The sequence below is a fragment of the Coturnix japonica genome, chromosome Z (genome assembly GCF_054131305.1).
Source record: "Coturnix japonica strain WE chromosome Z, WE-NBRP24, whole genome shotgun sequence".
In the NCBI taxonomy this organism is placed as follows: domain Eukaryota; kingdom Metazoa; phylum Chordata; class Aves; order Galliformes; family Phasianidae; genus Coturnix; species Coturnix japonica.
In genome coordinates, this window is record NC_140702.1 from 28,529,229 (window position 1) to 28,598,426 (window position 69,198).

Genomic DNA, 69,198 nt, shown 5'->3' on the forward strand with positions numbered 1-69,198 from the left:
GGCAGGGGGATGCTGGGGATGCTGCTGTTCTAGCGGATCCTGGATCCCTTATAAAGGTGTCAGGATGGACAGCCCGGCTGAAGAGCCTTTCTACTAATGCACTCAGCCTGAGTGACAAGCAGGAGGAACTGGAAACTGTGATGCACTCGGAAAGTTATGACATTGTTGCTATCACAGAAACGTGGTGGGATGACTCCCACAATTTGGATACTGCCATCGACAGCTATAGACTCTTTAGGAGAGATAGGCAAGGTAGGAAGGGGGGGGGGAGTTGTTCTCTATGTCAGAGATTGGATAAACTGTGAGGAGCTCCCTATGAGAAACAGGAACAGGTTGAGAGCTTGTGGGTTAGGATTAGAGATGGGACTAATAAAGGCCAGCTGGTACTAGGTGTATACTACAGGCTACCTGATCAAGGGGAGGCTGTTGACGAGGCTTCCTTGCTCCAGATGTGTGAGGCGTCTGGCTCACAGGCTCCTGTCCTGGTGGGGGACTTCAACCATCTGGGCATCTGTTGGAAAAACCACACGGTGAGCTGCAAGAGCTCCAGAAGGCTCTTGGAATCCATTGATGATAGCTTTCTGGTTCAGGTATTGGACAGACCGACCAGAGGTGAAGTGTTGCTGGACCTGCTGCTCACCAACGCTGAGGAGATCATCAAAGGCATCAAGGTTGGAGGCTGCCTGGGCTCCAGCGACCATGCCGTGGTTGAGTTTGTGATCTCAAGCGATGTGGGCCTGGCAAAGAGCAGGACCAGGACGCTGAACTTTAGAAGAGCAGACTTCAAGCTACTCAATGGATTGCTGGCCAAGATCCCCTGGCTCCCTGCCCTCAAAGACAAGGACGTTGAGGAGAGCTGGCTGCTCTTCAAGGATGCCCTCCTGGAAGCACAAGAGGTGTCCATTCCCCTGAATAAGAAAGTGGGCAGGCAAGGTAGGAAACCGGCATGGCTCAGCGAGGACCTGCTGAGAGAACTGAGGGCGAAGAAAGGGGTGTACAAGCTCTGGAAACAAGGCTGTGTCACCTGGGAAGAATACAGGGGTGCCATCCAGACTTGCAGACAAGGGATCAGGGAAGCCAAGGCGCAGGCAGAACTGAACATGGCGAGGGACATGAAAAACAATAAGAAAACCTTCTACAGGTACATTGGCCAGAAGAGACAGGCCAAAACGGGCGTACCTGCTTTGGTAAATTTAAAAGGAGAACTGGCTTCAACAGATGAAGAGAAAGCTGAGGTGCTGAATGAGTTCTTCACCTCAGTCTTCACTGGTGGCCAGGATTCTAGTCTTTTTCACGACCCTAAGCCCTGCATCCCCAAACCTCTATGTGGGGACAAAGGAGGTAAATCCCTCCCCACTGTAAGGGTAGAGCAAGTCTGAGAGTGCCTCCTTAGAATGAATGAGTACAAGTCTATGGGGCCAGATGGCGTGCATCCCAGGGTCCTGAAGGAGCTGGCTGAGGTGGTTGCCGAGCCGCTCTCCACCATTTTTGAGAAGTCGTGGCTGTCAGGTGAGGTCCCGGACGATTGGTGGAAGGGTCACGTCACTCCCATATACAAGAAGGGGAGCAGGGAGGACCCGGGGAAATACAGGCTGGTGAATCTCACCTCCGTGCCTGGGAAGATTATGGAACAGATCCCCCTGGACGACATGCTCGATCACATAAAGAATGAGCATGTGATCCGAGACAGCCAGCACAGCTTCACCAGGGGAAGGTCATGCTTAACTAATCTTGTGGCCTTCTATGATGGAGTGACGGCATTAGTGGACGAAGGGAAGGCGGCCGATGTCATTTACCTGGACCTGAGCAAGGCCTTTGACATGGTCCCCCACCACATCTTCATCTCCAAATTGGAGGGAAGTGGGTTTGATGGGTGGACAACTAGATGGATAAGCAATTGGTTGAATGGCCGCAGACAGAGGGTGGTGGTCAATGGCTCTATGTCCAAGTGGAGGCCGGTAACGAGCGGTCTCCCTCAAGGGTCTGTTTTGGGACCGGTGCTCTTTTACATCTTTATTAATGACATTGATGAGGGAATGGAGTGCACCCTCAGCAAGTTTGCTGACCACAGCAAGCTGAGTGGTGCGGTAATACGGTGGAAGGAAGGGATGCCATTCAGAGGAACCTCAACAGTCTGGAAAGCTGGGCTCGGGTGAACCTAATGAGGTTCAACACAGCAAAGTGCAAGGTTTTGCACTTGGGCCGGAAGAACCCTAGTCACCTGTACAGGCTGAGAGGAGTGGTCCTTGAGTGCAGCTCGGCAGAGAAGGAGCAGGGGGTCCTGATGGACGAAAGACTCAACATGAGCCAGCAGTGCGCTCTAGCAGCTCGGATAGCAAATGGGATCCTGGACTCCATCAGGAGAGGGGTTGTCGGCAGGGATAGGGAGGTGATTGTCCCTCTCTACTCTGCTCCTGTGAGGCCCCATCTGGAGTACTGTGTCCAGGTGTGGAGCCCTGAGTACAAGAAAGACATAGAGATTTTGGAAAGGGTCCAGAGGAGGGCCACGAAGATGATCAGAGAGCTGGAGCATCTCCCCTATGAGGACAGGCTGAGGGAGTTGGGCTTGTTCAGCCTAGAGAAGAGAAGGTTGCGGGGTGACCTCATTGCAGCCTTTCAATACCTGAAGGGCTGACAATAGCAGGACTAGGGGAATTGGTTTTAAGTTAAAAGAGGGAAGATTTAGGTTGGATGTTAGGGGGAAATTCTTCACTGGGAGAGTGGTTAGGCCCTGGAAAAGGCTACCCAGGGAGCTTGTGGATGCCCTGTCCTTGGAGGTGTTCAAGACCAGGTTGGACGGGGCCCTGGGCAACCTGATCTAGTAAATGTGTTTTTGGTGGCCCTGCCAGGAAGAGTGTTGGAACTACATGATCCGTGATGTCCCTTCTAACCAGGGTCATTCTGTGTGATTCTGTGTGTGATTCTGTGTAAGCAGAGCACATTGTAAAGATGCGGTTGCGCTTGACTGGTGGAGATGACCCACCTCATGCCCTGCATAGAAGTAAAGCTGTGCCTCCCGTCTCCACATTTCCCTTTGCAGTGTGCTGTGGGAGGTCCCAAGGGAGAGGTAGCAGCAGCATGGGAGGCCTCCAGGCCCAGCAGAGGTCAGACCTGCCCTGTGCACGGCGCAGACGGATGCACTGGTGGCAACATGAATAATTTTTATGGAATTTTATTGGGGAATCAATTCTTAGGAAGGGTGGATAAGGGTAGGACAAGGGGAAATGGTTTCAGGTTAAGGGAGGGAAGATTTAGGATGGATGTCAGGGGGAAGTTCTGTACTATGAGAGTGGTGAGGTGGGGGAACAGGTTGCCCAGTGAGGCTGTGGATGCCTCACCCTGTAGGTGTTCAAGGCCAGGTGGATGGGGCCCTGGGCAGCCTGGTCTAATAAATATGGAGGTTGGTGGCCCTGCCTGTGGCAGGGAGGGATGAAGATTGTTGATGTTTGTGGCCCCTTCCAACATGGGCCATTCTGCAGCTCTGGTCTGACGCAGTCCGAGCCCCTGAGGGCTGGTTGTGGCCCAGCAGCAGGCACGGCCGTGTTCTGGCCAGCTGCTGGGGCGGTGTCCTATTGCCGCCTGCGGGGTGGCCTCTTGGCAGGAGGTGCAGAGTCCTCAGCGGTGTGAGTCCTCCTCCTCTTCGGAGCTCGACGAGGCGCCCTGCGTGAGCGCTCCCTGCCCGTGCTGGCACTGGAGGGACCTGGCACTGCCTCCCCCGGCTCCTCTTGGGCGGCTTCTTGGGCCACGTCCACCGGAGCCGGGTTGGATGGAGGCTGGCTGGGTCCCTCACAAATGGCACAGGTTGAAGGGCCAGGAAGCTCCTCCTCCACATTGCCTTCCCAGGTGCTGCTGGAGGGCTGTGGCTCAGGAAGGTGTGCTGGGGAGGCATCTGCTCTGTGGGCTGCTGCAGGGCTGCTCTCCTGCCCTGTGGATGCATGGGAGGCATCCTGGGCAGGCTGATGTTGCTGCTCCCTGCCGCACAGCTGCGCAGCTCGGACAGCGAGCCATCGTGTAAATCTGGCAGCCTGGCTTTGCAGGGAGCTGATCAGCCGCGCAGTCATCGCTGCCTCGTCCAGGCCAAAGAAGGACAGGCCTGAGCTGAGAAGGCGCTGTACTGCAGATGCTGCCCCGTGGTCAGCCCCAAAGAGCTGCCTCAGCTCCTGCCGCAGCCAGGGTAGCACGGGCTGGAACACAGATGGGGGCTGGAGGAATGGGGCCGCCCTACTGCGCATCTGGCGTCGTTGGCGTCTTCTGGCCCTCCTACGCTGTCTGAGGACCAATTCTTCATAGCTGATGTCTGCCTCCACAAAGTGCAGAATGAACATCACCCTGCCTCTGCACAGGGGGCACTTGCGCCTTCTCCGGACACACCGCCGGATGCAGCGAAAGCAAAACCGGTGCATGCACGGCATTACATGGCTGGCATCAGTCACGCTGTCCAGGCAAATGGGGCAGCGATGATCCAGCTCAGCAGCCATGCTGTCCAGCTGCGATGGTCTACAGGATAGTGCAGGGGATGAGGGGCTGCTCCTCACCACGCTGCTGCAGCAGCAGGGGTCACACTAGGAAAGGAAGAGAGGCCACAGTCACTCGCTGAGCCCGGCAGGGAAGGAACAAGTGCCCACGTCCCTTGCCAAGTGCCCAATTCCCTCCCTCCCAGCTGCCCAGGGTGAGGTGTCCCCTTACCGGCTCCCTTTGCTGCTGGGGTCTTCTGAGTGCCCCGGCTGCCTGAGCCAGGCAGGTCGGGGAAGAAGCTCCGGTGGCTCTGGGGACGAGCACTGAGAGCGGCTGTCAGCAGCTCCCAGAACACGAGACCAGCACCAAGGCAAGACTTGCCGCTCGCTCCAAACCTCACAGACACGCTCGGCTGGAGTTCAGGCACAAGCCAGACTGAGAGAGAGACTCTGTGGCCCGGCTACAAGCAGTGAGGGCCAGGACGTCACAATCCACCTTAGTGACGTGCTGCGTGTGTCACTGCCAGTGACATCACAATGGGCCATCATCATCTGCTGCACTCCAACCACAGCAATGGCGCTCATCTTTTCCACAGTGTCTCTTTCCACTTTATTATCCAACATCCATATTGAAACTTGCCTGCTTTCTGGCCAGTGGATTGTTACTGGAAATGTACTGAATGCGCATCTTAGAATATAAAAAGGCTTGCTTAGAAGAATGAGAGTGAGAGATACATTATGAGAGAGATACATTATGATCATGTTCATCACAGAAGTAAATAAATCCAGAAACTGGAGCATAGGAAGATCCACACAAATATGCACAGGAACTTGTTTATGGTGAGGGTGACAGAGCACTGGAACAGGCTGCCCGGGGGGTTGTGGAGTCTCCTTCTCTGGAGATATTCAAGGACCGTCTGGACACTTAGCTGTGCAAGGAAGAGGGCAAAATAAGGGCCACTGGGGTTGAACGGGTCATTCAAGGGACTGTACCAGACTCTGTGGGCAATGATGGCAGACTGCAAAGGGAGGGAGTAGGGCAGGGGGATGCTGGGGATGCTGCTGTTCTAGCGGATCCTGGATCCCTTATAAAGGTGTCAGGATGGACAGCCCGGCTGAAGAGCCTTTCTACTAATGCACTCAGCCTGAGTGACAAGCAGGAGGAACTGGAAACTGTGATGCACTCGGAAAGTTATGACATTGTTGCTATCACAGAAACGTGGTGGGATGACTCCCACAATTTGGATACTGCCATCAACAGCTATAGACTCTTTAGGAGAGATAGGCAAGGTAGGAAGGGGGGGGGGAGTTGTTCTCTATGTCAGAGATTGGATAAACTGTGAGGAGCTCCCTATGAGAAACAGGAACAGGTTGAGAGCTTGTGGGTTAGGATTAGAGATGGGACTAATAAAGGCCAGCTGGTACTAGGTGTATACTACAGGCTACCTGATCAAGGGGAGGCTGTTGACGAGGCTTCCTTGCTCCAGATGTGTGAGGCGTCTGGCTCACAGGCTCCTGTCCTGGTGGGGGACTTCAACCATCTGGGCATCTGTTGGAAAAACCACACGGTGAGCTGCAAGAGCTCCAGAAGGCTCTTGGAATCCATTGATGATAGCTTTCTGGTTCAGGTATTGGACAGACCGACCAGAGGTGAAGTGTTGCTGGACCTGCTGCTCACCAACGCTGAGGAGATCATCAAAGGCATCAAGGTTGGAGGCTGCCTGGGCTCCAGCGACCATGCCCTGGTTGAGTTTGTGATCTCAAGCGATGTGGGCCTGGCAAAGAGCAGGACCAGGACGCTGAACTTTAGAAGAGCAGACTTCAAGCTACTCAATGGATTGCTGGCCAAGATCCCCTGGCTCCCTGCCCTCAAAGACAAGGACGTTGAGGAGAGCTGGCTGCTCTTCAAGGATGCCCTCCTGGAAGCACAAGAGGTGTCCATTCCCCTGAATAAGAAAGTGGGCAGGCAAGGTAGGAAACCGGCATGGCTCAGCGAGGACCTGCTGAGAGAACTGAGGGCGAAGAAAGGGGTGTACAAGCTCTGGAAACAAGGCTGTGTCACCTGGGAAGAATACAGGGGTGCCATCCGGACTTGCAGACATGGGATCAGGGAAGCCAAGGCGCAGGCAGAACTGAACTTGGCGAGGGACATGAAAAACAATAAGAAAACCTTCTACAGGTACATTGGCCAGAAGAGACAGGCCAAAACGGGCGTACCTGCTTTGGTAAATTTAAAAGGAGATCTGGCTTCAACAGATGAAGGGAAAGCTGAGGTGCTGATTGCGTTCTTCACCTCAGTCTTCACTGGTGGCCAGGATTCTAGTCTTTTTCACGTCCCTAAGCCCTGCCTTTGACATGGTCCCCCACCAGATCTTCATCTCCAAATTGGAGGGAAGTGGGTTTGATGGGTGGACAACTCGATGGATAAGCAATTGGTTGAATGGCCGCAGACAGAGGGTGGTGGTCAATGGCTCTATGTCCAGGTGGAGGCCGGTAACGAGCGGTGTCCCTCAAGGGTTTATCTTGGGACTGGTGCTCTTTAACATCTACATTAATGACATTGATGAGGGAATGGAGTGCACCCTCAGCAAGTTTGCTGACCACAGCAAGCTGAGTGGTGCGGTAATACGGTGGAAGGAAGGGATGCCATTCAGAGGAACCTCAACAGTCTGGAAAGCTGGGCTCGGGTGAACCTAATGAGGTTCAACACAGCAAAGTGCAAGGTTTTGCACTTGGGCCGGAAGAACCCTAGTCACCTGTACAGGCTGAGAGGAGTGGTCCTTGAGTGCAGCTCGGCAGAGAAGGAGCAGGGGGTCCTGATGGACGAAAGACTCAACATGAGCCAGCAGTGCGCTCTGGCAGTCCGTAAAGCAAATGGGATCCTGGACTCCATCAGGAGAGGGGTTGTCAGCAGGGATAGGGAAGTGATTGCCCCTCTCTACTCAGCTCTTCTGAGGCCTCATCTGGAGTACTGTGTCCAGCTGTGGAGCCCTGAGTACAAGAAAGACATGGAGATTTTGGAAAGGATCCAGAGGAGGGCCACGAAGATGATCAGGCGGCTGGAGCACCTCCCCTATGAGGACAGGCTGAGGGAGTTGGGCTTGTTCAGCCTAGAGAAGAGAAGGTTGCGGGGTGACCTCATTGCAGCCTTTCAAAACTTGAAGGGCTGACAATAGCAGGACTAGGACAAATGGTTTTAAGTTAAAAGAGGGAAGATTTAGGTTGGATGTTAGGGGGAAATTCATCACTGGGAGAGTGGTTAGGCCCTGGAAAAGGCTACCCAGGGAGCTTGTGGATGCCCTGTCCTTGGAGGTGTTCAAGACCAGGTTGGACGGGGCCCTGGGCAACCTGATCTAGTAAATGTGTTTTTGGTGGCCCTGCCAGGAAGAGTGTTGGAACTACATGATCCGTGATGTCCCTTCTAACCAGGGTCCAAGGCGCTGTACTGCAGATGCCCCGTGGTCAGCCCCAAAGAGCTGCCTCAGCTCCTGCCACAGCCAGGGCAGCAGGAGCTGGGACACAGATTGGGGCTGGAGGAGTGGGGCCGCCCTGTGTGCCCTAGTGCGCACCCAGCGTTGTCGACGTGCTCTTCTGGCCCTTGGCTCTTACTGTCGGAGGACAAACTCTTCAAAGCAGCTGTCAGCACGCACCGAGTGCCTGATGGACATCATCCTGCCTCTGCACAGGGGGCACTTGCGCCTCCTCTGGACCCAGCGCCGGACACAGCCAAAGCAAAACCGGTGCATGCACAGCATTACATAGCTGTCATCAGTCACGCTGAAGAGTGAGCAAAGCCTCAAAATGGTGGTAAGGTAACATTTTGCTATAGAAAGGGAAAGGGGAACTTCACAGAAACCAAGACAAAGGGTAACTGTACATTTAAAAGTGCAGGGAAAGGGGGAATTACAGACACTTAGTCAAAATAAAGCCAGAGAAGAGGGCAATAAAGATAAGAAGAAACTGTCCGGAGACCTCTGACAAGAAGGATTAGATCCCCCCCCCCCCCCGGGCAAGATGATGCCGACATGGGAGAACAATAACAGCAGATAACACCAAGAAGAAAACAGAAGAAGAATTTCACCCCAAAACATCGGCAAGGGTCACGGGGAATGGTGTCAGGGGGAATGAGGGAATGGGGTCGCAGGGAACGGGGCCATAGGGAATGTAATGAATATGTAATCAAACTGAGGAGGAGACTATTGATTATGTATTAGCTTAACCTATATCTGTAACACACTTTTCTCTTTACGGTGTGCAAGTTTGGAGGAGCTATCCCCCTTGCACCCGGCGCTGCGCAACGCTGGAATAAACATACCTGCTTTATAACCCATCTCTGGATTATAGAGTTTGATTCCGCAAGTCAATTTGGCACCCCAGATGGGACCCTCTCTGTTCGGCTGCAGGACCAGCTGAGAAGGGGGACGCCTTTGGCGCGCCCCGAGATTTCTCGGAAGGACTCCCCTCCTTCATCTGATCACTGCAGGAGCAGACAAGAACCATCTATCGGCGGACCAGGTATGTGAAATGGGGGACCCGTAAGTCGTGAGGAGACGTCCTACGCAGGGCACAGTGGAGTCGGCGTGCTCCCCCCCAAGGGACGTGAGCTCACGGGTTAGGTTAGGTTGCCGGCTGGGTTAGGACTCCCTAGGGAGTGCCTACAAAGGGGCCAGTAAGTCGTACGCATGGTAAAAGAGCTATTGCTCACATTCAGGTGATTGCTAATTGGGCAGAGCTTGTCTGCTCTCTGGTACAGGGTGATTTGGGTAATCCTGGGATAATTGGTATCGTACAGCGCTGTTTATATAGGTGACCTAAGTCAACAACTAGCACCGGTGTTCTTAACATCTTTGGTTAAGCTTAACAAATGATATATTGTAATTCTGTTTGAATTGTCGTGTGAGTGTGGTGTGAGTGAGACGCAGCACAGCTGCGGGGCGAGTGCGGAGTCCCGACCCGCGGTTCCGTTCTCCCGCAAGGGAAACGGCCGGGGACGGACGAAGCGAAAGTTGTCTCCAATACTTGTTTATCTATGTTTTAATACGTGTTTATTTTGTATTATTAATTACTGGTTTTTGTAAAGTATGTGGTCATAAGTCATAACAATGCTGTTGTGTCAGAAGTGGTTTTACTTATAAAAGAATACGGTGGTTTATATTAAGTTACAATGGGAAAATCACAGAGCAAAGAGGTCCCTGCGCGCTCACCCCTGGGGTGTATACTGGCACATTGGCGAGATATCGCTGGGGAACCAGGAGGAACCCTGAGCCGAAAAAAAAAAAAATTCTGATTAAATATTGTAATCAGTGGTGGTTGATTTATAAGCTAGAGGACAGGGACAATGAACATATAGAGGAATGTCTGTGTGGAATGAGCATCAAGCCATTTATGTGATACTGTGTTCTGCCTGCGAAGAGGTGTAAGGGAGGTGGGTCAGTCAGTGCTGGCTCTGTGGCGAGAGGTGTATAACTGAACGATATGGATTGCTAAGGGAAAGTTATAAGGTAGTAAGAGTGTTTATGGAAACTGAAGAACTGTGTTGTTTGATTTGTGGGTTTTGAAGGGAATGGGACAAACTGTTTGGCTGGTATAAGAAAGTGTAGTTGTTAATGTCATACGGAAGTATTGTTGAGGGTACGTGGAAGTGTAAATGAGGGTACAAATAGTGGAATAGTGTACAGAGGAAAAAGGGTTAAAGAGAAAGTGAGTTTATCTGTGCTGGCATGAGAACAACCCCCCCGCACCGTTCCCCTGCAATCAGAACTCTCAGAGTGGGAGAGGGAGCCAGGGTCAGAGACTGCTGCTGTAAACAGCAAAGGGGAAGGTGGAGAGGACAGGGCACTGGAAGTGAGAATAGCCTTCATGTGCAGAGATCTGGGAAATCTGAAATCTGGGCAGCACTGGATGGCTCTGGAGAGGAGGTGAAATGTAATGATTAGAGTTTGGAAAGTGAGAAAGTTTGGGAAGGACAAAAGTTGAGGAAGGCAAAGATAAAAACAGGGATGTCAGGTCTGAAGAGAGGTGTACAATAAGAAGAAAACAAACAAACAACAACAACAAATAACAAAACAAACACCTGATTGAGAATCAGAGATGTTCAGGGAATTGAGAATAATAACAGCTGTTACTGTTGTGGTGCTAGAGTAGGGCCATAGGACCCAGGGATCCCCCACGAGGAAAGGGGGGGGAGGGAGGCTTGAGGAGCCCAGGGAGGGCTCTGCCCCGCTGGAATGAAAGCAGTGTGCAAATGCAGTGGGACACTGGTAGAGAAATCCGACCAAGCTGAGTGAGAAGGAATTGCCTCTGATTGCAGAACTGAACAATGAGAACTTGGGAAGTTAACCCTAGCAGATACACCGATGAAACTGCAGCTAAGGAAGCAGGATAAAGTAGTTCATTTTCTGATGGATATGGGAGCTTCTTACTACCCATAGATGGTTTTGTAACAGTAGTAGGTGCTACTGCCCAACAAGAAAAGGCTTACTTTTGGAATTAATTAAATATAAGCTAAGAAAACAAGTAGGAATACAGAAATTCTTGTACCTGTCAGGTTACCCTGGCAAGAAATTTAATAAAACTGGAGCTAAGGGTCAAACAATATTGGCTGATTAAGAATTGTAAGTCTGACTATTAACACAAACTGGGAAAAACAATGTTATACCCCCAGGAGCCACAGCAATCTCAATTAAGACACACTTAGGGGTGTGGGCATCAGGGCCAAAAATTAAGCCCTAAATACAAGTTAAAAGCAAGAGCTCACCCACTCAGGGTAAAGTGGTGCCCTTTGAGGATATGTGACTGTAGAAGGACAAAAGAAATAATAGATAATTTTTTGAGTTTGAATTACTAATTGAATGGGAATCCAAGTACAAAACTCCAATTTTGCCAATTTGCTAGCTTTTCGGATAGCAAGTGCTTTAGTTTGGTAGAAGACATGAGGACAAGTAATGGAATTGTTGAATGGATACACTCAGTGATGGAAAATCCATGCACTTTATCAACCAAGTTAAGGAATGAATAGGTGGAGTTTGCCTTCTGGATTTGAGGGATGTCTCTTCTGCCTGGTTTGACTAAAGGAAGCCTAAGGTTATTTGCCTTTGAATAGGAAAACCCTAATAGAGGGAGAAGAGACTCAGTTAACCTGGACAGTGTTACCCAGGGTTGTGAGAACAGCTTAATGATCTTTGAGAACTGGTCAACTCATGAGCCTGAGACCTGGGATCCTCCATCCTAGGGTGGAACTTTACTGGAGCATGTGGATGCCACAGCAACAAAAGGACTGTGTACAATAGACTGAGAGTTTGCTGAGTTTCTTGGTTTACAGAAAGCACAAATAACTCAGAAATTACAGCTGGACTTTGGACCTTAAGGACTGCCAGGAAAGAAGCCATCTGCTAAGCCCCTGAGCTGCAAACTGCCAAGGAACTCCATACGTTCCCAGGAATGACAGGAGGGTGCTGACCATGGATACACAGCTACGGACTGATGGTAAACCTCAAACAGCTTGAAGTGAGTAAGGGATGGTGCCTGAGGGCAGTGGCTGCACTGGTGTTCAATATTCAAGAAGCCTATAAATCTACACTGGGCCAAAGGACACCAGTTTTAATATCTCATACAGTGTTTACTGTATTGGAGGCAAAAGGGGGACATTAGTTCATTGGCTCTCACCCCAAAGATTCCTGAAATACCAGGCCATCCTGGTAGAGCAAGATGATGTAGAAATAATTGTGACTAATTGTGACCCAGTATCTTTCCTTAGCGGAACTCCCGGAGAACCAGTATTACATGACTGCTTTGAATCAACTGAAGCTGCACATTCCAGCCGGTCAGTCGAACCTGAAGGACGAACCCTTAGAAGATGCAGAAGACACCTGGGTTACCAGCAGCTGCAGTTTTATGAGACAAGGAGACTGTAAGGCAGGACATGCAGTAACTGCTACTGACCAGGTAATCGAAGCACAACCACCAGCTGTGGGGACTTCCCCTCAGAAGGCTGAAATAACTGCCTTGACAAGAGCTTCAATCATATGGACAGATGCTAAATATGTGCCACACGCTCATAGTACCATCTGAAAAGAGCAAGGATTGCTCACACACAAGGAAAACAGCCTGATTTAAATCTACCAATGGTTATTATATGTTGTAAAAGACATCAGAAATGTAACACTGTACAGGAAACAGAAAATAAGATAATAGATCAGGTGGCAGAACAGGCAGTTGAAGAGGGCTTCAATTCCAGACGGTAAACTTAAAATCTCTGAAGCCAAGTCAAAACCTGTAAAATATTCTAAAGAGAACAGGAGTCCAATTAATGATTTAGAAAGGAATAGAGCAAGTTGACAGATGGGTGCATGCCCAAATGGACATTGTTATGCCCTTTAGTATTTTATGGAAATTGGTTATAAAGGAAGATAAGAGAATATATTGGGCAAACTAACACTACAAAGTACAGTCCCAGTACCAGGAACAGGGCACAAGTGGGCCTCACGGGAGAGGGCCTTCCAGGGCAACAATGGCAAATTGATTTCACAGAACTCCCAAGAAAAGGGGGGTATTGCTGTATGAAAATTTCTGTAACCTTAGAAACAATTGAGGATGCTGCTGCAGATGCCTGATGGACAATCCAAAAGGAGGTATCCTGTTTATCCAAAGATGCATTGCAACATGGAGTAGGCAGGGATAACACCGATTGGGGAATAGTTTTCTCTGGACCATGGGATAAACTTACTAGTTGCCAAATTTAGGATGACTGAAACAGTTTTTCTTAGCCTGCGTCACCTTGCTATTCTTGGTGTGTTTTACTTGTGTTGTTATAAGATGCCTTTTGTGTCTGCACCAAGGTACTGGAAGGGAATACGAGGTTTGGAAGAGACATGAGCTGAGACAAAAGGTAGAGAGCGGAGCCTATTTTGAGACCCATTAAGAATCTAGCAGGTAAAAGACTGCTAGATTAAAGAAAAGGGGGGAATTGAAGAGTGAGCAAAGCCTCAAAATGGTGGTAAGGTAACATTTTGCTATAGAAAGGGAAAGGGGAACTTCACAGAAACCAAGACAAAGGGTAACTGTACATTTAAAAGTGCAGGGAAAGGGGGAATTACAGACACTTAGTCAAAATAAAGCCAGAGAAGAGGGCAATAAAGATAAGAAGAAACTGTCCGGAGACCTCTGACAAGAAGGATTAGATCCCCCCCCCTGGGCAAGATGATGCCGACATGGGAGAACAATAACAGCAGATAACACCAAGAAGAAAACAGAAGAAGAATTTCACCCCAAAACATCGGCAAGGGTCACGGGGAATGGTGTCAGGGGGAATGAGGGAATGGGGTCGCAGGGAACGGGGCCATAGGGAATGTAATGAATATGTAATCAAACTGAGGAGGAGACTATTGATTATGTATTAGCTTAACCTATATCTGTAACACACTTTTCTCTTTACGGTGTGCAAGTTTGGAGGAGCTATCCCCCTTGCATCCGGCGCTGCGCAACGCTGGAATAAACATACCTGCTTTATAACCCATCTCTGGATTATAGAGTTTGATTCCGCAAGTCAACGCTGTCCAGGCAAACTGTGCAGCGACAGTCCAGCTCAGTAGCCATGCTGTCCAGCTGCAATGATAACAGGAAAGTGCAGGGGATGAGGGGCTGCTCCTCATGCCACTGCTGCAGCAGCAGGGGTCACGCTAGGAAAGGAAGAGAGGCCACGGTCAGTCGCTGAGCCCGGCAGGGGAGGAACAAGTGCCCACGTCCCTTGCCAAGGAAACCCTCCCAGCTGCCCAGGGTGAGGTGTCCCCTTACCGGCTCCCTTTGCTGCTGGGGTCTTCTGAGTGCCCCGGCTGCCTGAGCCAGGCAGGTCGGGGAAGAAGCTCCGGTGGCTCTGGGGACGAGCACTGAGAGCAGCTGTCAGCAGCTCCCAGAACACGAGACCAGCACCAAGGCAAGACTTGTCGCTCGCTCCAAACCTCACAGACACGCTCGGCTGGAGTTCAGGCACAAGCCAGACTGAGAGACTCTGTGGCCCGGCTACAAGCAGTGAGGGCCAGGGAGCTTAATTCACATTAGTGACGTGCTGTGTGTGTCACCGCTCCTCACGTAGGCGTAATGGTGCCAGTGACATCACCACTGGCAATCATCATCTGCAGCAATCTCAACCCAGCAATGGCTTCCAGATTCTCAAGAGTGCCTTGGTCCGTTCCATTCCCTGTATTACATCTGCTCACTGCTGGCATTTTGTAGCAGCATCTGAGGCTTTGATTGACTCTTCCCACTTTGCTCCAGCTGTGACAAATTTACTGGTCTTCTGTCATTCATGTGATTTCTCCTTTCTCATTCCTATCGTTTCTCTCACAGCTCTGACATTTACACAAAGCCTTTTTAATGAAATTATCTGGTTGAGCTCCCAACTGAGAATCACATCCTCAGTTCCACACGCCCTCCAAGAGGTGAGCTAACTGTCCACATCCTTTTCTTTCCTTTTCAAAGCTCACACTTCAACTCCTGTCTCATGGTATTTAACTGCAAAGCCCCAGCAGCAATCTCTCTTATTGTAGTCCTTAGATCTGAGTTCTGCCAAAAAAGGACACAATTAATAACTTTACTTTGAGGCCATGATGAATGAGAGGACCACGATGCATGTTCTCACTTCTCAGAAGCAAACTCGAGCATGACCAGGAAACAGATTGCAATAGAAGCACACAGCCCTTCTTACTCATTCGCTGACCGATATAACACGGAGATTGACATCCTCAGGCTGAAGCGTGTAGGCACTGGTGCACTGCAGGAAGCAGAAGTTTGGATTGATGGGCTTTACAATCTGATGTACCTGGTGCACTGTGTTCATCAACTGCATCCTGCTGGAAATCACCATTGGGCGTCCTAGCCATCAAAAAATAAATAAATAAATAAAGGTTTTGCCAAGATTACAAGTTTCGATCCCTAAGAAATCTGCACAAGCATAATTTATGTTCCTATAGTAAATGTATTTGGTTGAACTAAAAAAGGAAGATTGGTGATTTTTTTTTTTCCTGGAAATCAAACTGAGGGAATATAGAATAGCTGAACAGGTGAGACACTGTGAAGCCAGTGAAGTTTACTAAGACTGGGTACCCCAGTAGATGAAAAACAGGGAAGTTCTAGATAACGTCCAATGCATGGCCTCAAAGATGATGACAGGCCTGCACCATCTCCTCTATGAGGACGGGCTGAGAGACCTGGGGCTGCTCAGCCTGGAGAAGGCTAAGAGGGGATCAAGTGAAAATGGGCACAAGACAAGTAGATGGGGCCAAGCTCACTTCAGTGGTGCCCAATGACAGAATAAATGGGCACAAAGCAGAACATCAGAAATTCCATTTGAGCACAAAGAAAAACTTCTTTACTGAGATTGTGACAGAGCAGTTGATCAGGCTGCTCGGAGAGGCTGTGTAGTCTCCTTCTCTGGAGATACTGAAAACCTACCTGGTTATTTTCCTTTGCAACCTGCTGAAGTGAATGTGCTCTAGCAGGCTGCTGGACTCCGTGACCTTCAGCGGTTCCCTCCAGCCCCCACAACTATTGTAACTCTGCAAAGACTGTTCAAAAGATGATGCTTACCTTTCTTTGCAGTCTTCTCCAAATATGGAAAATTGTTGGTATCTCCTGACCCTACTTTGAAAAATGGAACATCCAGTTCATGAAGAAATTCCACAGCCATCTGAAAGAAAACAAATAAAAGAAATAAATGAAAATCACTGTTTTTCAACATTCTGCTTCAGCTGCGTTAAGGACAGACAAGAACCATCAACAAGCCAACCCTGCAAAATAGCAAAAGCAAAGTTTAATTAAATAGGGCATGTATACAAAACCCTCAAAGTCTACTAGTTCCGAACAGAGAAGGTACAAAAGAGAAGGAAAGGTAGGTCAAATAAATGCAGAGCAGATGCTTCAAGAGACTGGTCTTAAGGCTGACAGTTAGGAAAACTCTGGGTCAGACAAATGACTAGATTTCAAGATCGACACTGACAACATGGCTGGATTTTTCTGTCAGATGCCTTTACAACAACGGTGTTGTAAAAATGCCTTCTACAAACACTAAACCTGGATCTCTGAAACTGCTTTCAAAGTACTCTTACTACTACGGAGGAAAATAGTAAAAATATTGCTGTTTCCTTCCAAAAAATAAGTAATGTACAGATACAGCAAAAATCACATTTGCATAGTGAAAAATAAGGCTCTATCCCTCTACCTCCTGGCCACACTGTTAAAACATTGGGATCAAAAACAGAAAAATATTTCAAGTTTGAAAGTTGATAGAATTTTATTCTAACCCAAGGATTTCACAAGTTGACACTAAGTAGGGCGTACATTCCTCCTTCGAGGTAAAATGACTCTGATACTTACATAGGCATCCAAAAAACTATCGGTGGGCAAAAAGAAAACTATGAGGGATTTCCTTCTATCACTGATATGTGAAAATAAATATAAAACATGCCAATAAAGATATAGAACAAAGCCATAGGTTTAATCCAAGGAGATTGCACAAGATGACATACAACATTTAGACAAGGTATCTAATACTACTGCTCATGCGATAACTGTCTCCTGGACATTGGCAGCTTTTTCATAAGGGGTTCTGTGAGCAGGCCCAGCCTGAGCATCAAGGCTGGACCAGACACCTCCAGAGGTCCCTACTGACCTCAACCACTCTATGTAATTTCAAGCAGTAGAGACAGTGCTAGAGGGAGTGGTTCAACAGGATCCTGTTCCACCTCCGGTACATTCTGGAACAGAGCAGATGAAGAACTTACCTGTAGTCTCTGTATTTACTTCACACGTCACTTCACACAACTTCCTCATACAATTAAAGGCACATTTTAACCTCCCTGACGGACCTGGAGTTCCACAGATCACATTCAAATTACACAAGATAACAAATACTACATCAATCTATGCAACATCTGCAGAAAGCTCAAAGATCTGTGGCTAACAGAACCACTGCTAAAGTGTCAGCAGCCGCGTGAAGAAACTGCTGCTCAAAGAACGATGTCAGTACTGCTAACCGACTGATGAGGTAACAAGCCTGGGAAGCATCTCGAGAACAAAAAAGGGCTTTACCAGTGGAAACGGAACTTTACCACCACATCTCACACGCTGCAGAATGTGTGAGAACTGCTGTGAACTGCAGCAGATGAGCTGTACTTCAGTACACTGAAACAAACAGGCTGGTGGGTGACTGCCCAAAAGTTCACAGACAAAATCAGTGCATGTTTCAAGAGCAGCACAGCAACGTCAAGACCCTTCTCCATCTTGAAGGAAAAGGGAGCATAAACATTTCTGGTGTTTAGAAACATGAACTTACAGCTCATAAACAGAAATAATGGGGGAAAAAAAATAGGGAAAAGATTAGTATTAGGTAGAGGAAAGTTTATAGAGGAAAGTCTGACATATAATCAGCCACAGAGGATACACAAGCAAACAGGCAGAGCTACATCAGTCTAGTTTCCTCATTTACCAGCCCAACATCTACAAGCACCAGGTGGACCTTTTACTGTAAGAGCTTTATGGCACAACAGATGCAACAGCTGAACCTTGCATCATGCTGGTGTGGTGTATTTACCTCGTCCATGCCAGAAGCCGTGAAGAAAATCCCAACCTCTTCCGCGTACTTCTTCAGCTCCCTGTACTGGTCGTGACTGAACTCCAAGTGGCGCTTGTGCTCCCCGTAGGTCTTCCCCCACGAGTGTTTGGAGGCGTACGGCCTCTCCAAGGCTTTTTTGTTGAATTTGTATTCCAGTTCGCTCTTCTGAAACTTAGCGCAGTCTGCCCCGCACTCCTGCAAACGCAGCCGGGTCACTCCCAGGAGCAGCACAACCGACCCCATTCCGCACACGCAAAGGCCGTGCAGGCAGCACTCACCTGCAGCCCGGCACTGCCCCCATTCCCATCCGCACAGCCGGCTGCGGCACACCGACCGCCCCCCGCAGCTCCGGCACGGCGCACTCAGAGCCGCCAGCACCGCCCGCCGGCTGCCAAACGCTCTTTATGTCGCTCCCACCGCGACCTCATTCTCCAGCCGCTCACCCGCATCCAGCCCGCTCCTCCCGGGGGAAACCGGGGGCCCGCTCCCACCTCCCCGCCCGCAGCAGCTGCCCGAGCACCTTGGCCATGCGGATCATGCGCTTGGCGATGTCCAGGTCGCCCTGGTGGTTCTGCCCGATCTCCGCGATGATGAAGCAGGGATGGTCGCCGCCAATGCGGCGCCCGGGACACAGCTCCAACTCCCGCGGCATGATGGCGCCGCCGCTGCCGCCGGCTGCTCGCGACTGCGCCGACCGTCCCCGAGAGCCGGCAGCCGGCCCGATGCGCTCCGCCCGGCCAAGGGGAGGGACGGGCCGGGCCGGGCCGGTGGGTGCTTGGAGGCGGAGCCGGGAGCCGGAAAGCTGGAGAGCTGTGGGGTTGGGCTGAGGCGTGTGCGGGGGCTGAGGCCTTTGCGGCGTCCGCACGGGCGGTTTGCGGGCGATCCCCGCTTCTCCACAAGCTCCTTTTAGGGAGCTGTAGGGAGCGGTAAGGTCCCCTTGAGCCTCCTTGTGTCCGGACTGATTCTCCGTGTGCCCTCAGCTGCTCCCCACAAGGCTTGTGCTCCACATCCCTCACGGCTTCTTTGGCCTTCCCTGCTATGCTGCGTGGGCAGAGTCCATGCAGAGACTGGAGAAAAATGATAAATTAACAGAAGAAAGAGTTCCTGCGTTTGGAGATATCCACGTGGTCAACTACTCCACATCCCGACCCTTCCAGGGCAAGAGGCTTGCCTTCCTGTCTTCCTCCAGAGACTCTTTCATGCTTTGAAAAATATAACAAGTCCATGACCAAAACAAACCTGAAAAACCTTTTGGCCTCACAGTTTCACTTGTCACTTCCAAATGTTCAGGTGTGGCATAACTGGCACTTCTAAAAGACAATGAAACAGCAGGCACCTGTTGTGGAGCCAGCTGTGTAATGTTATCTCTCTCCTTCCAGTGAACGTTTGCAGGGCTGCTTTGTATTACCTGTGTGATAACTGAAAGCCAAGATTCAGATGGTGAGCAGAGGACAAGTGAGGTAGTTACCTGCTAGCTAGTGCAAGCTGCTGGAGAGCTTCAAAGCTTACTAAGTTCCATTCTTCCCTCTGTATTACTGTGAACCTACTTGCAAATCTTTTGCTGGGCATTGTCAAGAACCTCTAATGAGCAATTTTGCTTCTTCACAAGCGGAGCAGCTCAGGAAAACAAACATAGTCAAAGTGAGTGGGGGAACACCTTCACAACCAAACATTATAGACCCCGAGGCTTCTGTGCAGGTGTGGAAGACTCAGTTATGCTTGTATAAACTCCTTTGTACATCTACCAGTGGGATCAATGTGTAACAAGTAGGAGTGGAGTGAAACCTTTTAGGTTGTAAGCAGAGCACATTGTAAAGATGCGGTTGCGCTTGACTGGTGGAGATGACCCACCTCATGCCCTGCATAGAAGTAAAGCTGTGCCTCCCATCTCCACATTTCCCTTTGCAGTGTGCTGTGGGAGGTCCCAAGGGAGAGGTAGCAGCAGCATGGGAGGCCTCCAGGCCCAGCAGAGGTCAGACCTGCCCTGTGCACGGCGCAGACGGATGCACTGGTGGCAACATGAATAATTTTTATGGAATTTTATTGGGGAATCAATTCTTAGGAAGGGTGGATAAGGGTAGGACAAGGGGAAATGGTTTCAGGTTAAGGGAGGGAAGATTTAGGATGGATGTCAGGGGGAAGTTCTGTACTATGAGAGTGGTGAGGTGGGGGAACAGGTTGCCCAGTGAGGCTGTGGATGCCTCACCCTGTAGGTGTTCAAGGCCAGGTGGATGGGGCCCTGGGCAGCCTGGTCTAATAAATATGGAGGTTGGTGGCCCTGCCTGTGGCAGGGAGGGATGAAGATTGTTGATGTTTGGGGGCCCTTCCAACATGGGCCATTCTGCAGCTCTGGTCTGACGCAGTCCGAGCCCCTGAGGGCTGGTTGTGGCCCAGCAGCAGGCACGGCCGTGTTCTGGCCAGCTGCTGGGGCGGTGTCCTATTGCCGCCTGCGGGGTGGCCTCTTGGCAGGAGGTGCAGAGTCCTCAGCGGTGTGAGTCCTCCTCCTCTTCGGAGCTCGACGAGGCGCCCTGCGTGAGCGCTCCCTACCCGTGCTGGCACTGGAGGGACCTGGCACTGCCTCCCCCGGCTCCTCTTGGGCGGCTTCTTGGGCCACGTCCACCGGAGCCGGGTTGGATGGAGGCTGGCTGGGTCCCTCACAAATGGCACAGGTTGAAGGGCCAGGAAGCTCCTCCTCCACATTGCCTTCCCAGGTGCTGCTGGAGGGCTGTGGCTCAGGAAGGTGTGCTGGGGAGGCATCTGCTCTGTGGGCTGCTGCAGGGCTGCTCTCCTGCCCTGTGGATGCATGGGAGGCATCCTGGGCAGGCTGATGTTGCTGCTCCCTGCCGCAGAGCTGCGCAGCTCGGACAGCGAGCCATCGTGTAAATCTGGCAGCCTGGCTTTGCAGGGAGCTGATCAGCCGCGCAGTCAGCGCTGCCTCGTCCAGGCCAAAGAAGGACAGGCCTGAGCTGAGAAGGCGCTGTACTGCAGATGCTGCCCCGTGGTCAGCCCCAAAGAGCTGCCTCAGCTCCTGCCGCAGCCAGGGTAGCACGGGCTGGAACACAGATGGGGGCTGGAGGAATGGGGCCGCCCTACTGCGCATCTGGCGTCGTTGGCGTCTTCTGGCCCTCCTACGCTGTCTGAGGACCAATTCTTCATAGCTGATGCCTGCCTCCACAAAGTGCAGAATGAACATCACCCTGCCTCTGCACAGGGGGCACTTGCGCCTTCTCCGGACACACCGCCGGATGCAGCGAAAGCAAAACCAGTGTTTGCACGGCATGACAAAGCTGGCATCAGTCACGCTGTCCAGGCAAATGGGGCAGCGATGATCCAGCTCAGCAGCCATGCTGTCCAGCTGCGATGGTCTACAGGATCGTGCAGGGGATGAGGGGCTGCTCCTCACGCCGCTGCTGCAGCAGCAGGGGTCACACTAGGAAAGGAAGAGAGGCCACGGTCAGTCGCTGAGCCCGGCAGGGAAGGAACAAGTGCCCACATCCCTTGCCAAGTGCCCAATTCCCTCCCTCCCAGCTGCCCAGGGTGAGGTGTCCCCTTACCGGCTCCCTTTGCTGCTGGGGCCTTCTGGGTGCCCCGGCTGCCTGAGCCAGGCAGGTCGGGGAAGAAGCTCCGGTGGCTCTGGGGACGAGCACTGAGAGCGGCTGTCAGCAGCTCCCAGAACACGTGACCAGCACCAAGGCAAGACTTGTCGCTCGCTCCAAACCTCACAGACACGCTCGGCTGGAGTTCAGGCACAAGCCAGACTGAGAGAGAGACTCTGTGGCCCGGCTACAAGCAGTGAGGGCCAGGACGTCACAATCCACCTTAGTGACGTGCTGCGTGTGTCACTGCCAGTGACATCACAATGGGCCATCATCATCTGCTGCACTCCAACCACAGCAATGGCGCTCATCTTTTCCACAGTGTCTCTTTCCACTTTATTATCCAACATCCATATTGAAACTTGCCTGCTTTCTGGCCAGTGGATTGTTACTGGAAATGTACTGAATGCGCATCTTAGAATATAAAAAGGCTTGCTTAGAAGAATGAGAGTGAGAGATACATTATGAGAGAGATACATTATGATCATGTTCATCACAGAAGTAAATAAATCCAGAAACTGGAGCATAGGAAGATCCACACAAATATGCACGGTAACTTGTTTATGGTGAGGGTGACAGAGCACTGGAACAGGCTGCCCAGGGGGTTGTGGAGTCTCCTTCTCTGGAGATATTCAAGGACCGCCTAGACACTTAGCTGTGCAAGGAAGAGGGCAAAATAAGGGCTACTGGGGTTGAACGGGTCATTCAAGGGATTGTACCAGACTCCGTGGGCAATGATGGCAGACTGCAAAGGGAGGGAGTAGGGCAGGGGGATGCTGGGGATGCTGCTGTTCTAGCAGATCCTGGATCGCTTATGAAGGTGGTGAGACGGACAGCCCTGCTGAAGAGCCTTTCTACTAATGCACTCAGCCTGAGTGACAAGCAGGAGGAACTGGAAACTGTGATGCACTCGGAAAGTTATGACATTGTTGCTATCACAGAAACGTGGTGGGATGACTCCCACAATTGGGATACTGCCATCGACAGCTATAGACTCTTTAGGAGAGATAGGCAAGGTAGGAAGGGGGGGGGAGTTGTTCTCTATGTCAGAGATTGGATAAACTGTGAGGAGCTCCCTATGAGAAACAGTCAGGAACAGGTTGAGAGCTTGTGGGTTAGGATTAGAGATGGACTAATAAAGGCCAGCTGGTACTAGGTGTATACTACAGGCTACCTGATCAAGGGGAGGCTGTTGACGAGGCTTCCTTGCTCCAGATGTGTGAGGCGTCTGGCTCACAGGCTCCTGTCCTGGTGGGGGACTTCAACCATCTGGGCATCTGTTGGAAAAACCACACGGTGAGCTGCAAGAGCTCCAGAAGGCTCTTGGAATCCATTGATGATAGCTTTCTGGTTCAGGTATTGGACAGACCGACCAGAGGTGAAGTGTTGCTGGACCTGCTGCTCACCAACGCTGAGGAGATCATCAAAGGCATCAAGGTTGGAGGCTGCCTGGGCTCCAGCGACCATGCCCTGGTTGAGTTTGTGATCTCAAGCGATGTGGGCCTGGCAAAGAGCAGGACCAGGACGCTGAACTTTAGAAGAGCAGACTTCAAGCTACTCAATGGATTGCTGGCCAAGATCCCCTGGCTCCCTGCCCTCAAAGACAAGGACGTTGAGGAGAGCTGGCTGCTCTTCAAGGATGCCCTCCTGGAAGCACAAGAGGTGTCCATTCCCCTGAATAAGAAAGTGGGCAGGCAAGGTAGGAAACCGGCATGGCTCAGCGAGGACCTGCTGAGAGAACTGAGGGCGAAGAAAGGGGTGTACAAGCTCTGGAAACAAGGCTGTGTCACCTGGGAAGAATACAGGGGTGCCATCCAGACTTGCAGACAAGGGATCAGGGAAGCCAAGGCGCAGGCAGAACTGAACATGGCGAGGGACATGAAAAACAATAAGAAAACCTTCTACAGGTACATTGGCCAGAAGAGACAGGCCAAAACGGGCGTACCTGCTTTGGTAAATTTAAAAGGAGAACTGGCTTCAACAGATGAAGAGAAAGCTGAGGTGCTGAATGAGTTCTTCACCTCAGTCTTCACTGGTGGCCAGGATTCTAGTCTTTTTCACGACCCTAAGCCCTGCATCCCCAAACCTCTATGTGGGGACCAAGGAGGTAAATCCCTCCCCACTGTAAGGGTAGAGCAAGTCTGAGAGTGCCTCCTTAGAATGAATGAGTACAAGTCTATGGGGCCAGATGGCGTGCATCCCAGGGTCCTGAAGGAGCTGGCTGAGGTGGTTGCCGAGCCGCTCTCCACCATATTTGAGAAGTCGTGGCTGTCAGGTGAGGTCCCGGACGATTGGTGGAAGGGTCACGTCACTCCCATATACAAGAAGGGGAGCAGGGAGGACCCGGGGAAATACAGGCTGGTGAATCTCACCTCCGTGCCTGGGAAGATTATGGAACAGATCCCCCTGGACGACATGCTCGATCACATAAAGAATGAGCATGTGATCCGAGACAGCCAGCACAGCTTCACCAGGGGAAGGTCATGCTTAACTAATCTTGTGGCCTTCTATGATGGAGTGACGGCATTAGTGGACGAAGGGAAGGCGGCCGATGTCATTTACCTGGACCTGAGCAAGGCCTTTGACATGGTCCCCCACCACATCTTCATCTCCAAATTGGAGGGAAGTGGGTTTGATGGGTGGACAACTAGATGGATAAGCAATTGGTTGAATGGCCGCAGACAGAGGGTGGTGGTCAATGGCTCTATGTCCAAGTGGAGGCCGGTAACGAGCGGTCTCCCTCAAGGGTCTGTTTTGGGACCGGTGCTCTTTTACATCTTTATTAATGACATTGATGAGGGAATGGAGTGCACCCTCAGCAAGTTTGCTGACCACAGCAAGCTGAGTGGTGCGGTAATACGGTGGAAGGAAGGGATGCCATTCAGAGGAACCTCAACAGTCTGGAAAGCTGGGCTCGGGTGAACCTAATGAGGTTCAACACAGCAAAGTGCAAGGTTTTGCACTTGGGCCGGAAGAACCCTAGTCACCTGTACAGGCTGAGAGGAGTGGTCCTTGAGTGCAGCTCGGCAGAGAAGGAGCAGGGGGTCCTGATGGACGAAAGACTCAACATGAGCCAGCAGTGCGCTCTAGCAGCTCGGATAGCAAATGGGATCCTGGACTCCATCAGGAGAGGGGTTGTCGGCAGGGATAGGGAGGTGATTGTCCCTCTCTACTCTGCTCCTGTGAGGCCCCATCTGGAGTACTGTGTCCAGGTGTGGAGCCCTGAGTACAAGAAAGACATAGAGATTTTGGAAAGGGTCCAGAGGAGGGCCACGAAGATGATCAGGGAGCTGGAGCATCTCCCCTATGAGGACAGGCTGAGGGAGTTGGGCGTGTTCAGCCTAGAGAAGAGAAGGTTGCGGGGTGACCTCATTGCAGCCTTTCAATACCTGAAGGGCTGACAATAGCAGGACTAGGGGAATTGGTTTTAAGTTAAAAGAGGGAAGATTTAGGTTGGATGTTAGGGGGAAATTCTTCACTGGGAGAGTGGTTAGGCCCTGGAAAAGGCTACCCAGGGAGCTTGTGGATGCCCTGTCCTTGGAGGTGTTCAAGACCAGGTTGGACGGGGCCCTGGGCAACCTGATCTAGTAAATGTGTTTTTGGTGGCCCTGCCAGGCAGAGTGTTGGAACTACATGATCCGTGATGTCCCTTCTAACCAGGGTCATTCTGTGTGATTCTGTGTGTGATTCTCTGTAAGCAGAGCACATTGTAAAGATGCGGTTGCGCTTGACTGGTGGAGATGACCCACCTCATGCCCTGCATAGAAGTAAAGCTGTGCCTCCCGTCTCCACATTTCCCTTTGCAGTGTGCTGTGGGAGGTCCCAAGGGAGAGGTAGCAGCAGCATGGGAGGCCTCCAGGCCCAGCAGAGGTCAGACCTGCCCTGTGCACGGCGCAGACGGATGCACTGGTGGCAACATGAATAATTTTTATGGAATTTTATTGGGGAATCAATTCTTAGGAAGGGTGGATAAGGGTAGGACAAGGGGAAATGGTTTCAGGTTAAGGGAGGGAAGATTTAGGATGGATGTCAGGGGGAAGTTCTGTACTATGAGAGTGGTGAGGTGGGGGAACAGGTTGCCCAGTGAGGCTGTGGATGCCTCACCCTGTAGGTGTTCAAGGCCAGGTGGATGGGGCCCTGGGCAGCCTGGTCTAATAAATATGGAGGTTGGTGGCCCTGCCTGTGGCAGGGAGGGATGAAGATTGTTGATGTTTGGGGCCCCTTCCAACATGGGCAATTCTGCAGCTCTGGTCTGACGCAGTCCGAGCCCCTGAGGCCTGGTTGTGGCCCAGCAGCAGGCACGGCCGTGTTCTGGCCAGCTGCTGGGGCGGTGTCCTATTGCCGCCTGCGGGGTGGCCTCTTGGCAGGAGGTGCAGAGTCCTCAGCGGTGTGAGTCCTCCTCCTCTTCGGAGCTCGACGAGGCGCCCTGCGTGAGCGCTCCCTGCCCGTGCTGGCACTGGAGGGACCTGGCACTGCCTCCCCCGGCTCCTCTTGGGCGGCTTCTTGGGCCACGTCCACCGGAGCCGGGTTGGATGGAGGCTGGCTGGGTCCCTCACAAATGGCACAGGTTGAAGGGCCAGGAAGCTCCTCCTCCACATTGCCTTCCCAGGTGCTGCTGGAGGGCTGTGGCTCAGGAAGGTGTGCTGGGGAGGCATCTGCTCTGTGGGCTGCTGCAGGGCTGCTCTCCTGCCCTGTGGATGCACGGGAGGCATCCTGGGCAGGCTGATGTTGCTGCTCCCTGCCGCACAGCTGCGCAGCTCGGACAGCGAGCCATCGTGTAAATCTGGCAGCCTGGCTTTGCAGGGAGCTGATCAGCCGCGCAGTCATCGCTGCCTCATCCAGGCCAAAGAAGGACAGGCCTGAGCTGAGAAGGCGCTGTACTGCAGATGCTGCCCCGTGGTCAGCCCCAAAGAGCTGCCTCAGCTCCTGCCGCAGCCAGGGTAGCACGGGCTGGAACACAGATGGGGGCTGGAGGAATGGGGCCGCCCTACTGCGCATCTGGCATCGTTGGCGTCTTCTGGCCCTCCTACGCTGTCTGAGGACCAATTCTTCATAGCTGATGTCTGCCTCCACAAAGTGCAGAATGAACATCACCCTGCCTCTGCACAGGGGGCACTTGCGCCTTCTCCGGACACACCGCCGGATGCAGCGAAAGCAAAACCAGTGTTTGCACGGCATGACAAAGCTGGCATCAGTCACGCTGTCCAGGCAAATGGGGCAGCGATGATCCAGCTCAGCAGCCATGCTGTCCAGCTGCGATGGTCTACAGGATAGTGCAGGGGATGAGGGGCTGCTCCTCACGCCACTGCTGCAGCAGCAGGGGTCACGCTAGGAAAGGAAGAGAGGCCACAGTCACTCGCTGAGCCCGGCAGGGAAGGAACAAGTGCCCACGTCCCTTGCCAAGTGCCCAATTCCCTCCCTTCCAGCTGCCCAGGGTGAGGTGTCCCCTTACCGGCTCCCTTTGCTGCTGGGGTCTTCTGAGTGCCCCGGCTGCCTGAGCCAGGCAGGTCGGGGAAGAAGCTCCGGTGGCTCTGGGGACGAGCACTGAGAGCGGCTGTCAGCAGCTCCCAGAACACGAGACCAGCACCAAGGCAAGACTTGCCGCTCGCTCCAAACCTCACAGACACGCTCGGCTGGAGTTCAGGCACAAGCCAGACTGAGAGAGAGACTCTGTGGCCCGGCTACAAGCAGTGAGGGCCAGGACGTCACAATCCACCTTAGTGACGTGCTGCGTGTGTCACTGCCAGTGACATCACAATGGGCCATCATCATCTGCTGCACTCCAACCACAGCAATGGCGCTCATCTTTTCCACAGTGTCTCTTTCCACTTTATTATCCATCATCCATATTGAAACTTGCCTGCTTTCTGGCCAGTGGATTGTTACTGGAAATGTACTGAATGCGCATCTTAGAATATAAAAAGGCTTGCTTAGAAGAATGAGAGTGAGAGATACATTATGAGAGAGATACATTATGATCATGTTCATCACAGAAGTAAATAAATCCAGAAACTGGAGCATAGGAAGATCCACACAAATATGCACAGGAACTTGTTTATGGTGAGGGTGACAGAGCACTGGAACAGGCTGCCCGGGTGGTTGTGGAGTCTCCTTCTCTGGAGATATTCAAGGACCGCCTGGACACTTAGCTGTGCAAGGAAGAGGGCAAAATAAGGGCTACTGGGGTTGAACGGGTCATTCAAGGGATTGTACCAGACTCCGTGGGCAATGATGGCAGACTGCAAAGGGAGGGAGTAGGGCAGGGGGATGCTGGGGATGCTGCTGTTCTAGCAGATCCTGGATCGCTTATGAAGGTGGTGAGACGGACAGCCCTGCTGAAGAGCCTTTCTACTAATGCACTCAGCCTGAGTGACAGGCAGGAGGAACTGGAAACTGTGATGCACTCGGAAAGTTATGACATTGTTGCTATCACAGAAACGTGGTGGGATGACTCCCACAATTGGGATACTGCCATCGACTGCTATAGACTCTTTAGGAGAGATAGGCAAGGTAGGAAGGGGGGGGGGAGTTGTTCTCTATGTCAGAGATTGGATAAACTGTGAGGAGCTCCCTATGAGAAACAGTCAGGAACAGGTTGAGAGCTTGTGGGTTAGGATTAGAGATGGACTAATAAAGGCCAGCTGGTACTAGGTGTATACTACAGGCTACCTGATCAAGGGGAGGCTGTTGACGAGGCTTCCTTGCTCCAGATGTGTGAGGCGTCTGGCTCACAGGCTCCTGTCCTGGTGGGGGACTTCAACCATCTGGGCATCTGTTGGAAAAACCACACGGTGAGCTGCAAGAGCTCCAGAAGGCTCTTGGAATCCATTGATGATAGCTTTCTGGTTCAGGTATTGGACAGACCGACCAGAGGTGAAGTGTTGCTGGACCTGCTGCTCACCAACGCTGAGGAGATCATCAAAGGCATCAAGGTTGGAGGCTGCCTGGGCTCCAGCGACCATGCCCTGGTTGAGTTTGTGATCTCAAGCGATGTGGGCCTGGCAAAGAGCAGGACCAGGACGCTGAACTTTAGAAGAGCAGACTTCAAGCTACTCAATGGATTGCTGGCCAAGATCCCCTGGCTCCCTGCCCTCAAAGACAAGGACGTTGAGGAGAGCTGGCTGCTCTTCAAGGATGCCCTCCTGGAAGCACAAGAGGTGTCCATTCCCCTGAATAAGAAAGTGGGCAGGCAAGGTAGGAAACCGGCATGGCTCAGCGAGGACCTGCTGAGAGAACTGAGGGCGAAGAAAGGGGTGTACAAGCTCTGGAAACAAGGCTGTGTCACCTGGGAAGAATACAGGGGTGCCATCCAGACTTGCAGACAAGGGATCAGGGAAGCCAAGGCGCAGGCAGAACTGAACATGGCGAGGGACATGAAAAACAATAAGAAAACCTTCTACAGGTACATTGGCCAGAAGAGACAGGCCAAAACGGGCGTACCTGCTTTGGTAAATTTAAAAGGAGAACTGGCTTCAACAGATGAAGAGAAAGCTGAGGTGCTGAATGAGTTCTTCGCCTCAGTCTTCACTGGTGGCCAGGATTCTAGTCTTTTTCACGACCCTAAGCCCTGCATCCCCAAACCTCTATGTGGGGACCAAGGAGGTAAATCCCTCCCCACTGTAAGGGTAGAGCAAGTCTGAGAGTGCCTCCTTAGAATGAATGAGTACAAGTCTATGGGGCCAGATGGCGTGCATCCCAGGGTCCTGAAGGAGCTGGCTGAGGTGGTTGCCGAGCCGCTCTCCACCATATTTGAGAAGTCGTGGCTGTCAGGTGAGGTCCCGGACGATTGGTGGAAGGGTCACGTCACTCCCATATACAAGAAGGGGAGCAGGGAGGACCCGGGGAAATACAGGCTGGTGAATCTCACCTCCGTGCCTGGGAAGATTATGGAACAGATCCTCCTGGACGACATGCTCGATCACATAAAGAATGAGCATGTGATCCGAGACAGCCAGCACAGCTTCACCAGGGGAAGGTCATGCTTAACTAATCTTGTGGCCTTCTATGATGGAGTGACGGCATTAGTGGACGAAGGGAAGGCGACCGATGTCATTTACCTGGACCTGAGCAAGGCCTTTGACATGGTCCCCCACCACATCTTCATCTCCAAATTGGAGGGAAGTGGGTTTGATGGGTGGACAACTAGATGGATAAGCAATTGGTTGAATGGCCGCAGACAGAGGGTGGTGGTCAATGGCTCTATGTCCAAGTGGAGGCCGGTAACGAGCGGTCTCCCTCAAGGGTCTGTTTTGGGACCGGTGCTCTTTTACATCTTTATTAATGACATTGATGAGGGAATGGAGTGCACCCTCAGCAAGTTTGCTGACCACAGCAAGCTGAGTGGTGCGGTAATACGGTGGAAGGAAGGGATGCCATTCAGAGGAACCTCAACAGTCTGGAAAGCTGGGCTCGGGTGAACCTAATGAGGTTCAACACAGCAAAGTGCAAGGTTTTGCACTTGGGCCGGAAGAACCCTAGTCACCTGTACAGGCTGAGAGGAGTGGTCCTTGAGTGCAGCTCGGCAGAGAAGGAGCAGGGGGTCCTGATGGACGAAAGACTCAACATGAGCCAGCAGTGCGCTCTAGCAGCTCGGATAGCAAATGGGATCCTGGACTCCATCAGGAGAGGGGTTGTCGGCAGGGATAGGGAGGTGATTGTCCCTCTCTACTCTGCTCCTGTGAGGCCCCATCTGGAGTACTGTGTCCAGGTGTGGAGCCCTGAGTACAAGAAAGACATAGAGATTTTGGAAAGGGTCCAGAGGAGGGCCACGAAGATGATCAGGGAGCTGGAGCATCTCCCCTATGAGGACAGGCTGAGGGAGTTGGGCTTGTTCAGCCTAGAGAAGAGAAGGTTGCGGGGTGACCTCATTGCAGCCTTTCAATACCTGAAGGGCTGACAATAGCAGGACTAGGGGAATTGGTTTTAAGTTAAAAGAGGGAAGATTTAGGTTGGATGTTAGGGGGAAATTCTTCACTGGGAGAGTGGTTAGGCCCTGGAAAAGGCTACCCAGGGAGCTTGTGGATGCCCTGTCCTTGGAGGTGTTAAAGACCAGGTTGGACGGGGCCCTGGGCAACCTGATCTAGTAAATGTGTTTTTGGTGGCCCTGCCAGGCAGAGTGTTGGAACTACATGATCCGTGATGTCCCTTCTAACCAGGGTCATTCTGTGTGATTCTGTGTGTGATTCTGTGTAAGCAGAGCACATTGTAAAGATGCGGTTGCGCTTGACTGGTGGAGATGACCCACCTCATGCCCTGCATAGAAGTAAAGCTGTGCCTCCCGTCTCCACATTTCCCTTTGCAGTGTGCTGTGGGAGGTCCCAAGGGAGAGGTAGCAGCAGCATGGGAGGCCTCCAGGCCCAGCAGAGGTCAGACCTGCCCTGTGCACGGCGCAGACGGATGCACTGGTGGCAACATGAATAATTTTTATGGAATTTTATTGGGGAATCAATTCTTAGGAAGGGTGGATAAGGGTAGGACAAGGGGAAATGGTTTCAGGTTAAGGGAGGGAAGATTTAGGATGGATGTCAGGGGGAAGTTCTGTACTATGAGAGTGGTGAGGTGGGGGAACAGGCTGCCCAGTGAGGCTGTGGATGCCTCACCCTGTAGGTGTTCAAGGCCAGGTGGATGGGGCACTGGGCAGCCTGGTGTAAGAAATACGGAGGTTGGTGGCCCTGCCTGTGGCAGGAAGGGTTGAAAATTGTTGATGTTTGAGGCCCCTTCCAACATGGGCCATTCAGCGTCTCTGTGGTCCGATTCGGTCCGAGCCCCTGAGGGCTGCTTGTGGCCTAGTTGCAGGCCCGGCCGTGTTCTGGCCAGCTGCTGGGGTGGTGTCCTAGCACTGCCTGCGGGGTGGCCTCTTGGCAGGAGGTGCAGAGTCCTCCGAGGTGTGAGTCCTCCTCCTCTTTGGGGCTCGCCGAGGCGCCCTGCGTGAGCACTCCCTGCCCGTGCTGGCACTGGAGGGACCTGGCACTGCCTCCCCCAGCTCCTCTTGGGCGGCTTCTTGGGCCACATCCACCGGAGCCGGGTTGGATGGAGGCTGGCTGGGTCCCTCACAGATGGCACTGGTTGAAGGGCCAGGAAGCTCCTCCTCCACATTGCCTTCCCAGGTGCTGCTGGAGGGCTGTGGCTCAGGAAGGTGTGCTGGGGAGGCTTCTGCTCCATGGGCTGCTACAGGGCTGCTCTCCTGCCCTGTGGATGCATGGGAGGCATCCTGGGCAGGCTGATGTTGCTGCTCCCTGCCGCAGAGCTGCGCAGCTCGGACAGCGAGCCATCGTGCAAAGCGGGCAGCCTGGCTTTGCAGGGAGCTGATCAGCCGCGCAGTCAGCGCTGCCTCGTCCAGGCCAAAGAAGGACCGGCCTGAGCTGACAAGGCGCTGTACTGCAGAGCGTGCCCCGTGGTCAGCCCCAGAGACCTGCCTCAGCTCCTGCCGCAGCATGGGCACCAGGGGCTGGGACACAGATCGGAGCTGGAGGAGTGGGGCTGCCCTGTGTGCCCTAGTGCGCACCTGGCGTCGTCTGCGTCCTCTTCTGGCCCTTGGCTCATACTGTCGGAGGACAAACTCTTCATAAGTGTTGTCAGCACGCACCAAGTGCCGGATGGACATCACCCTGCCTCTGCACAGGGGGCACTTGCGCCTCCTCTGGAACCAGCGCCGGATGCAGCCAAAGCAAAACCGGTGCATGCACGGCATTACATGGCTGGCATCAGTCACGCTGTCCAGGCAGATAATGCAGCGATAGTCCATCGCAGTGGCCATGCTGTTCAGCTGTGATGGAGGACAGGAGAGCTCAGGCGATGATGGGCTGCTCCTCACCACGCTGCTGCAGCAGCAGGGGTCACGCTAGGAAAGGAAGAGAGGCCACAGTCACTCGCTGAGCCCGGCAGGGAAGGAACAAGTGCCCACGTCCCTTGCCAAGTGCCCAATTCCCTCCCTCCCAGCTGCCCAGGGTGAGGTGTCCCCTTACCGGCTCCCTTTGCTGCTGGGGTCTTCTGAGTGCCCCGGCTGCCTGAGCCAGGCAGGTCGGGGAAGAAGCTCCGGTGGCTCTGGGGACGAGCACTGAGAGCGGCTGTCAGCAGCTCCCAGAACACGAGACCAGCACCAAGGCAAGACTTGCCGCTCGCTCCAAACCTCACAGACACGCTCGGCTGGAGTTCAGGCACAAGCCAGACTGAGAGAGAGACTCTGTGGCCCGGCTACAAGCAGTGAGGGCCAGGACGTCACAATCCACCTTAGTGACGTGCTGCGTGTGTCACTGCCAGTGACATCACAATGGGCCATCATCATCTGCTGCACTCCAACCACAGCAATGGCGCTCATCTTTTCCACAGTGTCTCTTTCCACTTTATTATCCAACATCCATATTGAAACTTGCCTGCTTTCTGGCCAGTGGATTGTTACTGGAAATGTACTGAATGCGCATCTTAGAATATAAAAAGGCTTGCTTAGAAGAATGAGAGTGAGAGATACATTATGAGAGAGATACATTATGATCATGTTCATCACAGAAGTAAATAAATCCAGAAACTGGAGCATAGGAAGATCCACACAAATATGCACAGGAACTTGTTTATGGTGAGGGTGACAGAGCACTGGAACAGGCTGCCCGGGTGGTTGTGGAGTCTCCTTCTCTGGAGATATTCAAGGACCGTCTGGACACTAACCTGTGCAAGGAAGAAGGCAAAATAAGGGCCACTGGGGTTGAACGGGTCATTCAAGGGACTGTACCAGACTCCGTGGGCAATGATGGCAGACTGCAAAGGGAGGGAGTAGGGCAGGGGGATGCTGGGGATGCTGCTGTTCTAGCGGATCCTGGATCCCTTATAAAGGTGTCAGGATGGACAGCCCGGCTGAAGAGCCTTTCTACTAATGCACTCAGCCTGAGTGACAAGCAGGAGGAACTGGAAACTGTGATGCACTCGGAAAGTTATGACATTGTTGCTATCACAGAAACGTGGTGGGATGACTCCCACAATTTGGATACTGCCATCGACAGCTATAGACTCTTTAGGAGAGATAGGCAAGGTAGGAAGGGGGGGGGGAGTTGTTCTCTATGTCAGAGATTGGATAAACTGTGAGGAGCTCCCTATGAGAAACAGGAACAGGTTGAGAGCTTGTGGGTTAGGATTAGAGATGGGACTAATAAAGGCCAGCTGGTACTAGGTGTATACTACAGGCTACCTGATCAAGGGGAGGCTGTTGACGAGGCTTCCTTGCTCCAGATGTGTGAGGCGTCTGGCTCACAGGCTCCTGTCCTGGTGGGGGACTTCAACCATCTGGGCATCTGTTGGAAAAACCACACGGTGAGCTGCAAGAGCTCCAGAAGGCTCTTGGAATCCATTGATGATAGCTTTCTGGTTCAGGTATTGGACAGACCGACCAGAGGTGAAGTGTTGCTGGACCTGCTGCTCACCAACGCTGAGGAGATCATCAAAGGCATCAAGGTTGGAGGCTGCCTGGGCTCCAGCGACCATGCCCTGGTTGAGTTTGTGATCTCAAGCGATGTGGGCCTGGCAAAGAGCAGGACCAGGACGCTGAACTTTAGAAGAGCAGACTTCAAGCTACTCAATGGATTGCTGGCCAAGATCCCCTGGCTCCCTGCCCTCAAAGACAAGGACGTTGAGGAGAGCTGGCTGCTCTTCAAGGATGCCCTCCTGGAAGCACAAGAGGTGTCCATTCCCCTGAATAAGAAAGTGGGCAGGCAAGGTAGGAAACCGGCATGGCTCAGCGAGGACCTGCTGAGAGAACTGAGGGCGAAGAAAGGGGTATACAAGCTCTGGAAACAAGGCTGTGTCACCTGGGAAGAATACAGGGGTGCCATCCAGACTTGCAGACAAGGGATCAGGGAAGCCAAGGCGCAGGCAGAACTGAACATGGCGAGGGACATGAAAAACAATAAGAAAACCTTCTACAGGTACATTGGCCAGAAGAGACAGGCCAAAACGGGCGTACCTGCTTTGGTAAATTTAAAAGGAGAACTGGCTTCAACAGATGAAGAGAAAGCTGAGGTGCTGAATGAGTTCTTCACCTCAGTCTTCACTGGTGGCCAGGATTCTAGTCTTTTTCACGTCCCTAAGCCCTGCCTTTGACATGGTCCCCCACCACATCTTCATCTCCAAATTGGAGGGAAGTGGGTTTGATGGGTGGACAACTCGATGGATAAGCAATTGGTTGAATGGCCGCAGACAGAGGGTGGTGGTCAATGGCTCTATGTCCAGGTGGAGGCCGGTAACGAGCGGTGTCCCTCAAGGGTCTATCTTGGGACTGGTGCTCTTTAACATCTACATTAATGACATTGATGAGGGAATGGAATGCACCCTCAGCAAGTTTGCTGACCACAGCAAGCTGAGTGGTGCGGTAATACGGTGGAAGGAAGGGATGCCATTCAGAGGAACCTCGACTGGCTGGAAAGCTTGGCTTGTGTGAACCTAATGAGGTTCAACACAGCAAAGTGCATGGTTTTGCACTTGGGACAGAAGAACCCCAGGCACCTGTACAGGCTTGGAGGAGTGGTCCTTGAGTGCAGCTCGGCAGAGAAGGACCTGAGGGTCCTGATGGACGAAAGACTCAACATGAGCCAGCAGTGCGCTCTGGCAGTCCGTAAAGCAAATGGGATCCTGGGCTCCATCAGGAGAGGGGTTGTCAGCAGGGAGAGGGAAGTGATTGCCCCTCTCTACTCAGCTCTTCTGAGGCCTCATCTGGAGTACTGTGTCCAGCTGTGGAGCCCTGAGTACAAGAAAGACATAGAGATTTTGGAAAGGATCCAGAGGAGGGCCACGAAGATGATCAGGCGGCTGGAGCACCTCCCCTATGAGGACAGGCTGAGGGAGTTGGGCTTGTTCAGCCTAGAGAAGAGAAGGTTGCGGGGTGACCTCATTGCAGCCTTTCAAAACTTGAAGGGCTGACAATAGCAGGACTAGGGGAATTGGTTTTAAGTTAAAAGAGGGAAGATTTAGGTTGGATGTTAGGGGGAAATTCTTCACTAGGAGAGTGGTTAGGCCCTGGAACAGGCTGCCCAGGGAGGTTGTGGATGCCCCGTCCTTGGAGGTGTTCAGTACCAGGTTGGACGGGGCCCTGGGCAAACTGATCTAGTAAATGTGTGTTTGGTGGCCCTGCTGGGCAGGGGGTTGGAACTACATGATCCTTGATGTCCCTTCCAACCGGGGTCATTCTGTGTGATTCTTTGTGTGTGATTCTGTGTAAGCAGAGCTCAGCGTAAAGATGCTGTTGTGCTTGACAGGTGGTGATGACCCACCTCATGCCCTGCATAGAAGTAAAGCTGTGCCTCCCGTCTCCACATTTCCCTTTGCAGTGTGCTGTGGGAGGTCCCAAGGGAGAGGTAGCAGCAGCATGGGAGGCCTCCAGGCCCAGCAGAGGTCAGACCTGCCCTGTGCACGGCGCAGACGGATGCACTGGTGGCAACATGAATAATTTTTATGGAATTTTATTGGGGAATCAATTCTTAGGAAGGGTGGATAAGGGTAGGACAGGGGGAAATGGTTTTAGTTTGAGGGATGGAAGATTTAGGATGGATGTCAGGGGGAAGTTCTGTACTATGAGTGGTGAGGTGCGGGAACAGGCTGCCCAGTGAGGTTGTGGATGCCTCACCCTGGAGGTGTTCGCTGCCAGGTGGATGGGTCCTGGGCAGCCTGGTGTAAGAAATACGGAGGTTGGTGGCCCTGCCTGTGGCAGGGAGGGTTGAAGATTGTTAATGATTGATGCCCCTTCCAACATCGGCCTTTCTGCAGCTCTGGTCTGATTCGGTCCCAGCCCCTGAGGGCTGGTTGTGGCCCAGCTGCAGGCCCGGCCGTGTTCTGGCCAGCTGCTGGGGCGGTGTCCTAGCGCCGCCTGCGGGGTGGCCTCTTGGCAGGAGGTGCAGAGTCCTCAGAGGTGTGGGTCCTCCTCCTCTTCGGAGCTCGCCGAGGTGCCCTGAGTGAGCGCTCCCTGCCTGTGCTGGCACTAGAGGGACCTGGCACTGCCTCCCCCGGCTCCTCTTGGGCGGCTTCTTGGGCCACATCCACCGGAGCCGGGTTGGATGGAGGCTGGCTGGGTCCCTCACAGATGGCACTGGTTGAAGGGCCAGGAAGCTCCTCCTCCACATTGCCTTCCCAGGTGCTGCTGGAGGGCTGTGGCTCAGGAAGGTGTGCTGGGGAGGCATCTGCTCTGTGGGCTGCTGCAGGGCTGCTCTCCTGCCCTGTGGATGCATGGGAGGCATCCTGGGCAGGCTGATGTTGCTGCTCCCTGCCGCAGAGCTGCGCAGCTCGGACAGCGAGCCAACGTGCAAATCTGGCAGCCTGGCTTTGCAGGGAGCTGAGCAGCCGTGCAGTCAGCGCTGCCTCGTCCAGGCCAAAGAAGGACAGGCCAGAGCTGACAAGGCGCTGTACTGCAGATGCCCCGTGGTCAGCCCCAAAGAGCTGCCTCAGCTCCTGCCACAGCCAGGGCAGCAGGAGCTGGGACACAGATTGGGGCTGGAGGAGTGGGGCCGCCCTGTGTGCCCTAGTGCGCACCCAGCGTTGTCGACGTGCTCTTCTGGCCCTTGGCTCTTACTGTCGGAGGACAAACTCTTCAAAGCAGCTGTCATCACGCACCGAGTGCCTGATGGACATCATCCTGCCTCTGCACAGGGGGCACTAGCGCCTCCTCTGGACCCAGCGCCGGACACAGCCAAAGCAAAACCGGTGCATGCACAGCATTACATAGCTGTCATCAGTCACGCTGAAGAGTGAGCAAAGCCTCAAAATGGTGGTAAGGTAACATTTTGCTATAGAAAGGGAAAGGGGAACTTCACAGAAACCAAGACAAAGGGTAACTGTACATTTAAAAGTGCAGGGAAAGGGGGAATTACAGACACTTAGTCAAAATAAAGCCAGAGAAGAGGGCAATAAAGATAAGAAGAAACTGTCCGGAGACCTCTGACAAGAAGGATTAGATCCTCCCCCCCCGGGCAAGATGATGCCGACATGGGAGAACAATAACAGCAGATAACACCAAGAAGAAAACAGAAGAAGAATTTCACCCCAAAACGTCGGCAAGGGTCACGGGGAATGGTGTCAGGGGGAATGAGGGAATGGGGTCGCAGGGAACGGGGCCATAGGGAATGTAATGAATATGTAATCAAACTGAGGAGGAGACTATTGATTATGTATTAGCTTAACCTATATCTGTAACACACTTTTCTCTTTACGGTGTGCAAGTTTGGAGGAGCTATCCCCCTTGCACCCGGCGCTGCGCAACACTGGAATAAACATACCTGCTTTATAACCCATCTCTGGATTATAGAGTTTGATTCCGCAAGTCAATTTGGCACCCCAGATGGGACCCTCTCTGTTCGGCTGCAGGACCAGCTGAGAAGGGGGACGCCTTTGGCGCGCCCCGAGATTTCTCGGAAGGACTCCCCTCCCTCATCTGATCACTGCAGGAGCAGACAAGAACCATCTATCGGCGGACCAGGTATGTGAAATGGGGGACCCGTAAGTCGTGAGGAGACGTCCTACGCAGGGCACAGTGGAGTCGGCGTGCTCCCCCCCAAGGGACGTGAGCTCACGGGTTAGGTTAGGTTGCCGGCTGGGTTAGGACTCCCTAGGGAGTGCCTACAAAGGGGCCAGTAAGTCATACGCATGGTAAAAGAGCTATTGCTCACATTCAGGTGATTGCTAATTGGGCAGAACTTGTCTGCTCTCTGGTACAGGGTGATTTGGGTAATCCTGGGATAATTGGTATCGTACAGCGCTGTTTATATAGGTGACCTAAGTCAACAACTAGCACCGGTGTTCTTAACATCTTTGGTTAAGCTTAACAAATGATATATTGTAATTCTGTTTGAATTGTCGTGTGAGTGTGGTGTGAGTGAGACGCAGCACAGCTGCGGGGCGAGTGCGGAGTCCCGACCCGCGGTTCCGTCCTCCCGCGAGGGAAACGGCCGGGGACGGACGAAGCGAAAGTTGTCTCCAATACTTGTTTATCTATGTTTTAATACGTGTTTATTTTGTATTATTAATTACTGGTTTTTGTAAAGTATGTGGTCATAAGTCATAACAATGCTGTTGTGTCAGAAGTGGTTTTACTTATAAAAGAATACGGTGGTTTATATTAAGTTACAATGGGAAAATCACAGAGCAAAGAGGTCCCTGCGCGCTCACCCCTGGGGTGTATACTGGCACATTGGCGAGATATCGCTGGGGAACCAGGAGGAACCCTGAGCCGAAAAAAAAAAAAATCCTGATTAAATATTGTAATCAGTGGTGGTTGATTTATAAGCTAGAGGACAGGGACAATGAACATATAGAGGAATGTCTGTGTGGAATGAGCATCAAGCCATTTATGTGATACTGTGTTCTGCCTGCGAAGAGGTGTAAGGGAGGTGGGTCAGTCAGTGCTGGCTCTGTGGCGAGAGGTGTATAACTGAACGATATGGATTGCTAAGGGAAAGTTATAAGGTAGTAAGAGTGTTTATGGAAACTGAAGAACTGTGTTGTTTGATTTGTGGGTTTTGAAGGGAATGGGACAAACTGTTTGGCTGGTATAAGAAAGTGTAGTTGTTAATGTCATACGGAAGTATTGTTGAGGGTACGTGGAAGTGTAAATGAGGGTACAAATAGTGGAATAGTGTACAGAGGAAAAAGGGTTAAAGAGAAAGTGAGTTTATCTGTGCTGGCATGAGAACAACCCCCCCGCACCGTTCCCCTGCAATCAGAACTCTCAGAGTGGGAGAGGGAGCCAGGGTCAGAAACTGCTGCTGTAAACAGCAAAGGGGAAGGTGGAGAGGACAGGGCACTGGAAGTGAGAATAGCCTTCATGTGCAGAGATCTGGGAAATCTGAAATCTGGGCAGCACTGGATGGCTCTGGAGAGGAGGTGAAATGTAATGATTAGAGTTTGGAAAGTGAGAAAGTTTGGGAAGGACAAAAGTTGAGGAAGGCAAAGATAAAAACAGGGATGTCAGGTCTGAAGAGAGGTGTACAATAAGAAGAAAACAAACAAACAACAACAACAACAACAAATAACAAAACAAACACCTGATTGAGAATCAGAGATGTTCAGGGAATTGAGAATAATAACAGCTGTTACTGTTGTGGCGCTAGAGTAGGGCCATAGGACCCAGGGATCCCCCATGAGGAAAGGGGGGGGAGGGAGGCTTGAGGAGCCCAGGGAGGGCTCTGCCCCGCTGGAATGAAAGCAGTGTGCAAATGCAGTGGGACACTGGTAGAGAAATCCGACCAAGCTGAGTGAGAAGGAATTGCCTCTGATTGCAGAACTGAACAATGAGAACTTGGGAAGTTAACCCTAGCAGATACACCGATGAAACTGCAGCTAAGGAAGCAGGATAAAGTAGTTCATTTTCTGATGGATATGGGAGCTTCTTACTACCCATAGATGGTTTTGTAACAGTAGTAGGTGCTACTGCCCAACAAGAAAAGGCTTACTTTTGGAATTAATTAAATATAAGCTAAGAAAACAAGTAGGAATACAGAAATTCTTGTACCTGTCAGGTTACCCTGGCAAGAAATTTAATAAAACTGGAGCTAAGGGTCAAACAATATTGGCTGATTAAGAATTGTAAGTCTGACTATTAACACAAACTGGGAAAAACAATGTTATACCCCCAGGAGCCACAGCAATCTCAATTAAGACACACTTAGGGGTGTGGGCATCAGGGCCTAAAATTAAGCCCTAAATACAAGTTAAAAGCAAGAGCTCACCCACTCAGGGTAAAGTGGTGCCCTTTGAGGATATGTGACTGTAGAAGGACAAAAGAAATAATAGATAATTTTTTGAGTTTGAATTACTAATTGAATGGGAATCCAAGTACAAAACTCCAATTTTGCCAATTTGCTAGATTTTCGGATAGCAAGTGCTTTAGTTTGGTAGAAGACATGAGGACAAGTAATGGAATTGTTGAATGGATACACTCAGTGATGGAAAATCCATGCACTTTATCAACCAAGTTAAGGAATGAATAGGTGGAGTTTGCCTTCTGGATTTGAGGGATGTCTCTTCTGCCTGGTTTGACTAAAGGAAGCCTAAGGTTATTTGCCTTTGAATAGGAAAACCCTAATAGAGGGAGAAGAGACTCAGTTAACCTGGACAGTGTTACCCAGGGTTGTGAGAACAGCTTAATGATCTTTGAGAACTGGTCAACTCATGAGCCTGAGACCTGGGATCCTCCATCCTAGGGTGGAACTTTACTGGAGCATGTGGATGCCACAGCAACAAAAGGACTGTGTACAATAGACTGAGAGTTTGCTGAGTTTCTTGGTTTACAGAAAGCACAAATAACTCAGAAATTACAGCTGGACTTTGGACCTTAAGGACTGCCAGGAAAGAAGCCATCTGCTAAGCCCCTGAGCTGCAAACTGCCAAGGAACTCCATACGTTCCCAGGAATGACAGGAGGGTGCTGACCATGGATACACAGCTACGGACTGATGGTAAACCTCAAACAGCTTGAAGTGAGTAAGGGATGGTGCCTGAGGGCAGTGGCTGCACTGGTGTTCAATATTCAAGAAGCCTATAAATCTACACTGGGCCAAAGGACACCAGTTTTAATATCTCATACAGTGTTTACTGTATTGGAGGCAAAAGGGGGACATTAGTTCATTGGCTCTCACCCCAAAGATTCCTGAAATACCAGGCCATCCTGGTAGAGCAAGATGATGTAGAAATAATTGTGACTAATATTGTCAACCCAGTATCTTTCCTTAGCGGAACTCCCGGAGAACCAGTATTACATGACTGCTTTGAATCAACTGAAGCTGCACATTCCAGCCGGTCAGTCGAACCTGAAGGACGAACCCTTAGAAGATGCAGAAGACACCTGGGTTACCAGCAGCTGCAGTTTTATGAGACAAGGAGACTGTAAGGCAGGACATACAGTAACTGCTACTGACCAGGTAATCGAAGCACAACCACCAGCTGTGGGGACTTCCCCTCAGAAGGCTGAAATAACTGCCTTGACAAGAGCTTCAATCATATGGACAGATGCTAAATATGTGCCACACGCTCATAGTACCATCTGAAAAGAGCAAGGATTGCTCACACACAAGGAAAACAGCCTGATTTAAATCTACCAATGGTTATTATATGTTGTAAAAGACATCAGAAATGTAACACTGTACAGGAAACAGAAAATAAGATAATAGATCAGGTGGCAGAACAGGCAGTTGAAGAGGGCTTCAATTCCAGACGGTAAACTTAAAATCTCTGAAGCCAAGTCAAAACCTGTAAAATATTCTAAAGAGAACAGGAGTCCAATTAATGATTTAGAAAGGAATAGAGCAAGTTGACAGATGGGTGCATGCCCAAATGGACATTGTTATGCCCTTTAGTATTTTATGGAAATTGGTTATAAAGGAAGATAAGAGAATATATTGGGCAAACTAACACTACAAAGTACAGTCCCAGTACCAGGAACAGGGCACAAGTGGGCCTCACGGGAGAGGGCCTTCCAGGGCAACAATGGCAAATTGATTTCACAGAACTCCCAAGAAAAGGGGGGTATTGCTGTATGAAAATTTCTGTAACCTTAGAAACAATTGAGGATGCTGCTGCAGATGCCTGATGGACAATCCAAAAGGAGGTATCCTGTTTATCCAAAGATGCATTGCAACATGGAGTAGGCAGGGATAACACCGATTGGGGAATAGTTTTCTCTGGACCATGGGATAAACTTACTAGTTGCCAAATTTAGGATGACTGAAACAGTTTTTCTTAGCCTGCGTCACCTTGCTATTCTTGGTGTGTTTTACTTGTGTTGTTATAAGATGCCTTTTGTGTCTGCACCAAGGTACTGGAAGGGAATACGAGGTTTGGAAGAGACATGAGCTGAGACAAAAGGTAGAGAGCGGAGCCTATTTTGAGACCCATTAAGAATCTAGCAGGTAAAAGACTGCTAGATTAAAGAAAAGGGGGGAATTGAAGAGTGAGCAAAGCCTCAAAATGGTGGTAAGGTAACATTTTGCTATAGAAAGGGAAAGGGGAACTTCACAGAAACCAAGACAAAGGGTAACTGTACATTTAAAAGTGCAGGGAAAGGGGGAATTACAGACACTTAGTCAAAATAAAGCCAGAGAAGAGGGCAATAAAGATAAGAAGAAACTGTCCGGAGACCTCTGACAAGAAGGATTAGATCCCCCCCCCTGGGCAAGATGATGCCGACATGGGAGAACAATAACAGCAGATAACACCAAGAAGAAAACAGAAGAAGAATTTCACCCCAAAACATCGGCAAGGGTCACGGGGAATGGTGTCAGGGGGAATGAGGGAATGGGGTCGCAGGGAACGGGGCCATAGGGAATGTAATGAATATGTAATCAAACTGAGGAGGAGACTATTGATTATGTATTAGCTTAACCTATATCTGTAACACACTTTTCTCTTTACGGTGTGCAAGTTTGGAGGAGCTATCCCCCTTGCATCCGGCGCTGCGCAACGCTGGAATAAACATACCTGCTTTATAACCCATCTCTGGATTATAGAGTTTGATTCCGCAAGTCAACGCTGTCCAGGCAAACTGTGCAGCGACAGTCCAGCTCAGTAGCCATGCTGTCCAGCTGCAATGATAACAGGAAAGTGCAGGGGATGAGGGGCTGCTCCTCATGCCACTGCTGCAGCAGCAGGGGTCACGCTAGGAAAGGAAGAGAGGCCACGGTCAGTCGCTGAGCCCGGCAGGGGAGGAACAAGTGCCCACGTCCCTTGCCAAGGAAACCCTCCCAGCTGCCCAGGGTGAGGTGTCCCCTTACCGGCTCCCTTTGCTGCTGGGGTCTTCTGAGTGCCCCGGCTGCCTGAGCCAGGCAGGTCGGGGAAGAAGCTCCGGTGGCTCTGGGGACGAGCACTGAGAGCAGCTGTCAGCAGCTCCCAGAACACGAGACCAGCACCAAGGCAAGACTTGTCGCTCGCTCCAAACCTCACAGACACGCTCGGCTGGAGTTCAGGCACAAGCCAGACTGAGAGACTCTGTGGCCCGGCTACAAGCAGTGAGGGCCAGGGAGCTTAATTCACATTAGTGACGTGCTGTGTGTGTCACCGCTCCTCACGTAGGCGTAATGGTGCCAGTGACATCACCACTGGCAATCATCATCTGCAGCAATCTCAACCCAGCAATGGCTTCCAGATTCTCAAGAGTGCCTTGGTCCGTTCCATTCCCTGTATTACATCTGCTCACTGCTGGCATTTTGTAGCAGCATCTGAGGCTTTGATTGACTCTTCCCACTTTGCTCCAGCTGTGACAAATTTACTGGTCTTCTGTCATTCATGTGATTTCTCCTTTCTCATTCCTATCGTTTCTCTCACAGCTCTGACATTTACACAAAGCCTTTTTAATGAAATTATCTGGTTGAGCTCCCAACTGAGAATCACATCCTCAGTTCCACACGCCCTCCAAGAGGTGAGCTAACTGTCCACATCCTTTTCTTTCCTTTTCAAAGCTCACACTTCAACTCCTGTCTCATGGTATTTAACTGCAAAGCCCCAGCAGCAATCTCTCTTATTGTAGTCCTTAGATCTGAGTTCTGCCAAAAAAGGACACAATTAATAACTTTACTTTGAGGCCATGATGAATGAGAGGACCACGATGCATGTTCTCACTTCTCAGAAGCAAACTCGAGCATGACCAGGAAACAGATTGCAATAGAAGCACACAGCCCTTCTTACTCATTCGCTGACCGATATAACACGGAGATTGACATCCTCAGGCTGAAGCGTGTAGGCACTGGTGCACTGCAGGAAGCAGAAGTTTGGATTGATGGGCTTTACAATCTGATGTACCTGGTGCACTGTGTTCATCAACTGCATCCTGCTGGAAATCACCATTGGGCGTCCTAGCCATCAAAAAATAAATAAATAAATAAAGGTTTTGCCAAGATTACAAGTTTCGATCCCTAAGAAATCTGCACAAGCATAATTTATGTTCCTATAGTAAATGTATTTGGTTGAACTAAAAAAGGAAGATTGGTGATTTTTTTTTTTCCTGGAAATCAAACTGAGGGAATATAGAATAGCTGAACAGGTGAGACACTGTGAAGCCAGTGAAGTTTACTAAGACTGGGTACCCCAGTAGATGAAAAACAGGGAAGTTCTAGATAACGTCCAATGCATGGCCTCAAAGATGATGACAGGCCTGCACCATCTCCTCTATGAGGACGGGCTGAGAGACCTGGGGCTGCTCAGCCTGGAGAAGGCTAAGAGGGGATCAAGTGAAAATGGGCACAAGACAAGTAGATGGGGCCAAGCTCACTTCAGTGGTGCCCAATGACAGAATAAATGGGCACAAAGCAGAACATCAGAAATTCCATTTGAGCACAAAGAAAAACTTCTTTACTGAGATTGTGACAGAGCAGTTGATCAGGCTGCTCGGAGAGGCTGTGTAGTCTCCTTCTCTGGAGATACTGAAAACCTACCTGGTTATTTTCCTTTGCAACCTGCTGAAGTGAATGTGCTCTAGCAGGCTGCTGGACTCCGTGACCTTCAGCGGTTCCCTCCAGCCCCCACAACTATTGTAACTCTGCAAAGACTGTTCAAAAGATGATGCTTACCTTTCTTTGCAGTCTTCTCCAAATATGGAAAATTGTTGGTATCTCCTGACCCTACTTTGAAAAATGGAACATCCAGTTCATGAAGAAATTCCACAGCCATCTGAAAGAAAACAAATAAAAGAAATAAATGAAAATCACTGTTTTTCAACATTCTGCTTCAGCTGCGTTAAGGACAGACAAGAACCATCAACAAGCCAACCCTGCAAAATAGCAAAAGCAAAGTTTAATTAAATAGGGCATGTATACAAAACCCTCAAAGTCTACTAGTTCCGAACAGAGAAGGTACAAAAGAGAAGGAAAGGTAGGTCAAATAAATGCAGAGCAGATGCTTCAAGAGACTGGTCTTAAGGCTGACAGTTAGGAAAACTCTGGGTCAGACAAATGACTAGATTTCAAGATCGACACTGACAACATGGCTGGATTTTTCTGTCAGATGCCTTTACAACAACGGTGTTGTAAAAATGCCTTCTACAAACACTAAACCTGGATCTCTGAAACTGCTTTCAAAGTACTCTTACTACTACGGAGGAAAATAGTAAAAATATTGCTGTTTCCTTCCAAAAAATAAGTAATGTACAGATACAGCAAAAATCACATTTGCATAGTGAAAAATAAGGCTCTATCCCTCTACCTCCTGGCCACACTGTTAAAACATTGGGATCAAAAACAGAAAAATATTTCAAGTTTGAAAGTTGATAGAATTTTATTCTAACCCAAGGATTTCACAAGTTGACACTAAGTAGGGCGTACATTCCTCCTTCGAGGTAAAATGACTCTGATACTTACATAGGCATCCAAAAAACTATCGGTGGGCAAAAAGAAAACTATGAGGGATTTCCTTCTATCACTGATATGTGAAAATAAATATAAAACATGCCAATAAAGATATACAACAAAGCCATAGGTTTAATCCAAGGAGATTGCACAAGATGACATACAACATTTAGACAAGGTATCTAATACTACTGCTCATGCGATAACTGTCTCCTGGACATTGGCAGCTTTTTCATAAGGGGTTCTGTGAGCAGGCCCAGCCTGAGCATCAAGGCTGGACCAGACACCTCCAGAGGTCCCTACTGACCTCAACCACTCTATGTAATTTCAAGCAGTAGAGACAGTGCTAGAGGGAGTGGTTCAACAGGATCCTGTTCCACCTCCGGTACATTCTGGAACAGAGCAGATGAAGAACTTACCTGTAGTCTCTGTATTTACTTCACACGTCACTTCACACAACTTCCTCATACAATTAAAGGCACATTTTAACCTCCCTGACGGACCTGGAGTTCCACAGATCACATTCAAATTACACAAGATAACAAATACTACATCAATCTATGCAACATCTGCAGAAAGCTCAAAGATCTGTGGCTAACAGAACCACTGCTAAAGTGTCAGCAGCCGCGTGAAGAAACTGCTGCTCAAAGAACGATGTCAGTACTGCTAACCGACTGATGAGGTAACAAGCCTGGGAAGCATCTCGAGAACAAAAAAGGGCTTTACCAGTGGAAACGGAACTTTACCACCACATCTCACACGCTGCAGAATGTGTGAGAACTGCTGTGAATGGCAGCAGATGAGCTGTACTTCAGTACACTGAAACATACAGGCTGGTGGGTGACTGCCCAAAAGTTCACAGACAAAATCAGTGCATGTTTCAAGAGCAGCACAGCAACGTCAAGACCATTCTCCATCTTGAAGGAAAAGGGAGCGTAAACATTTCTGGTGTTTAGAAACATGAACTTACAGCTCATAAACAGAAATAATGGGGGAAAAAAAATAGGGAAAAGATTAGTATTAGGTAGAGGAAAGTTTATAGAGGAAAGTCTGACATATAATCAGCCACAGAGGATACAGAAGCAAACAGGCAGAGCTACATCAGTCTAGTTTCCTCATTTACCAGCCCAACATCTACAAGCACCAGGTGGACCTTTTACTGTAAGAGCTTTATGGCACAACAGATGCAACAGCTGAACCTTGCATCATGCTGGTGTGGTGTATTTACCTCGTCCATGCCAGAAGCCGTGAAGAAAATCCCAACCTCTTCCGCGTACTTCTTCAGCTCCCTGTACTGGTCGTGACTGAACTCCAAGTGGCGCTTGTGCTCCCCGTAGGTCTTCCCCCACGAGTGTTTGGAGGCGTACGGCCTCTCCAAGGCTTTTTTGTTGAATTTGTATTCCAGTTCGCTCTTCTGAAACTTAGCGCAGTCTGCCCCGCACTCCTGCAAACGCAGCCGGGTCACTCCCAGGAGCAGCACAACCGACCCCATTCCGCACACGCAAAGGCCGTGCAGGCAGCACTCACCTGCAGCCCGGCACTGCCCCCATTCCCATCCGCACAGCCGGCTGCGGCACACCGACCGCCCCCCGCAGCTCCGGCACGGCGCACTCAGAGCCGCCAGCACCGCCCGCCGGCTGCCAAACGCTCTTTATGTCGCTCCCACCGCGACCTCATTCTCCAGCCGCTCACCCGCATCCAGCCCGCTCCTCCCGGGGGAAACCGGGGGCCCGCTCCCACCTCCCCGCCCGCAGCAGCTGCCCGAGCACCTTGGCCATGCGGATCATGCGCTTGGCGATGTCCAGGTCGCCCTGGTGGTTCTGCCCGATCTCCGCGATGATGAAGCAGGGATGGTCGCCGCCAATGCGGCGCCCGGGACACAGCTCCAACTCCCGCGGCATGATGGCGCCGCCGCTGCCGCCGGCTGCTCGCGACTGCGCCGACCGTCCCCGAGAGCCGGCAGCCGGCCCGATGCGCTCCGCCCGGCCAAGGGGAGGGACGGGCCGGGCCGGGCCGGTGGGTGCTTGGAGGCGGAGCCGGGAGCCGGAAAGCTGGAGGGCTGGAGAGCTGTGGGGCTGGGCTGAGGCCTGTGCGGGGGCTGAGGCCTTTGCGGCGTCCGCACGGGCGGTTTGCGGGCGATCCCCGCTTCTCCACAAGCTCCTTTTAGGGAGCTGTAGGGAGCGGTAAGGTCCCCTTGAGCCTCCTTGTGTCCGGACTGATTCTCCGTGTGCCCTCAGCTGCTCCCCACAAGGCTTGTGCTCCACATCCCTCACGGCTTCTTTGGCCTTCCCTGCTATGCTGCGTGGGCAGAGTCCATGCAGAGACTGGAGAAAAATGATAAATTAACAGAAGAAAGAGTTCCTGCGTTTGGAGATATCCACGTGGTCAACTACTCCACATCCCGACCCTTCCAGGGCAAGAGGCTTGCCTTCCTGTCTTCCTCCAGAGACTCTTTCATGCTTTGAAAAATATAACAAGTCCATGACCAAAACAAACCTGAAAAACCTTTTGGCCTCACAGTTTCACTTGTCACTTCCAAATGTTCAGGTGTGGCATAACTGGCACTTCTAAAAGACAATGAAACAGCAGGCACCTGTTGTGGAGCCAGCTGTGTAATGTTATCTCTCTCCTTCCAGTGAACGTTTGCAGGGCTGCTTTGTATTACCTGTGTGATAACTGAAAGCCAAGATTCAGATGGTGAGCAGAGGACAAGTGAGGTAGTTACCTGCTAGCTAGTGCAAGCTGCTGGAGAGCTTCAAAGCTTACTAAGTTCCATTCTTCCCTCTGTATTACTGTGAACCTACTTGCAAATCTTTTGCTGGGCATTGTCAAGAACCTCTAATGAGCAATTTTGCTTCTTCACAAGCGGAGCAGCTCAGGAAAACAAACATAGTCAAAGTGAGTGGGGGAACACCTTCACAACCAAACATTATAGACCCCGAGGCTTCTGTGCAGGTGCGGAAGACTCAGTTATGCTTGTATAAACTCCTTTGTACATCTACCAGTGGGATCAATGTGTAACAAGTAGGAGTGGAGTGAAACCTTTTAGGTTGTAAGCAGAGCACATTGTAAAGATGCGGTTGCGCTTGACTGGTGGAGATGACCCACCTCATGCCCTGCATAGAAGTAAAGCTGTGCCTCCCATCTCCACATTTCCCTTTGCAGTGTGCTGTGGGAGGTCCCAAGGGAGAGGTAGCAGCAGCATGGGAGGCCTCCAGGCCCAGCAGAGGTCAGACCTGCCCTGTGCACGGCGCAGACGGATGCACTGGTGGCAACATGAATAATTTTTATGGAATTTTATTGGGGAATCAATTCATAGGAAGGGTGGATAAGGGTAGGACAAGGGGAAATGGTTTCAGGTTAAGGGAGGGAAGATTTAGGATGGATGTCAGGGGGAAGTTCTGTACTATGAGAGTGGTGAGGTGGGGGAACAGGTTGCCCAGTGAGGCTGTGGATGCCTCACCCTGTAGGTGTTCAAGGCCAGGTGGATGGGGCCCTGGGCAGCCTGGTCTAATAAATATGGAGGTTGGTGGCCCTGCCTGTGGCAGGGAGGGATGAAGATTGTTGATGTTTGGGGCCCCTTCCAACATGGGCCATTCTGCAGCTCTGGTCTGACGCAGTCCGAGCCCCTGAGGGCTGGTTGTGGCCCAGCAGCAGGCACGGCCGTGTTCTGGCCAGCTGCTGGGGCGGTGTCCTATTGCCGCCTGCGGGGTGGCCTCTTGGCAGGAGGTGCAGAGTCCTCAGCGGTGTGAGTCCTCCTCCTCTTCGGAGCTCGACGAGGCGCCCTGCGTGAGCGCTCCCTGCCCGTGCTGGCACTGGAGGGACCTGGCACTGCCTCCCCCGGCTCCTCTTGGGCGGCTTCTTGGGCCACGTCCACCGGAGCCGGGTTGGATGGAGGCTGGCTGGGTCCCTCACAAATGGCACAGGTTGAAGGGCCAGGAAGCTCCTCCTCCACATTGCCTTCCCAGGTGCTGCTGGAGGGCTGTGGCTCAGGAAGGTGTGCTGGGGAGGCATCTGCTCTGTGGGCTGCTGCAGGGCTGCTCTCCTGCCCTGTGGATGCATGGGAGGCATCCTGGGCAGGCTGATGTTGCTGCTCCCTGCCGCAGAGCTGCGCAGCTCGGACAGCGAGCCATCGTGTAAATCTGGCAGCCTGGCTTTGCAGGGAGCTGATCAGCCGCGCAGTCATCGCTGCCTCGTCCAGGCCAAAGAAGGACAGGCCTGAGCTGAGAAGGCGCTGTACTGCAGATGCTGCCCCGTGGTCAGCCCCAAAGAGCTGCCTCAGCTCCTGCCGCAGCCAGGGTAGCACGGGCTGGAACACAGATGGGGGCTGGAGGAATGGGGCCGCCCTACTGCGCATCTGGCGTCGTTGGCGTCTTCTGGCCCTCCTACGCTGTCTGAGGACCAATTCTTCATAGCTGATGCCTGCCTCCACAAAGTGCAGAATGAACATCACCCTGCCTCTGCACAGGGGGCACTTGCGCCTTCTCCGGACACACCGCCGGATGCAGCGAAAGCAAAACCAGTGTTTGCACGGCATGACAAAGCTGGCATCAGTCACGCTGTCCAGGCAAATGGGGCAGCGATGATCCAGCTCAGCAGCCATGCTATCCAGCTGCGATGGTCTACAGGATAGTGCAGGGGATGAGGGGCTGCTCCTCACGCCGCTGCTGCAGCAGCAGGGGTCACGCTAGGAAAGGAAGAGAGGCCACAGTCACTCGCTGAGCCCGGCAGGGAAGGAACAAGTGCCCATGTCCCTTGCCAAGTGCCCAATTCCCTCCCTCCCAGCTGCCCAGGGTGAGGTGTCCCCTTACCGGCTCCCTTTGCTGCTGGGGTCTTCTGAGTGCCCCGGCTGCCTGAGCCAGGCAGGTCGGGGAAGAAGCTCCGGTGGCTCTGGGGACGAGCACTGAGAGCGGCTGTCAGCAGCTCCCAGAACACGAGACCAGCACCAAGGCAAGACTTGCTGCTCGCTCCAAACCTCACAGACACGCTCGGCTGGAGTTCAGGCACAAGCCAGACTGAGAGAGAGACTCTGTGGCCCGGCTACAAGCAGTGAGGGCCAGGACGTCACAATCCACCTTAGTGACGTGCTGCGTGTGTCACTGCCAGTGACATCACAATGGGCCATCATCATCTGCTGCACTCCAACCACAGCAATGGCGCTCATCTTTTCCACAGTGTCTCTTTCCACTTTATTATCCAACATCCATATTGAAACTTGCCTGCTTTCTGGCCAGTGGATTGTTACTGGAAATGTACTGAATGCGCATCTTAGAATATAAAAAGGCTTGCTTAGAAGAATGAGAGTGAGAGATACATTATGAGAGAGATACATTATGATCATGTTCATCACAGAAGTAAATAAATCCAGAAACTGGAGCATAGGAAGATCCACACAAATATGCACAGGAACTTGTTTATGGTGAGGGTGACAGAGCACTGGAACAGGCTGCCCGGGTGGTTGTGGAGTCTCCTTCTCTGGAGATATTCAAGGACCGTCTGGACACTTAGCTGTGCAAGGAAGAGGGCAAAATAAGGGCTACTGGGGTTGAACGGGTCATTCGAGGGATTGTACCAGACTCCGTGGGCAATGATGGCAGACTGCAAAGGGAGGGAGTAGGGCAGGGGGATGCTGGGGATGCTGCTGTTCTAGCGGATCCTGGATCCCTTATAAAGGTGTCAGGATGGACAGCCCGGCTGAAGAGCCTTTCTACTAATGCACTCAGCCTGAGTGACAAGCAGGAGGAACTGGAAACTGTGATGCACTTGGAAAGTTATGACATTGTTGCTATCACAGAAACGTGGTGGGATGACTCCCACAATTTGGATACTGCCATCGACAGCTATAGACTCTTTAGGAGAGATAGGCAAGGTAGGAAGGGGGGGGGAGTTGTTCTCTATGTCAGAGATTGGATAAACTGTGAGGAGCTCCCTATGAGAAACAGTCAGGAACAGGTTGAGAGCTTGTGGGTTAGGATTAGAGATGGACTAATAAAGGCCAGCTGGTACTAGGTGTATACTACAGGCTACCTGATCAAGGGGAGGCTGTTGACGAGGCTTCCTTGCTCCAGATGTGTGAGGCGTCTGGCTCACAGGCTCCTGTCCTGGTGGGGGACTTCAACCATCTGGGCATCTGTTGGAAAAACCACACGGTGAGCTGCAAGAGCTCCAGAAGGCTCTTGGAATCCATTGATGATAGCTTTCTGGTTCAGGTATTGGACAGACCGACCAGAGGTGAAGTGTTGCTGGACCTGCTGCTCACCAACGCTGAGGAGATCATCAAAGGCATCAAGGTTGGAGGCTGCCTGGGCTCCAGCGACCATGCCCTGGTTGAGTTTGTGATCTCAAGCGATGTGGGCCTGGCAAAGAGCAGGACCAGGACGCTGAACTTTAGAAGAGCAGACTTCAAGCTACTCAATGGATTGCTGGCCAAGATCCCCTGGCTCCCTGCCCTCAAAGACAAGGACGTTGAGGAGAGCTGGCTGCTCTTCAAGGATGCCCTCCTGGAAGCACAAGAGGTGTCCATTCCCCTGAATAAGAAAGTGGGCAGGCAAGGTAGGAAACCGGCATGGCTCAGCGAGGACCTGCTGAGAGAACTGAGGGCGAAGAAAGGGGTGTACAAGCTCTGGAAACAAGGCTGTGTCACCTGGGAAGAATACAGGGGTGCCATCCAGACTTGCAGACAAGGGATCAGGGAAGCCAAGGCGCAGGCAGAACTGAACATGGCGAGGGACATGAAAAACAATAAGAAAACCTTCTACAGGTACATTGGCCAGAAGAGACAGGCCAAAACGGGCGTACCTGCTTTGGTAAATTTAAAAGGAGAACTGGCTTCAACAGATGAAGAGAAAGCTGAGGTGCTGAATGAGTTCTTCACCTCAGTCTTCACTGGTGGCCAGGATTCTAGTCTTTTTCACGACCCTAAGCCCTGCATCCCCAAACCTCTATGTGGGGACCAAGGAGGTAAATCCCTCCCCACTGTAAGGGTAGAGCAAGTCTGAGAGTGCCTCCTTAGAATGAATGAGTACAAGTCTATGGGGCCAGATGGCGTGCATCCCAGGGTCCTGAAGGAGCTGGCTGAGGTGGTTGCCGAGCCGCTCTCCACCATATTTGAGAAGTCGTGGCTGTCAGGTGAGGTCCCGGACGATTGGTGGAAGGGTCACGTCACTCCCATATACAAGAAGGGGAGCAGGGAGGACCCGGGGAAATACAGGCTGGTGAATCTCACCTCCGTGCCTGGGAAGATTATGGAACAGATCCTCCTGGACGACATGCTCGATCACATAAAGAATGAGCATGTGATCCGAGACAGCCAGCACAGCTTCACCAGGGGAAGGTCATGCTTAACTAATCTTGTGGCCTTCTATGATGGAGTGACGGCATTAGTGGACGAAGGGAAGGCGACCGATGTCATTTACCTGGACCTGAGCAAGGCCTTTGACATGGTCCCCCACCACATCTTCATCTCCAAATTGGAGGGAAGTGGGTTTGATGGGTGGACAACTAGATGGATAAGCAATTGGTTGAATGGCCGCAGACAGAGGGTGGTGGTCAATGGCTCTATGTCCAAGTGGAGGCCGGTAACGAGCGGTCTCCCTCAAGGGTCTGTTTTGGGACCGGTGCTCTTTTACATCTTTATTAATGACATTGATGAGGGAATGGAGTGCACCCTCAGCAAGTTTGCTGACCACAGCAAGCTGAGTGGTGCGGTAATACGGTGGAAGGAAGGGATGCCATTCAGAGGAACCTCAACAGTCTGGAAAGCTGGGCTCGGGTGAACCTAATGAGGTTCAACACAGCAAAGTGCAAGGTTTTGCACTTGGGCCGGAAGAACCCTAGTCACCTGTACAGGCTGAGAGGAGTGGTCCTTGAGTGCAGCTCGGCAGAGAAGGAGCAGGGGGTCCTGATGGACGAAAGACTCAACATGAGCCAGCAGTGCGCTCTAGCAGCTCGGATAGCAAATGGGATCCTGGACTCCATCAGGAGAGGGGTTGTCGGCAGGGATAGGGAGGTGATTGTCCCTCTCTACTCTGCTCCTGTGAGGCCCCATCTGGAGTACTGTGTCCAGGTGGAGCCCTGAGTACAAGAAAGACATAGAGATTTTGGAAAGGGTCCAGAGGAGGGCCACGAAGATGATCAGAGAGCTGGAGCATCTCCCCTATGAGGACAGGCTGAGGGAGTTGGGCTTGTTCAGCCTAGAGAAGAGAAGGTTGCGGGGTGACCTCATTGCAGCCTTTCAATACCTGAAGGGCTGACAATAGCAGGACTAGGGGAATTGGTTTTAAGTTAAAAGAGGGAAGATTTAGGTTGGATGTTAGGGGGAAATTCTTCACTGGGAGAGTGGTTAGGCCCTGGAAAAGGCTACCCAGGGAGCTTGTGGATGCCCTGTCCTTGGAGGTGTTCAAGACCAGGTTGGATGGGGCCCTGGGCAACCTGATCTAGTAAATGTGTTTTTGGTGGCCCTGCCAGGCAGAGTGTTGGAACTACATGATCCGTGATGTCCCTTCTAACCAGGGTCATTCTGTGTGATTCTGTGTGTGATTCTGTGTAAGCAGAGCACATTGTAAAGATGCGGTTGCGCTTGACTGGTGGAGATGACCCACCTCATGCCCTGCATAGAAGTAAAGCTGTGCCTCCCGTCTCAACATTTCCCTTTGCAGTGTGCTGTGGGAGGTCCCAAGGGAGAGGTAGCAGCAGCATGGGAGGCCTCCAGGCCCAGCAGAGGTCAGACCTGCCCTGTGCACGGCGCAGACGGATGCACTGGTGGCAACATGAATAATTTTTATGGAATTTTATTGGGGAATCAATTCATAGGAAGGGTGGATAAGGGTAGGACAAGGGGAAATGGTTTCAGGTTAAGGGAGGGAAGATTTAGGATGGATGTCAGGGGGGAGTTCTGTACTATGAGAGTGGTGAGGTGGGGGAACAGGTTGCCCAGTGAGGCTGTGGATGCCTCACCCTGTAGGTGTTCAAGGCCAGGTGGATGGGGCCCTGGGCAGCCTGGTCTAATAAATATGGAGGTTGGTGGCCCTGCCTGTGGCAGGGAGGGATGAAGATTGTTGATGTTTGGGGCCCCTTCCAACATGGGCCATTCTGCAGCTCTGGTCTGACGCAGTCCGAGCCCCTGAGGGCTGGTTGTGGCCCAGCAGCAGGCACGGCCGTGTTCTGGCCAGCTGCTGGGGCGGTGTCCTATTGCCGCCTGCGGGGTGGCCTCTTGGCAGGAGGTGCAGAGTCCTCAGCGGTGTAAGTCCTCCTCCTCTTCGGAGCTCGACGAGGCGCCCTGCGTGAGCGCTCCCTGCCCGTGCTGGCACTGGAGGGACCTGGCACTGCCTCCCCCGGCTCCTCTTGGGCGGCTTCTTGGGCCACATCCACCGGAGCCGGGTTGGATGGAGGCTGGCTGGGTCCCTCACAGATGGCACTGGTTGAAGGGCCAGGAAGCTCCTCCTCCACATTGCCTTCCCAGGTGCTGCTGGAGGGCTGTGGCTCAGGAAGGTGTGCTGGGGAGGCTTCTGCTCCATGGGCCGCTACAGGGCTGCTCTCCTGTCCTGTGGATGCATGGGAGGCATCCTGGGCAGGCTGATGTTGCTGCTCCCTGCCGCACAGCTGCGCAGCTCGGACAGCGAGCCATCGTGCAAAGCGGGCAGCCTGGCTTTGCAGGGAGCTGATCAGCCGCGCAGTCAGCGCTGCCTCGTCCAGGCCAAAGAAGGACAGGCCTGAGCTGAGAAGGCGCTGTACTGCAGATGCTGCCCCGTGGTCAGCCCCAAAGAGCTGCCTCAGCTCCTGCCGCAGCCAGGGTAGCACGGGCTGGAACACAGATGGGGGCTGGAGGAATGGGGCCGCCCTACTGCGCATCTGGCGTCGTTGGCGTCTTCTGGCCCTCCTACGCTGTCTGAGGACCAATTCTTCATAGCTGATGTCTGCCTCCACAAAGTGCAGAATGAACATCACCCTGCCTCTGCACAGGGGGCACTTGCGCCTTCTCCGGACACACCGCCGGATGCAGCGAAAGCAAAACCAGTGTTTGCACGGCATGACAAAGCTGGCATCAGTCACGCTGTCCAGGCAAATGGGGCAGCGATGATCCAGCTCAGCAGCCATGCTGTCCAGCTGCGATGGTCTACAGGATAGTGCAGGGGATGAGGGGCTGCTCCTCACGCCGCTGCTGCAGCAGCAGGGGTCACACTAGGAAAGGAAGAGAGGCCACGGTCAGTCGCTGAGCCCGGCAGGGAAGGAACAAGTGCCCACATCCCTTGCCAAGTGCCCAATTCCCTCCCTCCCAGCTGCCCAGGGTGAGGTGTCCCCTTACCGGCTCCCTTTGCTGCTGGGGCCTTCTGGGTGCCCCGGCTGCCTGAGCCAGGCAGGTCGGGGAAGAAGCTCCGGTGGCTCTGGGGACGAGCACTGAGAGCGGCTGTCAGCAGCTCCCAGAACACGAGACCAGCACCAAGGCAAGACTTGCTGCTCGCTCCAAACCTCACAGACACGCTCGGCTGGAGTTCAGGCACAAGCCAGACTGAGAGAGAGACTCTGTGGCCCGGCTACAAGCAGTGAGGGCCAGGACGTCACAATCCACCTTAGTGACGTGCTGCGTGTGTCACTGCCAGTGACATCACAATGGGCCATCATCATCTGCTGCACTCCAACCACAGCAATGGCGCTCATCTTTTCCACAGTGTCTCTTTCCACTTTATTATCCAACATCCATATTGAAACTTGCCTGCTTTCTGGCCAGTGGATTGTTACTGGAAATGTACTGAATGCGCATCTTAGAATATAAAAAGGCTTGCTTAGAAGAATGAGAGTGAGAGATACATTATGAGAGAGATACATTATGATCATGTTCATCACAGAAGTAAATAAATCCAGAAACTGGAGCATAGGATGATCCACACAAATATGCACAAGAACTTGTTTATGGTGAGGGTGACGGAGCACTGGAACAGGCTGCCCGGGGGGTTGTGGAGTCTCCTTCTCTGGAGATATTCAAGGACCGCCTGGACACTTAGCTGTGCAAGGAAGAGGGCAAAATAAGGGCTACTGGGGTTGAACGGGTCATTCAAGGGATTGTACCAGACTCCGTGGGCAATGATGGCAGACTGCAAAGGGAGGGAGTAGGGCAGGGGGATGCTGGGGATGCTGCTGTTCTAGCGGATCCTGGATCGCTTATGAAGGTGGTGAGACGGACAGCCCTGCTGAAGAGCCTTTCTACTAATGCACTCAGCCTGAGTGACAAGCAGGAGGAACTGGAAACTGTGATGCACTCGGAAAGTTATGACATTGTTGCTATCACAGAAACGTGGTGGGATGACTCCCACAATTTGGATACTGCCATCGACAGCTATAGACTCTTTAGGAGAGATAGGCAAGGTAGGAAGGGGGGGGGGGAGTTGTTCTCTATGTCAGAGATTGGATAAACTGTGAGGAGCTCCCTATGAGAAACAGTCAGGAACAGGTTGAGAGCTTGTGGGTTAGGATTAGAGATGGACTAATAAAGGCCAGCTGGTACTAGGTGTATACTACAGGCTACCTGATCAAGGGGAGGCTGTTGACGAGGCTTCCTTGCTCCAGATGTGTGAGGCGTCTGGCTCACAGGCTCCTGTCCTGGTGGGGGACTTCAACCATCTGGGCATCTGTTGGAAAAACCACACGGTGAGCTGCAAGAGCTCCAGAAGGCTCTTGGAATCCATTGATGATAGCTTTCTGGTTCAGGTATTGGACAGACCGACCAGAGGTGAAGTGTTGCTGGACCTGCTGCTCACCAACGCTGAGGAGATCATCAAAGGCATCAAGGTTGGAGGCTGCCTGGGCTCCAGCGACCATGCCCTGGTTGAGTTTGTGATCTCAAGCGATGTGGGCCTGGCAAAGAGCAGGACCAGGACGCTGAACTTTAGAAGAGCAGACTTCAAGCTACTCAATGGATTGCTGGCCAAGATCCCCTGGCTCCCTGCCCTCAAAGACAAGGACGTTGAGGAGAGCTGGCTGCTCTTCAAGGATGCCCTCCTGGAAGCACAAGAGGTGTCCATTCCCCTGAATAAGAAAGTGGGCAGGCAAGGTATAATAATAATAATAATAATAATAATAATAATAATAATAATAATAATAATAAGAAACCGGCATGGCTCAGCGAGGACCTGCTGAGAGAACTGAGGGCGAAGAAAGGGGTGTACAAGCTCTGGAAACAAGGCTGTGTCACCTGGGAAGAATACAGGGGTGCCATCCAGACTTGCAGACAAGGGATCAGGGAAGCCAAGGCGCAGGCAGAACTGAACATGGCGAGGGACATGAAAAACAATAAGAAAACCTTCTACAGGTACATTGGCCAGAAGAGACAGGCCAAAACGGGCGTACCTGCTTTGGTAAATTTAAAAGGAGAACTGGCTTCAACAGATGAAGAGAAAGCTGAGGTGCTGAATGAGTTCTTCGCCTCAGTCTTCACTGGTGGCCAGGATTCTAGTCTTTTTCACGACCCTAAGCCCTGCATCCCCAAACCTCTATGTGGGGACCAAGGAGGTAAATCCCTCCCCACTGTAAGGGTAGAGCAAGTCTGAGAGTGCCTCCTTAGAATGAATGAGTACAAGTCTATGGGGCCAGATGGCGTGCATCCCAGGGTCCTGAAGGAGCTGGCTGAGGTGGTTGCCGAGCCGCTCTCCACCATATTTGAGAAGTCGTGGCTGTCAGGTGAGGTCCCGGACGATTGGTGGAAGGGTCACGTCACTCCCATATACAAGAAGGGGAGCAGGGAGGACCCGGGGAAATACAGGCTGGTGAATCTCACCTCCGTGCCTGGGAAGATTATGGAACAGATCCTCCTGGACGACATGCTCGATCACATAAAGAATGAGCATGTGATCCGAGACAGCCAGCACAGCTTCACCAGGGGAAGGTCATGCTTAACTAATCTTGTGGCCTTCTATGATGGAGTGACGGCATTAGTGGACGAAGGGAAGGCGACCGATGTCATTTACCTGGACCTGAGCAAGGCCTTTGACATGGTCCCCCACCACATCTTCATCTCCAAATTGGAGGGAAGTGGGTTTGATGGGTGGACAACTAGATGGATAAGCAATTGGTTGAATGGCCGCAGACAGAGGGTGGTGGTCAATGGCTCTATGTCCAAGTGGAGGCCGGTAACGAGCGGTCTCCCTCAAGGGTCTGTTTTGGGACCGGTGCTCTTTTACATCTTTATTAATGACATTGATGAGGGAATGGAGTGCACCCTCAGCAAGTTTGCTGACCACAGCAAGCTGAGTGGTGCGGTAATACGGTGGAAGGAAGGGATGCCATTCAGAGGAACCTCAACAGTCTGGAAAGCTGGGCTCGGGTGAACCTAATGAGGTTCAACACAGCAAAGTGCAAGGTTTTGCACTTGGGCCGGAAGAACCCTAGTCACCTGTACAGGCTGAGAGGAGTGGTCCTTGAGTGCAGCTCGGCAGAGAAGGAGCAGGGGGTCCTGATGGACGAAAGACTCAACATGAGCCAGCAGTGCGCTCTAGCAGCTCGGATAGCAAATGGGATCCTGGACTCCATCAGGAGAGGGGTTGTCGGCAGGGATAGGGAGGTGATTGTCCCTCTCTACTCTGCTCCTGTGAGGCCCCATCTGGAGTACTGTGTCCAGGTGTGGAGCCCTGAGTACAAGAAAGACATAGAGATTTTGGAAAGGGTCCAGAGGAGGGCCACGAAGATGATCAGAGAGCTGGAGCATCTCCCCTATGAGGACAGGCTGAGGGAGTTGGGCTTGTTCAGCCTAGAGAAGAGAAGGTTGCGGGGTGACCTCATTGCAGCCTTTCAATACCTGAAGGGCTGACAATAGCAGGACTAGGGGAATTGGTTTTAAGTTAAAAGAGGGAAGATTTAGGTTGGATGTTAGGGGGAAATTCTTCACTGGGAGAGTGGTTAGGCCCTGGAAAAGGCTACCCAGGGAGCTTGTGGATGCCCTGTCCTTGGAGGTGTTCAAGACCAGGTTGGACGGGGCCCTGGGCAACCTGATCTAGTAAATGTGTTTTTGGTGGCCCTGCCAGGCAGAGTGTTGGAACTACATGATCCGTGATGTCCCTTCTAACCAGGGTCATTCTGTGTGATTCTGTGTGTGATTCTGTGTAAGCAGAGCACATTGTAAAGATGCGGTTGCGCTTGACTGGTGGAGATGACCCACCTCATGCCCTGCATAGAAGTAAAGCTGTGCCTCCCGTCTCCACATTTCCCTTTGCAGTGTGCTGTGGGAGGTCCCAAGGGAGAGGTAGCAGCAGCATGGGAGGCCTCCAGGCCCAGCAGAGGTCAGACCTGCCCTGTGCACGGCGCAGACGGATGCACTGGTGGCAACATGAATAATTTTTATGGAATTTTATTGGGGAATCAATTCTTAGGAAGGGTGGATAAGGGTAGGACAAGGGGAAATGGTTTCAGGTTAAGGGAGGGAAGATTTAGGATGGATGTCAGGGGGGAGTTCTGTACTATGAGAGTGGTGAGGTGGGGGAACAGGTTGCCCAGTGAGGCTGTGGATGCCTCACCCTGTAGGTGTTCAAGGCCAGGTGGATGGGGCCCTGGGCAGCCTGGTCTAATAAATATGGAGGTTGGTGGCCCTGCCTGTGGCAGGGAGGGATGAAGATTGTTGATGTTTGGGGCCCCTTCCAACATGGGCCATTCTGCAGCTCTGGTCTGACGCAGTCCGAGCCCCTGAGGGCTGGCTGTGGCCCAGCAGCAGGCACGGCCGTGTTCTGGCCAGCTGCTGGGGCGGTGTCCTATTGCCGCCTGCGGGGTGGCCTCTTGGCAGGAGGTGCAGAGTCCTCAGCGGTGTAAGTCCTCCTCCTCTTCGGAGCTCGACGAGGCGCCCTGCGTGAGCGCTCCCTGCCCGTGCTGGCACTGGAGGGACCTGGCACTGCCTCCCCCGGCTCCTCTTGGGCGGCTTCTTGGGCCACATCCACCGGAGCCGGGTTGGATGGAGGCTGGCTGGGTCCCTCACAGATGGCACTGGTTGAAGGGCCAGGAAGCTCCTCCTCCACATTGCCTTCCCAGGTGCTGCTGGAGGGCTGTGGCTCAGGAAGGTGTGCTGGGGAGGCTTCTGCTCCATGGGCTGCTACAGGGCTGCTCTCCTGCCCTGTGGATGCATGGGAGGCATCCTGGGCAGGCTGATGTTGCTGCTCCCTGCCGCACAGCTGCGCAGCTCGGACAGCGAGCCATCGTGCAAAGCGGGCAGCCTGGCTTTGCAGGGAGCTGATCAGCCGCGCAGTCAGCGCTGCCTCGTCCAGGCCAAAGAAGGACAGGCCTGAGCTGAGAAGGCGCTGTACTGCAGATGCTGCCCCGTGGTCAGCCCCAAAGAGCTGCCTCAGCTCCTGCCGCAGCCAGGGTAGCACGGGCTGGAACACAGATGGGGGCTGGAGGAATGGGGCCGCCCTACTGCGCATCTGGCGTCGTTGGCGTCTTCTGGCCCTCCTACGCTGTCTGAGGACCAATTCTTCATAGCTGATGTCTGCCTCCACAAAGTGCAGAATGAACATCACCCTGCCTCTGCACAGGGGGCACTTGCGCCTTCTCCGGACACACCGCCGGATGCAGCGAAAGCAAAACCAGTGTTTGCACGGCATGACAAAGCTGGCATCAGTCACGCTGTCCAGGCAAATGGGGCAGCGATGATCCAGCTCAGCAGCCATGCTGTCCAGCTGCGATGGTCTACAGGATAGTGCAGGGGATGAGGGGCTGCTCCTCACGCCGCTGCTGCAGCAGCAGGGGTCACACTAGGAAAGGAAGAGAGGCCACGGTCAGTCGCTGAGCCCGGCAGGGAAGGAACAAGTGCCCACATCCCTTGCCAAGTGCCCAATTCCCTCCCTCCCAGCTGCCCAGGGTGAGGTGTCCCCTTACCGGCTCCCTTTGCTGCTGGGGCCTTCTGGGTGCCCCGGCTGCCTGAGCCAGGCAGGTCGGGGAAGAAGCTCCGGTGGCTCTGGGGACGAGCACTGAGAGCGGCTGTCAGCAGCTCCCAGAACACGAGACCAGCACCAAGGCAAGACTTGCTGCTCGCTCCAAACCTCACAGACACGCTTGGCTGGAGTTCAGGCACAAGCCAGACTGAGAGAGAGACTCTGTGGCCCGGCTACAAGCAGTGAGGGCCAGGACGTCACAATCCACCTTAGTGACGTGCTGCGTGTGTCACTGCCAGTGACATCACAATGGGCCATCATCATCTGCTGCACTCCAACCACAGCAATGGCGCTCATCTTTTCCACAGTGTCTCTTTCCACTTTATTATCCAACATCCATATTGAAACTTGCCTGCTTTCTGGCCAGTGGATTGTTACTGGAAATGTACTGAATGCGCATCTTAGAATATAAAAAGGCTTGCTTAGAAGAATGAGAGTGAGAGATACATTATGAGAGAGATACATTATGATCATGTTCATCACAGAAGTAAATAAATCCAGAAACTGGAGCATAGGAAGATCCACACAAATATGCACAAGAACTTGTTTATGGTGAGGGTGACGGAGCACTGGAACAGGCTGCCCGGGGGGTTGTGGAGTCTCCTTCTCTGGAGATATTCAAGGACCGCCTGGACACTTAGCTGTGCAAGGAAGAGGGCAAAATAAGGGCTACTGGGGTTGAACGGGTCATTCAAGGGATTGTACCAGACTCCGTGGGCAATGATGGCAGACTGCAAAGGGAGGGAGTAGGGCAGGGGGATGCTGGGGATGCTGCTGTTCTAGCGGATCCTGGATCCCTTATAAAGGTGTCAGGATGGACAGCCCGGCTGAAGAGCCTTTCTACTAATGCACTCAGCCTGAGTGACAAGCAGGAGGAACTGGAAACTGTGATGCACTCGGAAAGTTATGACATTGTTGCTATCACAGAAACGTGGTGGGATGACTCCCACAATTTGGATACTGCCATCGACAGCTATAGACTCTTTAGGAGAGATAGGCAAGGTAGGAAGGGGGGGGGGGAGTTGTTCTCTATGTCAGAGATTGGATAAACTGTGAGGAGCTCCCTATGAGAAACAGTCAGGAACAGGTTGAGAGCTTGTGGGTTAGGATTAGAGATGGACTAATAAAGGCCAGCTGGTACTAGGTGTATACTACAGGCTACCTGATCAAGGGGAGGCTGTTGACGAGGCTTCCTTGCTCCAGATGTGTGAGGCGTCTGGCTCACAGGCTCCTGTCCTGGTGGGGGACTTCAACCATCTGGGCATCTGTTGGAAAAACCACACGGTGAGCTGCAAGAGCTCCAGAAGGCTCTTGGAATCCATTGATGATAGCTTTCTGGTTCAGGTATTGGACAGACCGACCAGAGGTGAAGTGTTGCTGGACCTGCTGCTCACCAACGCTGAGGAGATCATCAAAGGCATCAAGGTTGGAGGCTGCCTGGGCTCCAGCGACCATGCCCTGGTTGAGTTTGTGATCTCAAGCGATGTGGGCCTGGCAAAGAGCAGGACCAGGACGCTGAACTTTAGAAGAGCAGACTTCAAGCTACTCAATGGATTGCTGGCCAAGATCCCCTGGCTCCCTGCCCTCAAAGACAAGGACGTTGAGGAGAGCTGGCTGCTCTTCAAGGATGCCCTCCTGGAAGCACAAGAGGTGTCCATTCCCCTGAATAAGAAAGTGGGCAGGCAAGGTAGGAAACCGGCATGGCTCAGCGAGGACCTGCTGAGAGAACTGAGGGCGAAGAAAGGGGTGTACAAGCTCTGGAAACAAGGCTGTGTCACCTGGGAAGAATACAGGGGTGCCATCCAGACTTGCAGACAAGGGATCAGGGAAGCCAAGGCGCAGGCAGAACTGAACATGGCGAGGGACATGAAAAACAATAAGAAAACCTTCTACAGGTACATTGGCCAGAAGAGACAGGCCAAAACGGGCGTACCTGCTTTGGTAAATTTAAAAGGAGAACTGGCTTCAACAGATGAAGAGAAAGCTGAGGTGCTGAATGAGTTCTTCACCTCAGTCTTCACTGGTGGCCAGGATTCTAGTCTTTTTCACGACCCTAAGCCCTGCATCCCCAAACCTCTATGTGGGGACCAAGGAGGTAAATCCCTCCCCACTGTAAGGGTAGAGCAAGTCTGAGAGTGCCTCCTTAGAATGAATGAGTACAAGTCTATGGGGCCAGATGGCGTGCATCCCAGGGTCCTGAAGGAGCTGGCTGAGGTGGTTGCCGAGCCGCTCTCCACCATTTTTGAGAAGTCGTGGCTGTCAGGTGAGGTCCCGGACGATTGGTGGAAGGGTCACGTCACTCCCATATACAAGAAGGGGAGCAGGGAGGACCCGGGGAAATACAGGCTGGTGAATCTCACCTCCGTGCCTGGGAAGATTATGGAACAGATCCTCCTGGACGACATGCTCGATCACATAAAGAATGAGCATGTGATCCGAGACAGCCAGCACAGCTTCACCAGGGGAAGGTCATGCTTAACTAATCTTGTGGCCTTCTATGATGGAGTGACGGCATTAGTGGACGAAGGGAAGGCGACCGATGTCATTTACCTGGACCTGAGCAAGGCCTTTGACATGGTCCCCCACCACATCTTCATCTCCAAATTGGAGGGAAGTGGGTTTGATGGGTGGACAACTAGATGGATAAGCAATTGGTTGAATGGCCGCAGACAGAGGGTGGTGGTCAATGGCTCTATGTCCAAGTGGAGGCCGGTAACGAGCGGTCTCCCTCAAGGGTCTGTTTTGGGACCGGTGCTCTTTTACATCTTTATTAATGACATTGATGAGGGAATGGAGTGCACCCTCAGCAAGTTTGCTGACCACAGCAAGCTGAGTGGTGCGGTAATACGGTGGAAGGAAGGGATGCCATTCAGAGGAACCTCAACAGTCTGGAAAGCTGGGCTCGGGTGAACCTAATGAGGTTCAACACAGCAAAGTGCAAGGTTTTGCACTTGGGCCGGAAGAACCCTAGTCACCTGTACAGGCTGAGAGGAGTGGTCCTTGAGTGCAGCTCGGCAGAGAAGGAGCAGGGGGTCCTGATGGACGAAAGACTCAACATGAGCCAGCAGTGCGCTCTAGCAGCTCGGATAGCAAATGGGATCCTGGACTCCATCAGGAGAGGGGTTGTCGGCAGGGATAGGGAGGTGATTGTCCCTCTCTACTCTGCTCCTGTGAGGCCCCATCTGGAGTACTGTGTCCAGGTGTGGAGCCCTGAGTACAAGAAAGACATAGAGATTTTGGAAAGGGTCCAGAGGAGGGCCACGAAGATGATCAGAGAGCTGGAGCATCTCCCCTATGAGGACAGGCTGAGGGAGTTGGGCTTGTTCAGCCTAGAGAAGAGAAGGTTGCGGGGTGACCTCATTGCAGCCTTTCAATACCTGAAGGGCTGACAATAGCAGGACTAGGGGAATTGGTTTTAAGTTAAAAGAGGGAAGATTTAGGTTGGATGTTAGGGGGAAATTCTTCACTGGGAGAGTGGTTAGGCCCTGGAAAAGGCTACCCAGGGAGCTTGTGGATGCCCCGTCCTTGGAGGTGTTCAAGACCAGGTTTGACGGGGCCCTGGGCAACCTGATCTAGTAAATGTGTTTTTGGTGGCCCTGCCAGGAAGAGTGTTGGAACTACATGATCCGTGATGTCCCATCTAACCAGGGTAATTCTGTGTGATTCTGTGTGTGATTCTGTGTAAGCAGAGCACATTGTAAAGATGCGGTTGCGCTTGACTGGTGGAGATGACCCACCTCATGCCCTGCATAGAAGTAAAGCTGTGCCTCCCATCTCCACATTTCCCTTTGCAGTGTGCTGTGGGAGGTCCCAAGGGAGAGGTAGCAGCAGCATGGGAGGCCTCCAGGCCCAGCAGAGGTCAGACCTGCCCTGTGCACGGCGCAGACGGATGCACTGGTGGCAACATGAATAATTTTTATGGAATTTTATTGGGGAATCAATTCTTAGGAAGGGTGGATAAGGGTAGGACAAGGGGAAATGGTTTCAGGTTAAGGGAGGGAAGATTTAGGATGGATGTCACGGGGAAGTTCTGTACTATGAGAGTGGTGATGTGGGGGAACAGGCTGCCCAGTGAGGCTGTGGATGCCTCACCCTGTAGGTGTTCAAGGCCAGGTGGATGGGGCACTGGGCAGCCTGGTGTAAGAAATACGGAGGTTGGTGTCCCTGCCTGTGGCAGGAAGGGTTGAAAATTGTTGATGTTTGAGGCCCCTTCCAACATGGGCCATTCAGCGTCTCTGTGGTCCAATTCGGTCCGAGCCCCTGAGGGCTGCTTGTGGCCTAGTTGCAGGCCCGGCCGTGTTCTGGCCAGCTGCTGGGGTGGTGTCCTAGCACTGCCTGCGGGGTGGCCTCTTGGCAGGAGGTGCAGAGTCCTCCGAGGTGTGAGTCCTCCTCCTCTTTGGGGCTCGCCGAGGCGCCCTGCGTGAGCGCTCCCTGCCCGTGCTGGCACTGGAGGGACCTGGCACTGCCTCCCCCAGCTCCTCTTGGGCGGCTTCTTGGGCCACATCCACCGGAGCCGGGTTGGATGGAGGCTGGCTGGGTCCCTCACAGATGGCACTGGTTGAAGGGCCAGGAAGCTCCTCCTCCACATTGCTTTCCCAGGTGCTGCTGGAGGGCTGTGGCTCAGGAAGGTGTGCTGGGGAGGCTTCTGCTCCATGGGCCGCTACAGGGCTGCTCTCCTGCCCTGTGGATGCATGGGAGGCATCCTGGGCAGGCTGATGTTGCTGCTCCCTGCCGCACAGCTGCGCAGCTCGGACAGCGAGCCATCGTGCAAAGCGGGCAGCCTGGCATTGCAGGGAGCTGATCAGCCGCGCAGTCAGCGCTGCCTCGTCCAGGCCAAAGAAGGACCGGCCTGAGCTGACAAGGCGCTGTACTGCAGAGCGTGCCCCGTGGTCAGCCCCAGAGAGCTGCCTCAGCTCCTGCCGCAGCATGGGCACCACGGGCTGGGACACAGATCGGAGCTGGAGGAGTGGGGCTGCCCTGTGTGCCCTAGTGCGCACCTGGCGTCGTCTGCGTCCTCTTCTGGCCCTTGGCTCATACTGTCGGAGGACAAACTCTTCATAAGTGTTGTCAGCACGCACCAAATGCCGGATGGACATCACCCTGCCTCTGCACAGGGGGCACTTGCGCCTCCTCTGGAACCAGCGCCGGATGCAGCCAAAGCAAAACCGGTGCATGCACGGCATTACATGGCTGGCATCAGTCACGCTGTCCAGGCAGATAATGCAGCGATAGTCCATCGCAGTGGCCATGCTGTTCAGCTGTGATGGAGGACAGGAGAGCTCAGGCGATGATGGGCTGCTCCTCACCACGCTGCTGCAGCAGCAGGGGTCACGCTAGGAAAGGAAGAGAGGCCACAGTCACTCGCTGAGCCCGGCAGGGAAGGAACAAGTGCCCACGTCCCTTGCCAAGTGCCCAATTCCCTCCCTCCCAGCTGCCCAGGGTGAGGTGTCCCCTTACCGGCTCCCTTTGCTGCTGGGGTCTTCTGAGTGCCCCGGCTGCCTGAGCCAGGCAGGTCGGGGAAGAAGCTCCGGTGGCTCTGGGGACGAGCACTGAGAGCGGCTGTCAGCAGCTCCCAGAACACGAGACCAGCACCAAGGCAAGACTTGCCGCTCGCTCCAAACCTCACAGACACGCTCGGCTGGAGTTCAGGCACAAGCCAGACTGAGAGAGAGACTCTGTGGCCCGGCTACAAGCAGTGAGGGCCAGGACGTCACAATCCACCTTAGTGACGTGCTGCGTGTGTCACTGCCAGTGACATCACAATGGGCCATCATCATCTGCTGCACTCCAACCACAGCAATGGCGCTCATCTTTTCCACAGTGTCTCTTTCCACTTTATTATCCAACATCCATATTGAAACTTGCCTGCTTTCTGGCCAGTGGATTGTTACTGGAAATGTACTGAATGCGCATCTTAGAATATAAAAAGGCTTGCTTAGAAGAATGAGAGTGAGAGATACATTATGAGAGAGATACATTATGATCATGTTCATCACAGAAGTAAATAAATCCAGAAACTGGAGCATAGGAAGATCCACACAAATATGCACAGGAACTTGTTTATGGTGAGGGTGACAGAGCACTGGAACAGGCTGCCCGGGGGGTTGTGGAGTCTCCTTCTCTGGAGATATTCAAGGACCGTCTGGACACTTAGCTGTGCAAGGAAGAGGGCAAAATAAGGGCCACTGGGGTTGAACGGGTCATTCAAGGGATTGTACCAGACTCCGTGGGCAATGATGGCAGACTGCAAAGGGAGGGAGTAGGGCAGGGGGATGCTGGGGATGCTGCTGTTCTAGCGGATCCTGGATCCCTTATAAAGGTGTCAGGATGGACAGCCCGGCTGAAGAGCCTTTCTACTAATGCACTCAGCCTGAGTGACAAGCAGGAGGAACTGGAAACTGTGATGCACTCGGAAAGTTATGACATTGTTGCTATCACAGAAACGTGGTGGGATGACTCCCACAATTTGGATACTGCCATCGACAGCTATAGACTCTTTAGGAGAGATAGGCAAGGTAGGAAGGGGGGGGGAGTTGTTCTCTATGTCAGAGATTGGATAAACTGTGAGGAGCTCCCTATGAGAAACAGGAACAGGTTGAGAGCTTGTGGGTTAGGATTAGAGATGGGACTAATAAAGGCCAGCTGGTACTAGGTGTATACTACAGGCTACCTGATCAAGGGGAGGCTGTTGACGAGGCTTCCTTGCTCCAGATGTGTGAGGCGTCTGGCTCACAGGCTCCTGTCCTGGTGGGGGACTTCAACCATCTGGGCATCTGTTGGAAAAACTACACGGTGAGCTGCAAGAGCTCCAGAAGGCTCTTGGAATCCATTGATGATAGCTTTCTGGTTCTGGTATTGGACAGACCGACCAGAGGTGAAGTGTTGCTGGACCTGCTGCTCACCAACGCTGAGGAGATCATCAAAGGCATCAAGGTTGGAGGCTGCCTGGGCTCCAGCGACCATGCCCTGGTTGAGTTTGTGATCTCAAGCGATGTGGGCCTGGCAAAGAGCAGGACCAGGACGCTGAACTTTAGAAGAGCAGACTTCAAGCTACTCAATGGATTGCTGGCCAAGATCCCCTGGCTCCCTGCCCTCAAAGACAAGGACGTTGAGGAGAGCTGGCTGCTCTTCAAGGATGCCCTCCTGGAAGCACAAGAGGTGTCCATTCCCCTGAATAAGAAAGTGGGCAGGCAAGGTAGGAAACCGGCATGGCTCAGCGAGGACCTGCTGAGAGAACTGAGGGCGAAGAAAGGGGTGTACAAGCTCTGGAAACAAGGCTGTGTCACCTGGGAAGAATACAGGGATGCCATCCAGACTTGCAGACAAGGGATCAGGGAAG

At 52.4% G+C, this 69,198-nt stretch overlaps 4 protein-coding genes across 10 annotated transcripts; all 4 read right to left on the reverse strand.

The window, feature by feature from the left end:
* Positions 1-15,028: 15,028 nt before the first annotated feature.
* On the reverse strand, positions 15,029-18,747 carry LOC146753843 (N-acetylneuraminate-9-phosphate synthase-like). The gene is made up of 4 exons (XM_085528716.1): positions 18,581-18,747; positions 18,040-18,255; positions 16,038-16,137; positions 15,029-15,323 (listed from the first exon to the last, which is right to left on the reverse strand). Exons 1-4 carry the CDS (start codon positions 18,710-18,712, stop codon positions 15,157-15,159), a joined length of 615 nt encoding a protein of 204 aa, XP_085384842.1. The 5' UTR covers positions 18,713-18,747; the 3' UTR covers positions 15,029-15,156.
* Positions 18,748-25,578: 6,831 nt separating this feature from the next.
* Positions 25,579-27,495, reverse strand: LOC146753844 (uncharacterized). The gene is made up of 2 exons (XM_085528717.1): positions 27,109-27,495; positions 25,579-26,984 (listed from the first exon to the last, which is right to left on the reverse strand). The coding sequence occupies exon 2, from the start codon at positions 26,898-26,900 to the stop codon at positions 25,992-25,994; it is 909 nt and encodes a 302-aa protein (XP_085384843.1). The 5' UTR covers positions 26,901-26,984; positions 27,109-27,495; the 3' UTR covers positions 25,579-25,991.
* A 3,578-nt stretch (positions 27,496-31,073) lies between these two features.
* On the reverse strand, positions 31,074-33,676 carry LOC146753845 (uncharacterized). The gene is made up of 2 exons (XM_085528718.1): positions 32,621-33,676; positions 31,074-32,496 (listed from the first exon to the last, which is right to left on the reverse strand). Exon 2 carries the CDS (start codon positions 32,410-32,412, stop codon positions 31,489-31,491), a length of 924 nt encoding a protein of 307 aa, XP_085384844.1. The 5' UTR covers positions 32,413-32,496; positions 32,621-33,676; the 3' UTR covers positions 31,074-31,488.
* Positions 33,677-36,081: 2,405 nt separating this feature from the next.
* Positions 36,082-47,890, reverse strand: LOC146753846 (N-acetylneuraminate-9-phosphate synthase-like). 7 transcript variants are annotated; one of them, XM_085528726.1, is made up of 6 exons: positions 47,724-47,890; positions 47,183-47,398; positions 45,181-45,280; positions 43,390-44,466; positions 43,097-43,200; positions 36,082-37,368 (listed from the first exon to the last, which is right to left on the reverse strand). In XM_085528726.1, the coding sequence occupies exons 1-4, from the start codon at positions 47,853-47,855 to the stop codon at positions 44,300-44,302; spliced, it is 615 nt and encodes a 204-aa protein (XP_085384852.1). In that variant the 5' UTR covers positions 47,856-47,890; the 3' UTR covers positions 36,082-37,368; positions 43,097-43,200; positions 43,390-44,299. The 7 variants fall into 7 exon arrangements, with proteins under 7 accessions (XP_085384852.1, XP_085384848.1, XP_085384851.1 ...); XM_085528722.1 differs by having other exon boundaries at positions 36,082-38,848; XM_085528725.1 differs by having other exon boundaries at positions 43,097-43,274.
* Positions 47,891-69,198: the final 21,308 nt, after the last annotated feature.

What these genes read in the sequence shown, in the direction of transcription:
- LOC146753843 (XM_085528716.1), bottom strand. Translation starts at nt 18,712, where the DNA reads ATGCCGCGGGAGTTGGAGCTGTGTCCCGGGCGCCGCATTGGCGGCGAC. An exon ending in GCATGATCCGCATGGCCAAG is followed by an intron (nt 18,256 to 18,580) that starts GTGCTCGGGCAG and finishes CTGCGTTTGCAG; the next exon opens with GAGTGCGGGGCAGACTGCGC. An exon ending in CGGCTTCTGGCATGGACGAG is followed by an intron (nt 16,138 to 18,039) that starts GTAAATACACCA and finishes GTTTTCTTTCAG; the next exon opens with ATGGCTGTGGAATTTCTTCA.
- LOC146753844 (XM_085528717.1), bottom strand. Translation starts at nt 26,900, where the DNA reads ATGGCTGCTGAGCTGGATCATCGCTGCCCCATTTGCCTGGACAGCGTG.
- LOC146753845 (XM_085528718.1), bottom strand. Translation starts at nt 32,412, where the DNA reads ATGGCCACTGCGATGGACTATCGCTGCATTATCTGCCTGGACAGCGTG.
- LOC146753846 (XM_085528726.1), bottom strand. Translation starts at nt 47,855, where the DNA reads ATGCCGCGGGAGTTGGAGCTGTGTCCCGGGCGCCGCATTGGCGGCGAC. An exon ending in CGGCTTCTGGCATGGACGAG is followed by an intron (nt 45,281 to 47,182) that starts GTAAATACACCA and finishes GTTTTCTTTCAG; the next exon opens with ATGGCTGTGGAATTTCTTCA. An exon ending in GGAGAAGACTGCAAAGAAAG is followed by an intron (nt 44,467 to 45,180) that starts GTAAGCATCATC and finishes TTTGATGGCTAG; the next exon opens with GACGCCCAATGGTGATTTCC.